At 45.0% G+C, this 72,089-nt stretch overlaps 3 protein-coding genes across 3 annotated transcripts; 1 reads left to right on the plus strand and 2 right to left on the minus strand.

Annotated features, from left to right (window-relative positions):
- Positions 1 to 31,876: 31,876 nt before the first annotated feature.
- On the minus strand, positions 31,877 to 33,889 carry LOC123427182. The gene is made up of 2 exons (XM_045111161.1): positions 32,818 to 33,889; positions 31,877 to 32,493 (listed from the first exon to the last, which is right to left on the minus strand). Exons 1-2 carry the CDS (start codon positions 33,875 to 33,877, stop codon positions 32,168 to 32,170), a joined length of 1,386 nt encoding a protein of 461 aa, XP_044967096.1. The 5' UTR covers positions 33,878 to 33,889; the 3' UTR covers positions 31,877 to 32,167.
- Positions 33,890 to 34,040: 151 nt separating this feature from the next.
- Positions 34,041 to 37,588, plus strand: LOC123427183 (2,3-dimethylmalate lyase-like). The gene is made up of 8 exons (XM_045111162.1): positions 34,041 to 34,417; positions 34,864 to 35,075; positions 35,535 to 35,816; positions 35,911 to 36,033; positions 36,443 to 36,593; positions 36,666 to 36,877; positions 37,046 to 37,082; positions 37,215 to 37,588. Exons 1-8 carry the CDS (start codon positions 34,096 to 34,098, stop codon positions 37,343 to 37,345), a joined length of 1,470 nt encoding a protein of 489 aa, XP_044967097.1. The 5' UTR covers positions 34,041 to 34,095; the 3' UTR covers positions 37,346 to 37,588.
- Positions 37,589 to 39,532: 1,944 nt separating this feature from the next.
- LOC123427184 (polyadenylate-binding protein 2-like) lies at positions 39,533 to 44,565 on the minus strand. The gene is made up of 9 exons (XM_045111163.1): positions 44,039 to 44,565; positions 43,007 to 43,125; positions 42,250 to 42,906; positions 42,092 to 42,169; positions 41,920 to 42,009; positions 41,345 to 41,479; positions 40,662 to 40,841; positions 40,184 to 40,393; positions 39,533 to 40,025 (listed from the first exon to the last, which is right to left on the minus strand). The coding sequence occupies exons 1-9, from the start codon at positions 44,301 to 44,303 to the stop codon at positions 39,780 to 39,782; spliced, it is 1,980 nt and encodes a 659-aa protein (XP_044967098.1). The 5' UTR covers positions 44,304 to 44,565; the 3' UTR covers positions 39,533 to 39,779.
- Between the last annotated feature and the right edge of the window lie 27,524 nt (positions 44,566 to 72,089).

Here is a 72,089-nt window from a genome sequence, read left to right on the forward strand (position 1 = left end):
TGTCTCTCTTGTTGGATAAAGAAGGCTAAGATCATCATCGAGTTGTACGTGTGTTGAACGCGGAGGTGCCATTTGTTCGGTACTTGATCGGGACGGATCGTGGGACGACGGTGATTTGAATCACGAAGACGTTCCAGTACATCAACCGTGTTTCTTAACGCTTCCCGCTTAGGGATCTACAAGGTATGTAGATCCGATCTCCCTCTCGTAGACGATCATCACCATGATAGGTCTTCGTGTGCGTAGGAAAAAAAATCCCATGCAATGATCCCCAACAGTGGCATCATGAGCTAGGTTCATGCATAGATGAAATCTCGAGTAGAACACAAAAGTTTTTGTGGGCATTGATGTTCGATTTGCTGCCCTCCTTAGTCTTTTCTCGATTCGATGGTATTGTTGGATTGAAGTGGCTCGGACCAACCTTACTCATACGCTTACGAGAGACCGGTTTCATCGACTAACATGCAACTTGTTGCATAAAGATGACTGGCAAGTGTTTGTTTCTTCAACTTTAGTTGAATCGGATTTGACCGAGGTGGTCCTTGGAGAAAGGTTAAATAGAAATTTGCATATCACCGTTGTGGCTTTGCGTAAGTAAGATGTGATCATACTAGATACCCATAGCAGCCACATAAACATGCAACAACAAATTAGAGGACGTCTAACTTGTTTTGAAGGGTATGCATGTGATGTGATTTGACCAAAGACATGATGTGATATATTGGATGTATGAGATGATCATGTTGTAATAGTTAAATATCGACTTGCACGTCGATGCTACGGCAACCGGCAGGAGCCATAGGGTTGTCTTTAAAATAATGTTTGTGCTTGTATATGCGTTTACTATATTGCTAGGTAGTAGCTTTAGTAGTGATTGCATAGATAGCACGACAACCTCGATGGCGGCACAATGATGGAGATCGTGATGATGGAGATCATGGTGTGCCGCCAGTGATGATGAAGATCATGCCGGTGCTTTGGTGACGGAGATCAAGAAGCACAAGATCATGGCCATATCATATCACTTATGAATTGCATTTGATATTAATCCTTTTATGCACCTTATTTTGCATAGAACGATGGTAACATTATAAGGTGATCCCTCACTAAATTTCAAGATAAAATTGTGTTCTCCCCGACTGTGCACCGTTGCGAAAGTTCATCGTTTCGAGACACCACGTGATGATCGGGTGTGATAGACTCAACGTTCACATACAACGGGTGCAAAACAGTTGCACACCCGGAACACTTGGGTTAAACTTGACGAGCCTAGCATGTACAGACATGGCCTCGGAACATAAGAGACCAAAAGGTCGAGCATGAATCATATAGTAGATATGATCAACATGGAGATTTTCACCAATGAAACTATGCTCAACTCACGTGATGATCGGACTTGAGTTAGTGAATTTGGATCATGCGGCACTCGAATAACTAGAGGGATGTCTATTTGAGTGGGAGTTTATAAGTAATATGATTAGCTAAACTCAATTTTCTTGAACATAGTCTAAGTAATCTTTGCAAAAAAATATGTTGTAGATCAATGGCTCGCGCAGTAGCAACCCTGAATTTCAATACATTCCTAGAGAAAGCTAAGCTGAAAGATGATGGTAGCAACTTTGTAGAATGGGCTCGAAATCTAAAGCTTATCCTTCAAGCTGGGCAAAAGGATTATGTCCTTGATGCAGCGCTAGGAGATGAACCACCCGCTACGGCTGAACAAGATGTTTTGAACGCTTGGCAAGCTCGTAAGGATGACTACTCATTAGTTCAATGTGCAGTTTTGTATGGCTTAGAACCGGGACTTCAACGATGCTTTGAATGTCATGGAGCATATGAGATGTTCCAGGAGTTGAAGTTTATCTTTGAGAAGAATGCCCGGATCGAGAGGTATGAGACCTCCGATAACTTCTATGCTTGCAAGATGGAGGAGAATTCGTATGTCAGTGAACATGTGCTCAAAATGTCTAGGTACTCAAACCGTCTAGCTGAGCTGGGGATCGATCTCCTACAAGAAGCTATCACTGACAGAATTCTTCAATCACTGCCACCTAGCTACAAGAGCTTTGTGTTGAACTATAACATGCAAGGGATGAATAAGTCACCCGGCGAGTTATTTGTGATGCTGAAAATCGCTGAGTCAGAAATCCGAAAAGAACATCAAGTGTTGATGGTCAATAAGACCACTAGTTCAAGAAGAACGGCAAAGGCAAGAAGGGTAACTCCAAGAAGAGTGCCAAAATTGTTGCCCCTACGACAAAGAAACCCAAGGCTGGGCCTAAGCCGGAAACTGAGTGCTATTATTGCAAAGGGGCTGGTCACTGGAAGCGCAACTGCCCCAAGTATCTGGCCGATAAGAAGGCGGCCAGCACCAAACAAGGTATATATGATATACATGTTATTGATGTGTACCTAACCAACTCTCATAGTAGTGCCTGGGTATTTGATACCAGTTCTGTTGCTCACATTTGCAACTCAAAGCAGGAACTGCGTAATAAGCGAAGGCTCACGAAGGATGAAGTGACGATGCGCGTGGGAAATGGTTCCAAGGTTGATGCCATCGCCGTCGACACGGTATCACTTCAGCTACCATCGGGATTAGTTATGAACTTAAATAATTGTTATTTAGTGCCTGAATTAAGCATGGACATTATATCTAGATCTTGTTTATTGCGAGATGGTCACTCATTTAAGTCTGAGAATAATGGTTGTTCTATTTATATGAGTAATATCTTTTATGGTCATGCACCCAATTTGAGGGGATTGTTCATATTAAATCTTGATTTTGATGATACTCACATCCATAACATTGAGACCAAAAGATGTAGAGTTAACAATGATAACGCCACTTTCTTGTGGCACTGCCGCTTAGGTCATATTGGTGTTAAGCGCATGAAGAAACTCCATGCCGATGGACTTTTGGAGTCCCTTGATTTTGAATCACTTGACACCGGCGAACCATGCCTCTTGGGCAAGATGACTAAGACTCCATTCTCTGGAACAATTGAGCGTGCAAGTGACTTATTGGAGATTATACATACTGATGTGTGCGGACCAATGAGCATAGAGGCATGCGGTGCATATCGTTATTTGCTCACCTTAACTGACGATTTGAGTATGATGGCTATATCTACTTGATGAAACACAAGTCTGGAACGTTTGAAAAATTTAATCAATTTCAGAGTGAAGTTGAAAATCATCATAGCAAGAAGATCAAGTTCCTACGATCTGATCGAGGGGGGGAGTATCTGAGTTACGAGTTTGGTGCTCACTTAAGACAATATGGAATTGTTTCACGGTTGACACCGCCTGGAACACTGCTACGGTGACAGAGATCTTCTGTCGTCTCTTGAGCTTGCGTTGGTTTTTCCCTTGAAGAGGAAAGGGCGATGTAGCACAGGAGCAGTAAGTATTTCCCTCAGTTTGAGAACCACGTCAAGTCCAGAGTACCTGCACAAACACAAAAGAGCTTGTACCCAACGCTATAAAGGGGTTGTCAATCCCTTCAAGATTGATTGCAAAGTGAGATCTGAAGGCGGAAAGTGCAACGAAGAAAAAGAGTAAGGTTAACAATATAGTGTGGAGTAAACCCGGGGGCCATAGTGTTCACTAGAGGCTTCTTTCAAAATAGCAAGTATTACGGTGGGTGAACAAATTACTGTCGAGCAATTGATAGAACCGCTCAAAGTCATGACGATATCTAAGGCAATGATCATACATATAGGCATCACGTCCGAGACAAGTAGGCCGATACTTTCTGCATCTACAACTATTACTCCACACATCGACCGCTATCTAGCATGCATCTAGTGTATTGAGTTCACGACGAACAGAGTAACGCCTTAAGCAAGATGACATGATGTAGAGGGATAATCTCAAACTAATGATGAAAACCCCATCTTTTTACCCTTGATGGCAACAACACGATACGTGCCTCGCTACCCCTTCTGTCACTGGGTGAGGTCACCGCACGGTATGAACCCAAAACCAAGCACTTCTCCCATTGCAAGAGTCATAGATCTAGTTGGCCAAACAAAACCCACAACTCGAAGAGAAATACAAGGATATGAAATCATGCATAAGATAAATCAGAACAAACTCAAATAAGATTCATAGATAATCTGATCATAAATACACAATTCATGGATCTCGACAAACACACCGCAAAATAAGATTACATCGGATAGATCTCCATGAAGATCATGGAGAACTTTGTATTGAAGATCCAAGAGAGAGAAGAAGCCATCTAGCTACTAGCTATGGACACGTAGGTCTATGGTGAACTACTCATGTTGTTAGAGCATATATCTCCATATGTGGTTTTGGTAATTGATGACAATTCCTATGGACTAATGGTTGCCTTAAGTTATATTTATAGGATTTGTGCATAGGCACTTCTTGAAGTCCATCTGTTGGGTTCAAGGAGTTTATATGATGACCAAGATGGTATTCAAGGTATTATCCAACACGCAAGGTTGATCAAGATCTCAGACAAAGAGTAAATCAAGATGATCAACACACAAAGCGTACAAGATGTACCGAGAGGGGTCAAGTGATCCCATGGTATGGTGTGTTTCCATGGGCTTGCGTCAAAAGGAAGATCTCATACAACCCATGAGGGATGACGTCAAGTGGTGATCGTCATCAAGATTGCGGTGTGCAAGTTCAAGTGGATCAGCACGAATATATCATGTTTGAAACTTGTCGTCCATTGTGGTGGCAATGGACTTGTGAAGATATGCTGAAGAGTGGCTCACCCATAGTGAGTATGGGGGAGCAATCAACTAGTCTTCATAAAGCCAACACAATCAAGAAAGGTGGTCCATCTTGAGGAAGCCAAGATCATCATCATCTAGCTCAAGAGGACGAGGTGCAAGGTATAGGTTTGCCCTTGATAGGTTTTCTGTTTTAGGATAGATTGCCATTCTGTCAAGGGGGGCTCTCAAGTGAGTAGCTCGATCGTATCGTTCGTTGAGAGCTCAAACCATTTCCATCCTTGCATCATACTTGTTGGTTCTTATTTGGTGTTTCTCTTTGTGAGTTTTAGAGCTTATGGTCATCTTCATGACAAGCTCGAGTTCATCGATAAAGGAGTCCATATGCATCTACTATGATGTTTTCAATGTTGGAGTTTTTGCCGGTTCTTCATTCATAGAGGACTCACATCTCTATATCATTGGCATTTTCATATCTGCATGGTCTTAAGATTTCCTGTTTGGATAGCTCTTGTCGTCCTGAATCCAACAAGCTTGGGTTTGCTCGATTCGGAGCTCGTATGCGAAAGTTATTGTTGTTTCAGTGGTGAGCGGTAGTACCGCTGGACCTAGCGGTAGTACCGTTGGTCCTAGCGGTAGTACCGCTAGAGCTGGCGATAGTACCGCTACCCCTACCGGTAGTACCGCTACCCCTACCGGTAGTACCGCTAGAGCTGGCGGTTGTACCGCTGTCCCAGCGGTAGTACCGCCCCTGGTCAGCGGTAGTACCGCTCCAGGACTTTAGTACCATCATCCTTGCGGTTGTACTACGTCGGACTTTTTGCGAAGACTTTCTTGGCGGTGGTTGGCCCGGTAGTATCTTTGCACTACCATGGGCTCAGCGGTAGTACCGCTGCAGCCAGCGGTAGTACCGCTGGAGGGTCAGCGGTAGTACCGCTGGGCTCGGGCTGTAAGTGGGGGTAACGGTCTGATTTCTTCCCCCACTACATAAAGGGGGTCTTCTTCCCCCTTGGTCTTGACTGATTTGTTGAGCTCGTGTTCTTCCCCCATTGTTGACCTTCTTAGAGCTTGCTAACTCTCAATCCCTCCAATGATTCTTGCTTGTTCTTGAGGGAAAAGAGAGAGGAGATCTAGATCCACATCTCCACCAATCACTTTCCCCTCTATGTGAGGGGAACCCCTTGGATCTAGATCTTGGAGTTCTTTGTGAGCTCCTTGTTCTTCCTCTCGTATTTCTCCATAGCTTTTGTTGTTGTGGAGGGATTTGAGTGTGAGGGACTTGACCACCTCGTGTGTTCTTGCCATTGCATTAGTTGCATCGGTTTGAGTTCTCCACGGTGATACGTGGAAGTGAGAAGTTGAGAAGCTTATTACCCTTTGGTACTTAGTACCCTAGAGATTGTTCTTCGTGGATGCTTTGGCGTCCAAGAAGCTTGGTGGTGCCTTGGAGATCAATCATTGTGGTGTAAAGCTCCGGGCAAGCGTCGGGGTCTCCAATTGGATTGTGGAGATTGCCCCGAGCAATTTGTACGGGTACCGGTAACCGCCCCCAAGGGTTGCCATTTGTACGGGTTCGGTGACCGCCCTCAAGGGTCCCTTAGTGGAATCACGATATCTTGCATTGTGCAAGGGCGTGAGGAGATTACGGTGGCCTTAGTGGCATCTTGGGGAGCATTGTGCCTCCACACCGCTCCAACAGAGATTAGCATCCGCAAGGGTGTGAACTTCGGGATACATCATCGTCTCCGCGTGCCTCGGTTATCTCTTACCCGAATCCTTTACTTATGCACTTTACTTTGTGATAGCCATATTGTTTATTGTCATATATCTTGCTATCACTTAGTTGTTTATCTTGCTTAGCATAAGTTGTTGGTGCACATAGGTGAGCCTAGTTGTTTGTAGGTTTTGTGCTTGACAAATTAAACGTTAGTTTTATTCCGCATTTGTTCAAGCCTAAACCGTAATTATTTTAAAGCGCCTATTCACCCCCCCCCCTCTAGGCGACATCCACGTCCTTTCACATGCATCATCGGAGAGGTCATGGTGTTGATGAAGAAGCCCTCCGTATCCGAATCCCCCCTCCGACAGGGTACCAGAACGTGCCCCAGATGGGATCTTGCGGAGACAGAAGCTTGCGGCGGCGGAAAAGTACTTTCGATGATCTCCTGATTTTTTCGGGGATTTTAGGGAATATATAGGCGAAAAACCTAGGGCAGGGGAGCCACGGGGAGCTCACAAGCGTGCTAGCCCCCCCCCCCTAGGCTAGGTCTGGTGGGCTTGTGACCTCCTCTGAGGTCTCCTGCCTTGGTTCTCAAGTCTCTCGCGTGTCTTCTGTTATGGAAAAAATCATTCCGCAGATTTTATTCCGTTTGGACTCCGTTTGAAATTCTCCTCTAAAAAGGGTCAAAAACACGGAAAAAACAGGAACTGGCACTTGGCACTAAGTTAATAAGTTAGTCCCAAAAAAGATATAAAAGGCATACAAAACGTCCAAAGTTTGACAAGATAATAGCATGAAACCATCAAAAATTATAAATACGTTGGAGACGTATCAAGCATCCCCAAGCTTAACTCCTGCTCGTCCTCGAGTAGGGAAGTGATAAAGACTGAATTTTTGATGTGGAATGCTACCTAGCATAGTTGTCCTTTGCAACTTCTTTCATGTGACGTGAATGTTCAGATCCGTAAGATTCAAAATAATAGTTTGCTATTAACATGAAAACAATAATACTTCAAGCAAACTAGCAAGGTAATCATGAACTTTCAAAATAACAAGGCCAAAGAAAGTTATCCCTACAAAATCATATAGTCTGGCTATGCACCATCATCCGCACACAACTAATTTAAATCATGCACAACCCCGGTATTGGCCAAGTAATTGTTTTCGCACTCTTACTTTCTTCAAACTTTTATAACTATCACGCAATACATGAGCGTGAGCCATGGATATAGCACTATAGGTGGAATAGAGTGTGGTGCTGGTTGTGAGACAAAAAGGAGGAGATGGTCACATTGACTCGGCGTATCAAAGGGCTATGGAGATGCCCATTAATAGATATCAATGTGAATGAGTAGGGGTTGCCATACAAATGATGCACTAGAGCTATAAGTATGTGAAAGCTCAAAAGGAGAACTAGTGGGTGTGCATCCAACTTGCTTGCTCACGAAGACCTAGGGCAATTTTGAGGAAGCCCATCATTGGAATATACAAGCCAAGTTATATAATGAAGATTCCCACTAGCATATGGTGGTGATGAAACGAGAGGCTCTCAATCATGAAGAACATGGTGCTATTATGAAGCACAAGTGTGGAAAAAGATAGTAGCATTGTCCCTTCTCTCTTTTTCTCTCTTTTTTTATTTGGGCTCTTGGGCCTCTCTTTTTTCTCCTTTTTTTATTTGGGCTCTTTGGCCTCTCTTTTTTTCCTCACATGGGACAATGCTCTAATAATGATGATCATCACACTTTTATTTCCTCACAGCTCAAAGCTTAGAAATGACTCTATAGGAAATGCCTCCGGCAGTGTACCGAGATGTGCAACGATCTAGCTTGGCGTATGACGTTGAAACATCTCGCTAGCTATCTTACGATCATGCAATGGCAATATGAGAGTGACGGCACAAGTCATGAGACGAAACGGTGGGAGTTGCATGGCAATATATCTCGGAATGGCTATGAAAATGCCATAGTAGGTAGGTATGGTGGCTGTTTTGAGAAAGGCATATGGTGTGTTTGTGCACCGGCGAGAATTGCGCGGTACTAGAGAGGATAGCAATGGTGGAAGGTGAAAGTGAATCTATACCATGGATTCACATTAGTCATGAAGAACTCACATACTTGTTGTGAAAAAAATTATTAGTAATCAAAACAAAGTGCTAAACGCATACTCCTAGGGGAAGGGTTGGTAGGTGTTAACCATCGCGCGATCCCGACCTCAACACAAAGGATGACAATCAATAGATCAATTATGCTCCGACTTCCTAACATAGCGGTTCACCATACGTGCATGCTACGGGAATCACTAACTTCAACACAAGTATTTCTAGATTCACAACACCCTACTAACATAACTCTTAATATTACCAAATCCATATCTCAAAACTAATTGAGAGGAATCAAGACTTCTCTTTCTACTCAATGCACATGAAGATGGAGGTTTTTGTATCCTCTTTGGGTACCTATCACCTTTGGGACTACTTTCATAGCATAAGCCAACTACCAAGTCACGCACTGCAGTGCTCTAAAAGATCTAAGTGAAGCACACAGAGCAAAATTATCTAGCTAAAAAGATATAAGTGAAGCACGATGAGCATTCTAGCAAAATCACGATGAGTGCATGTCTCTCTCAAAAGGTGTGCAGCAAGGATGAATGTGACACAAAAAAAGAAAAGACTCCTAAGATACAAGACGCTCCAAGCAAAACACAAAGCATGTGGTGAATAAAAATATAGCTCCAAGTAATGTTACCGATGGATTGAAGACGAAAGAGGGGATGCCTTCCCGGAGCATCCCCAAGCTTAGGATTTTTGGTGTCCTTGAATTTGGCTTGGGATGCCTTGGGCATCCCCAAGATTGAGCTCTTTCCACTCCTTATCTCTTTCTCCATGAGAACATCAGCCAAAACTTGAAAACTTCACAACACAAAATTTAAATAGAAACTCGTGATAACATTAGCACAAGAAAACAAACTACCACCACTTTAGGTACTATAGCAATCTTGATTTCTATTTATATTGGTGTTAGGATACTGTATTCTCACTTTCCCATGGCTAGTACCCCCTCCCCCCCCCCCCCCCGCGATACTATCCATAGTTTCATCAAAACAAGCAACCAACTCAACAAAAATAGAATCTGTCAAAAACAGACTAGTCTATAGCAATCTGTATACTTCGTATAATTCTGGTCCCTAAATAATTCTGAAACATTACGAATGCCTGGGAAAAAGGCATATCAACCAGCAGAAAAAACAATAAACTCAAAATCTCTTTCTGAATAAAAATGAAAAATCATCTCATGAGCGAAACGTTTCTGTCTTTTTCCAGTAGGATTAAACAACCATCACCAAGACTAGTCATAAAGGTTTTACTTGGCTCAAACACAAAAAAGAAACACAAAAAACACAACCATAGCAGAATTATGATGGTGTGGACGCAACAAAACAGAAAGAAAAAATAAATAAATTCATTGGGTTGCCTCCCAACAAGTGCTATTGTTTAACGCCCTTAGCTAGGCATAAGGCGATAGAATCACGCATCGTCGTCTTTGGTGCTCAAACCATAAGTGGCCCTCATCATGGATTCATAAGGCAATCTTATTTTCTTTCTAGGAAAGTGCTCCATGCCCTTCTTTAAAGGAAATTGAAATCTAATATTCCCTTCCTTCATATCGATGATAGCACCGATAGTCCTTAGGAAAGGTCTACCAAGAATAATAGGGCATGTAGGATTGCAATCAATGTCAAGCACAATGAAATCCATGGGTACATAGTTCCTATTTGCAATAATAAGAACATCATTGATCCTTCCCATGGGTTTCTTGACAGTAGAATCCGCAAGATGCAAATTAAGAGAACACTCTTCAAGCTCATTAAAACCCAGAACATCACATGAAGACTTTGGAATCGCGGAAACACTCGCACCCAAATCACACAAAGCATTGCATTCATAGTTTTTGATTTTTATATTGATAGTAGGTTCCCATTCATCATGAAGATTTCTAGGGATATAAACTTCCAATTCAAGTTTCTCTTCAAGAGATTTTATCATAGCTTCGACGATATGATCGGTAAAGGCCTTGTTTTGGCTATAAGTGTGTGGAGAGTTTAGTATGGATTGCATCAAGGAAATGCATTCAATCAAGGAGCAACTATCATAATTGAATTCCTTGAAATCCAAAGTAGTAATTTCATTACTACTCAAGTTTTAATATCTTCTACTCCACTTTCAATGCTTTTAGCATCAAGATAGGTGGACTCCGAATCATTGGGGCGTTTTTAAACCAAAGTGGATTCATATCCAGCCCCATAATGATTAGGTTTGACACAAGAAAACAAAGATTCAATGGGAGTCACACCAAGCACTTTTAGATCTTCGTGATTCTTATCACGAGAACACGGCTTTTTAAGCCATTCATGTCTAGCACGAATTTGGGCGGTTCTTTCTTTGCTCTCACTCATGGAAACACGCATAGCTTTCAAAGTTTCATCATATTGATCTTGGGAGGAGCACATCTAACTTTAAAAGCATCAATATCACTAGACATTCTATCAACGTTCTTAGCCAAATCGTCAATTTTGAGTAGTTTTTCCTCTATGGACGCATTGAATTTTTTTGCGAGTTGATCAACTCTTTGATATTACTCTCTAGATCAGAGGGTAATCTATTGTAATTTCCATGAGTGTTGTTATAGGAGTTGCCAAAGTTATTAGAGGAGTTACTAGGAAAAGGCCTAGGAACATAGTTTCCTCTAAAAGCATTGTTGTTGCCAAAATTATTCCTACCAACAAAATTAACGTCAAAGCTAGCGTTGCTACTCTCAATCAAGGATGACAAGGGCATATCATTAGGATCTAAAGGAGCACTTCTACTAGCAACCAAATTCATTAACTCATCCGTCTTAGCGCTCAACGAGTTAATTTCTTCTATAGCGTGTACCTTCTTACTAGTAGGTGACCTTTCAGTGTGCCACTGAGAGTAGTTCGTCATGATATTGTCTAGGAGTTTTGTGCCTTCTCCTAACGTGATTTCCATGAACGTTCCACCTGAGGCGGAGTCCAAGATGTTTCTAGAAGCGAAATTCAAGCCAGCGTAGAAGATTTGTATAATCATCCCAAGACTCAAGCCATGAGCGGGACAATTTCTAATCATCAATTTCATTCTCTCCCAAGTTGTGCAACATGTTCATGATCAAGTTTCTTAAAATTCATGATATCATTACGGAGAGAGATAATCTTAGCAGGCGGAAAATACTTGGATATATAAGCATCTTTGCACTTATCCCAAGAACCGATACTATTTTTGGGCAAAGACGAAAACCAAGTTTTTGCTCGATCTCGCAACGAGAAAGGAAAAGGCTTCAAGTTAATCACATCATTATCCACATCTTTCTTCTTTTGCATATCGCAAAGCTCAATGAAGGTATTGAGATGGGATGCGGCATCTTCACTAGGAAGGCCGGAAAATTGCTCTTTCATAACAAGATTCAGCAAAGCGGCATTGATTTTGTATGAATCCGCACTAGTGGCGGGAGCAATCAGAGTACTAATAAAATCATTATTATTAGTATTCGAGAAGTCACAAAGTTTGGTGTTTTTAGTCATGGTGACTTCAGCAAGCAAGCAAGCACACAGACGAACAAAGAGCAAGCGAGAGAAAAGCGCAAACGAAAAATACAAAACTTTTTGTAAAAAAATTTCAGAAGTGTGGGAGAGGAAAACGAGAGGCAAAAAAGTAAATGCAAGAGATGAGTTTGCGACACTTACTTGGATGAGTTCTTGACTTGATCCTCCCCGGCAACGACGCTAGAAATTCTTCTGCTATGGCGACAATGATCTTCTGTCGTCTCTTGAGCTTGCGTTGGTTTTTCCCTTGAAGAGGAAAGGGCGATGCAGCATAGGAGCAGTAAGTATTTCCCTCAGTTTGAGAACCAAGGTATCAATCTAGTAGGAGAATCTCGTCAAGTCTAGAGTACCTACACAAACACAAAAGAGCTTGCACCCAACGCTATAAAGGGGTTGTCAATCCCTTCAAGATTGATTGCAAAGTGAGATCTGAAGGCGGAAAGTGCAACGAAGAAAAAGAGTAAGGCTGAAAATATAGTGTGGAGTAGACCCGGGGGCCATAGTGTTCACTAGAGGCTTCTCTCAAAATAGCAAGTATTACGGTGGGTGAACAAATTACTGTCGAGCAATTGATAGAACCGCGCAAAGTCATGACGATATCTAAGGCAATGATCATACATATAGGCATCACGTCCGAGACAAGTAGACCGATACTTTCTGCATCTACTACTATTACTCCACACATCGACCGCTATCCAGCATGCATCTAGTGTATTGAGTTCATGACGAACAGAGTAACGCCTTAAGCAAGATGACATGATGTAGAGGGATAATCTCACACCAATTATGAAAACCCCATCTTTTTACCCTTGATGGCAACAACACGATACGTGCCTCGCTACCCCTTCTGTCACTGGGTGAGGTCACCGCACGGTATGAACCCAAAACCAAGCACTTCTCCCATTGCAAGAATCATATATCTAGTTGGCCAAACAAAACCCACAACTCGAAGAGAGTTACAAGGATATGAAATCATGCATAAGAGAGATCAGAAGAAACTCAAATAAGATTCATAGATAATCTGATCATAAATCCACAATTCATCGGATCTCGACAAACACACCACAAAAGAAGATTACATCGGATAGATCTCCATGAAGATCATGGAGAACTTTGTATTGAAGATCCAAGAGAGAGAAGTCATCTAGCTACTAGCTATGGACCCGTAGGTCTATGGTGAACTACTCATGCGTCATCGGAGAGGTCATGGTGTTGATGAAGAAGCCCTTCGTATCCGAATCCCCACTCCGGCAGGGCACCAGAACGTGCCCCGGATGGGATCTTGCGGAGACAGAAGCTTGCTGCGGCGGAAAAAGTACTTTCGATGATCTCCTGATTGTTTCGGGGATTTTAGGGAATATATAGGCGAAAAACCTAGGGCAGGGGAGCCACGGGGAGCCCACAAGCCTATTAGGCCCCCCCTAGGCCGGGCCTGGTGGGCTTGTGACCTCCTCCGAGGTCTCCTGCCTTGTTTCTCAAGTCTCCCGCATGTCTTCTGTTATGGAAAAAATCATTCCGTAGATTTTATCTGTTTGGACTCCGTTTAAAATTCTTCTCTGAAAAGGGTCAAAAACACTGAAAAATAGTAACTGGCACTTGGCACTGAGTTAATAAGTTAGTCCCAAAAAAGATATAAAAGCCATACAAAACATCCAAAGTTTGACAAGATAACAGCATGAAACCATCAAAAATTATAGATACGTTGGAGACGTATCAAACACCACAACGTAATGGTGTGTCTGAACGTCGTAATCGTACTTTGTTAGATATGGTGCGATCTATGATGTCTCTTACCGATTTGCTATTATCGTTTTGGGGCTATGGATTAGATACACGTGCATTCACTTTAAATAGGGCACCATCAAAATCCGTTGAGACGACACCATATGAGCTATGGTATGGCAAGAACCAAAGTTGTCGTTTCTTATAGTTTGGGCATGCGATGCTTATGTAAAAAAGCTTCAGCCTGAAAAGTTAGAACCCAAAGTGGAAAAGTGTGTCTTCATAGGTTACCCAAAGGAGACGGTTGGGTATACCTTCCATCTCAGATCGGAGGGCAAAGTGTTTGTTTCTCGCTAAGAATGGAGCATTTCTTGAGAAAGAGTTTCTCTCGAAAGAATTGAGTGGGAGGAAGATAGAACTTGATGAGGTTACAGAACCTCTGTTTCAACAAAATGATGGCGCAGGGATGTGGCGCTCCGCGTGATTATCACAGTAGCCACATGGTCGCCGCGCACACCAGCCCAGGAAATCACTCTCGCACGCACGTTTACAACAAGTATCATGAACACGGGCATTTCTATTCATGAATATAAGAGTTGTACATGATGGACTACAAGGGTGATGGCAGCGGGAAAAGCTCTATCTAAGGCATCTGACTCGGTTACGCTCCTAGCCCGTGAACGCTCTGACTCCTCGCTGACAGACGACAGATCCTTAAGTGAACCTGGCCATGTTAAAAGCCGCTGAGTACTTTTGAATGTACTCGCAAGCAAACCAAACTAACATATACACTAAGCAATGCAATCTATGGCATTCAAGCATGCATTTGTTATTAGAGAAATATTAATCATTATGACATAGCATACCTATCTAGCAGGATTAAATATCATGATATACTAGGATTATCCACCAAGATAACTACTAAAGTAAATACGATAAGGTAAAGCATATTAGGTAAATGATTTATACTCTAAATATTCTCATGATCCAGTCTGAATCTGATCCAAGTCCAATCTTACTCATGTGGTCATGCGACCACTCATCTCATAGCCATCCCATGGCTAACATGTCATATACTGGACATCTTCCGATGTATGCACAAGACGAGTTCTTCCATCATTATTATCACTGATACGGTTGACCACCTACCGAGGTATGGACGGGTTGTCCAATACTGTGGACACGGCTATTTGAATAGATTTGACACTCTACAAAGGTTGCACACTTTACCAACACTATGGAGCACTGACCTCGTGATCCCATTTGGGTGGACCAGTGTTGCTCCATCGAAACTTGTCTAACCCATGACTCTCTCATCGTACCATCGGAAATCATCCTCCCCGGGAGTCCTGCCCTAGGTGGCCCTGTGTCCTCATGACACATGCCACCGTTAGGGATGGCAATTTTATCCATGGATCTGGATACCCGTGGATACCCGACCCGATTGGGTAAGGGTATAGAGCACATTTCTACCCATGGATCCATGGATATGGATACCCATGAACAACCGAGTTGCACATGGTTTTAACTTTTGCTCCATGGATATCCAGTGGATACCCATATGACAAATGGGCCCCTACGGTAGTGACATTAAACTAAGAAAATGTCCAACCCCAAGTCACTCGTAGTCAGAGAAGGTCAAAGTGTGACCCATGTTCCCTAATCCCCCACAACTCCACTAACATAATTATTAAACCTAATCTTAGTCAACAAATGACGATGAGTTAATTTGATATTTGTGAAGGCTTCATGTTGATTTTTCTATGCCCATGGAGCTCCATGGATATCTGGATATCCAATGGGTTTGGGCATGGTCACAATTTGTGCCCATGGATACTTTGGTGGATGGGCAGAGGGTAGGAATATGGGTCATGGGTTGGATTTGGACGAGCTCCACCCACTCCAAACCCGACCCATTGCCATCTCTAGCCACCGTCGTAGAAAAACTAAATTGTCCCGACAAGGGACGGGCCCAAACCAACTCAACTGGGCTCACAGGGTTATCACCGCCTACCGGGCCAAGGTAGCACGCGTGCATAACCCTCCCTCTTTGGAGGTACCGGTGAAAGAGAACGCAATCAGACCAAGTCAAGGCCGTCCCATATCGGCAAATGTGGATGCACGAATAAGACCAGATAGGTGACTCTAGATCAACCCACTAGGTTTGGTTTTAACAACATATTTATTAAGCTTGGTTGTTCATCAACAATACCTTAACATGATGACAACTATGTATGAAATAGCAACGGTAGAAACACAACAACCTATCTCTATATCATGAGTCATTAATACGACGGGATGTAAATGGTAAATTATTACTTTACAAGTTCTAGTTGTAAGTTAGACCCTCGGAACCCTTGTATAAAACCGGCAAATAAACTAGTAGCCACGAGAACGGTCTTTACAACACAGATCTGGGACATTACCGGAATAACTCAATCCCGGCTCAAGATGGCTGGAAAGCAGCTCAGAGCATGAGGCGGTGTTGATAAGAAGAATGTAGCAGTTCCCTAAGACAGCCGAAGAATAGCTCAGAGCATAGGGTCACTGCCACGGAAAGAAATTCGACAACTGCCCGCGACGGTCGAAAAGCAGCTCAGAACACGGGCCAGCTGCTCACAAGAGAAATATAAAGTCGGCATCCACCCCGGACGGCCGAAAGCAGCTCAGACTCAGGAGTGGTGCCATCATTGAAGAAAATGCGAGCAAGGGTTCGTCAGAGTCACATACAGCCCACTACTACGCATACAATCACAAGCATATTAATTTAATCATGCAGGAACAACACATAGCAATGCTTTAGGGCATATATCACATGGTCGACTTGCCTGGGGTCAAAGGATACTCCCGGAAGAGGTGTAGAGAGTCCGCGAAAAGGATCGTCGGATGCCGCTCTCTCTTGAAGGGGCTGATTGGAGACAAGGGCAAAAGGGTCATTTTCATAGTGTAACCACCTTGTGAAAATGATACCAACATGATGGGCTCGACGAGACGAAGATGTGGGCGTTGGTTTCACTGGAATCGGAGTCCCAAGCAAAAAAGATATGAGTGTTTGTGTGTCGGGGACTAGTCTACAAAATAAGTAATTGCATCCAGGTCCCTGGGCACAACGGCTGGTCGCGCACTTTGAGGAAATACGTTTCCCAGTAGGGAAGACGTATTCCACGCCGAGGCGTCTCTACTTATCCGACTTGGCCGGTCTCCAGTCGCCAACAGGTGGGTCCCGACCCCACCTGTCGGTCCTTTCTCTCTCCTCCTTCCATATCCTTCCTCCTCCTCCCCACCTCTTCCCGACGCGGCACGCCAGGCCTCCGGCTCCGGTGGCCGACGGAGCTCCGGTGAGCGAGGAGTCCAGGCGAGGGCGGGGATCGATCCGCAGCAGCTCGCCGCGTCCACTGGTGGCCTTCCCGCAGCTCGGGGGCGGCCCGAGGTGACGCTGCGGCGGCGGCAGATCCGCGGCGGCTCGGCCAGATTGGGGCGGAGGGAGTGGCCAGAGCTCGACCACGCGAGCTGGGTGGAGGAGAGGATTTTGAGAGGCTCGGGGATGCCGGGGAAAGCTCGGGGCTGCGGCTTTAATAGTCCGTCGACCGGAGCGGATAGGAACGGCCACCGTGGCGTTCTTAGCCACGCACTAGCGCTCCGGTGAGGTGGCGAGCGCTCGATGGTGCCGACCTGACACTCAACAGAAGGACGAGACGGCTCTGGAGGAAGAAGCCAAGAGAGGGAGGAAGATGACGCTCACGGACGGGACAGTACCGCGGCGGCGACTGTCGTGGCGTGGGGAGGGGAAATAGGAGGGGGAGAGAGGTCCAGGATGAGGGTGAGGCCAAGGAGAAGATGTTGGACATGGCGATATGGCAAGAGCGCGAGGGAACAGACGAGGCCGAGGGCCCCAACGCACAGAGCATGCATTTGGCGCGCTCTGCTCGTGGTCATCACGTGCATGGCGTGCTCCCGAAGGCGTCTGCCTGTATAATATTGTCCAACAGGTTCTTCACTGCCCAACTAGATAAGATAGGTGTCTCGAAGTAGCTAGGTGGCTCTAGGGTGGGATAAACATGCCAAAACAGATTCTGACAAGAAGCTGCTTGTGCTTGTTTCTCGAGATATGGATGAATGAGAGGAGCTTAATCTTTGTCACAATGAAATATGATAGGGAGGAGTATAATCTTGCAAAATTTGAAGTCATTAAAACCTCATTTGCATATACTTCCTTCACAAACCAATAATTGGTCGAGAAACTAGAATTTGGAGTTGGGCTCAAATGGCTTAATGGATTGATCTCAAATTTGGTGCAAGGGAATTATTTGAATATATGGAGATGCTGGAAAAATTTCAGCTCATTTGGGAATGCCTACATGCTACTTCCTTCACAACACTTCCAAATGGACAAAAACTTAGGAAAATTGCTGGGAAAAGGTTGATAGGGGAATTGAGCTGATTTTTGGTATTTATTGGTGATTTAGCAATGTAAACAACCATGAAAAGTTTCAGCTCAAGGAGATAAACGAATAGAGCACTTCTTTTGCAAATTTCCCAACTGGACAATATTTGCAAATTGATGTTGTCCTCATATTTTGAACTATGGAGCTTGGGATCTTGATGGAAATGGAGAGGATATGGATAGGATAAGCTCCACAAATTATTTGGGATTTTTCCTCGCTACCAAAATGGTAGTTCATTTAGGAAGTGCCCAAAATGCAATATTGGCATTAAATAGGAAAAGGCAATTTTCCCTTATTCAATGATGGCCAATATTTTATGGGAGCTCAATATGATCACAAAGAATATTTCCACAAGTTTTCATGAACTTTGGAGATGGATGGCTATTTTCCTGGATTTAATTCCTTTATCTGACAAAAAAGGAATTAATCATAAATGGTAAATATTGCAAATGACTTGGTAATATTTTTACATATCCAAGGTTTAAAGATAAGGGATGATCACTAGGAAAAGGTTTGGGAGTCAAAAGATCAAAGGAAGTTGGGGTTCCTTTGCAACTGGAAGGATTAGGGTTTCCCCTTCCGGCAATTCGGAAGGTAGGGTTTTGACAGCAAAACCCTGAGAAAAGATCTCAGGTGGCAGGGTTGGACTGAGGACAATCTTTGGTTGGATAGGGAAGGCAAGGCTATATGACCATCCTCATATACCCAGGAGTGAAAGAAATCCGATAACACCGGAAAAAAAAGACGGGAGTCAAATCCGCAAATGAAAAAAAACAGGGAGCGAAAACGAGGGTGTTACAAACCTACCCCCCTTAAGAAAATCTCGTCCTAAAGATTTCCAGGCTTACCTCCCGGGGAAGGGGGACTTACCTGTGTGCGACTTGGATCCATCAGTTGTCCTACCTTCGTTGGTTCTCTGACCTTTTAACTACCTCTTTCGGAGGGACCAAGTGTTGTATAGCTTTCTGGAATCCTTCTCTTTCCTGTCAGTTGTACTCTTTATTCCGATAGTAGTGTTGCGGGGTGGGGTAGCGGGTACTACCAACAAACATCTTAGTTCCAGGGCCTGGAAGTATCTGCTTTGGGCTTTATTGTAATGGTTCATACCCTAACTGTCATAGGTAATACATTCGTTCCTGGTACCAGGCTCACATGCTCGTATGTCCTCGAGTGAATGGGAGTGGCTTTCTTTTTGCTATGTCAGAATGCTCAGTCTGGTTGTGTGTTCCGTTCTAATGTTTCCTTCTGGCTTATGCATCCTGATTTCGCCCTTAGGTGATCCATAACTCAAGGAATTCACATGACCGAGCTATTGCTGCTATATCCTCAACTGAAATGTCAGGCATGATCACAAAGTAATCATAGACAGTAATCTTTTATTCTATTGATGTCATGATGTCTACGAGCTATTGATGTTGATGTAGCTTGAGCCATTCTATCTTAATGTCTTGTTCAGACTCTGTTGCTCATAGAGGTGGCTCTGTCATATATATATATAGCCTATGCAGTCCCTGCTGTGACCACTGAGATGAGCATAGTATGGCTGTCATTTGGTGTATCTTTCGGGGCATAGCCTCTTATCTGAGTTGATGGCCCATATTCATGATGAGTGCGGCAAACTCACTTGTAACTGCAAGTAGTGCATTGTTGTGGCCGCATATGCAAGAGTCGAACCAGTATTGGTAATACCTCTCTGTCTGTGAAGCTGTATCTTGTTGACCATCACGGAGGTTATTTGTCCACGACTTCTTTGGTTCTTGAAGGTTCCTTTGATGTACTTTTCATGTCATGCTGATACGTCCATTTTGCATCATGCTTTCATGTTGATATTTATCGCTTTTTGGGTTGTTATTACACTTCACGGTACAATACTTATGCCTTTTCTCTCTTATTTTGCAAGGTTTACATGAAGAGGGAGAATGCCGGCAGCTAGAATTCTGGCCTGAAAAGGAGCAAGTTTGAGATGCCTATTCTGCGCAACTCCAAAAGCCGTGAAAATCAATGTGGATTTTTTTGGGATTTATAAAAAATACTAGGCCGATGAAGTACCGGAGGGGCACCAGCAGGGGGCCACAAGCGTGCTAGGCGTGGCCACCCCCCTGGTCGCGCCTAGGGGGCTTGTGGGCTCCCAGCTGGCCCTCTGGCTCCCCCCTTTTGCTACAAGAAGGGTTTCGGTCTGGAAAAAATTGAGGGGAGGCTTTTCGGAGGATTCTCCGCCGCCACGAGGCGGAACTTGAGCAGAACCAATCTAGAGCTCCGGCAGGACGATCCTGCCGGGGAAACTTCCCTCCCGGAGGGGGAAATCGTCGCTATCGTCATCACCAACACTCCTCTAATCAGAGGGGACTCATCACCATCAACATCTTCATCAGCACCATCTCATCTCCAAACCCTAGTTCATCTCTTGTAACCAATCTCCGTCTCGCGACTCTGGTTGGTACTTGTAAGGTTGCTAGTAGTGTTAATTACTCTTTGTAATTGATGCTAGTTGGATTACTTGGTGGAAGAGTTTATGTTCAGATCCTTGATGCTACTCATTACCTCTCTAGTCATGAATATGATTATGCTTTGTGAGTAGTTACTTTTGTTCCCGAGGACATGGGATAAGTCTTGCTATAAGTAGTCATGTGAATTTGGTATTCGTTCGATATTTTGATGTGTTGTATGTTGTTTTTCCTCTAGTGGTGTTATGTGAACGTCGACTACATAACACTTCACCATTATTTGGGCCTAGAGGAATGCATTGGGAAGTAGTAAGTAGATGATGGGTTCCTAGAGTGACAGAAGCTTAAACCCTAGTTTATGAGTTGCTTCGTAAGGGGCTGATTTGGATCCACTAGTTTAATGCTATGGTTAGACTTTGTCTTAATTCTTTTTTCGTAGTTGTCGATGCTTGCGAGAGGGGTTAATTATAAGTGGGATGCTTGTCCAAGTAAGGGTGGTACCCAAGCGCCGGTCCACCCACATATCAAACTATCAAAGTAACGAACGCGAATCATATGAACAAGATGAAAACTAGCTTGACAGAAATTCCCATGTGTCCTCGGGAGCGTTTTTCCTCCTATAAGACTTTGTCCAGGCTTGTCCCTTGCTACAAAAGGGATTGGGCCACTTTGCTGCACCGTTGCTACTTTTGTTACTGTTGCTTGCTACGAATCATCTCACCACACAACTACTTGTTACCGATAATTTCAGTGCTTGCAGATTTTACCTTGCTAAAAACCACTTGTCAGATCCTTCTGCTCCTCGTTGGGTTCGACACTCTTACTTATCGAAAGGACTACAATAGATCCCCTATACTTGTGGGTCATCACCTGCCAACACTATTCCTTGATTGTTTTCACTGTGTGTTGGCTTGTTTTCACAACTTACTCTTGCCTATCTTGTAGGGGTTGTTGTGCTCATATTCTTCTTTTAAACAGGAGCCAAGGTTTCTCTGAACACAGTCATTCCTGTGTACGAGTGGCTTGCATGAACTGATCCACTGTACTACATGCTCTCAACATATGCAGGTGTAGGATAAATCCTTTCATAACCACTGGGTTCTGAGGCAACCATGTGTGCCGACTAGTTCTTGCTTCTGACAAGCTCGTTGACGGCGTATTGAAGAAGACTGAATTCCTTATGCTCGAAGCTTCTGCTAGAGTAGCGTGCTGAAGAAGGCTGCGTATCATACCTCAAAAGTTCTCCTTCATGTGCCTTACTACTGCAGGTCGTATTCCTTATGTTGAAATTTTTCCGCGGTAGCACGCCATGGAAGATGGGAGTGCCGTATCCCAGAAGGATTTTTCACTGAGTAGCGTACCGAGGAGGATTGGCAGTAAACTCTTCTTGGTAGCCTGTGGGGGAAGGCTAGGTTACTTATTCCACAAGCCTTTTGTTGTGATGTATCGTCGGATCTAAGGCTGGTTCTGGCTTCCTTTTGAAGTATCCAGAATTTTACCCACAGCAGAGCCACAACTTGATATAGGCCATACCTTGGCAGAAGATATTCCATTGGTCATGCACATCGCGTGTCCTTCTGCTGGTCTGGTTATTGTTACTGTAAAGGTTGCATGACTAGCGCAGACCTCATGTCGTTAACCAATTCAAAATATTCCTTGCATTCAACCGAGGTGTTGCCGATAGTAAGTAGTAGACAGATGATTCCATATGGTTCAGCTGAGCTTCCAAGCAGGTGAAGTTCTCATTGATTCTCGCAACCGCAAATTTATCCATATTCCTTGCAACCCTTGTTCACAATGTCCAGAAAACTTTGTATTTGTACTAGTGGACTGCAAGGTATGCTTTGAGATTTGTACCAATGTACCGGAGTTTTGTTGCTCCTTTTGGGTCATTTTCATTCTTCAAATATGTCCTCGGTGAAGAATAAATGATTCTTGGGTCCATTGAAAGAAAACTCAGGGTTTACCATACTGACTGAAATAATCCTTGTATCGCGGACTAAATAATTTGTCCCTATGATGTTCATTCTTGGTAGCTCATCTGCATGCTCCTTAGGCGTGGTTTGTTCTGAGGCAAACTCTCTCTCAGGTATATATTTTGGCCTTGTCTGTTGCACACGATTCTGCTTCCGACCCATTCTTCATTCTTGACAGAACTGGTGGTAATGTTCTGAATATCAGGTGGTTGACATGGCTTGACTTTTGTTGAGATGGGGATTATTGGGTATTATCCCAGTTGCATGATGATCTTCTTAGACAAGTCTTGTAGATGGATCCAGTCTGAGCGGAAAAACGAAACCGACGAAAGAAACGAGAACCGCGAAAAACCAAAAAGCAAATAAAGCTCAAGTGTTGCGGACCTTACACACATGGCCAAGGATTCACTAGTATAACTAATATAGCGCACTCGATGCACCTCTAAGGATTTAGAAGCGAAACCACAATGCTACTCGTAGCACTGGTGTCCAGCTCCTACTACTTCCTTAGGGAGCATCACTCTCGACGCAGGACCATAGACAAAGTGGCTTAGTCAACGATTCTAGGGTTATCGGGGAAAGATGGAATTTATAAGCGTTTCCCAAAGGAAACTAGAGTAAGGAGAGAAATGTCATGGCTAGCAAGCAGGGGTGAGGATATCTGGTTGACCTAGGGGTTTCAGGTCTCACGGGTCGTTGCCGGGTGCGAGCATTTCACACCGGAGGCAAGGGCCAGAAGAGTTGGAGTTTGATGGAGCTGAAAACCTATGGGTTTGCCTTATGATCAATAGTAGTCGTGCCAGGTGGCAAAGATGGCTGAAATCCATCTGGGCTCCCTACTGAGCACAAGACAGTGAAGTCTGGCTAGGGTAACCTATAGTCAGCCTGGATGCTCTGATACCATTCGTTGTGGCGCTTCGCCTGATTACCACGGTAGCCAGACGGTCGTCGTGCACACCAGCCCAGGAAATCAATATGGCATGCACGTTTACAACAAGTATCATGAACACAGGCATTTCTATTAATGAATATAAGAGTTTTACATGATGGACTACAAGGGTGATGGCAGCGGGAAAAGCTCTATCTAAGGCAGCATGGTCCTGGTGCGGCTCCAATCCACAGGGACCTGACTCGGTTACGCTCCTAGCCCGCGAACGCTCTGGCTCCTCCCTGACAGACGACGGATCCTTATGTGAACCTGGCCATGTTAAAAGCCGTTGAGTATTTTTGAATGTACTCGCAAGCAAACCAAACTAACATATACACTAAGCAATGCAATCTATGACATTCAAGCATGCATTTTTTACTAGAGCAATATTAATCATTATGACATATCATACCTATCTAGCAGGATTAAATAGCATGATATACTAGGATTATCCAGCAAGATAACTACTAAAGTAAATACGATAACGTAAAGCATATTAGGTAAATGATTTATACTCCGAATATTCTCATGATCCAGTCTGAATCTGATCCAAATCCAATCTAACTCATGTGGTCATCCTACCACTCATCTCATAGCCATCCCATGGCTAACATGTCATATACCGGACATCTTCCGTTGTCTGCACAAGACGAGTTCTTCCATCATTATTATCACTGATACGGTTGACCACCTACTCAGGTCTGGACGGGTTGTCCAATACCGTGGACACGGCTATTCGAATAGATTTGACACTCTGCAGAGGTTGCACACTTTACCCACACTATGGAGCACTAACCTCGTGATCCCATTCGGGTGGACCAGTGTTGCTCCAACGAAATGTGTCTGACTTGTGACTCTCTCATCGTACCACCGGCAATCATCCTCCCCGGGAGTCCTGCCCTAGATGGCCTTGTGGCCTCGTGACACCTGCCACCGTCGTGGCCAAACTAAATTGTCCCAACAAGGGACGGGCCCAAAACAACTCAACTGGGCTCACGGGGTTATCGCCGCCTACCAGGACAAGGTAGCACGCGTGCATAACCCTCCCTCTTCGGAGGTACCGGTGAAAGAGCACGCAATCAGACCAAGTCGAGGTCGTCCCATATCGGCAAATGTGGTTGCACGGATAAGCCCGGACACGTGACTCTAGATCAACCCACTAGGTTTGGTTTTAACAACATATGTATTAAGCATGGTTGTTCATCAACAATACCTTAACATGATGATAACTATGTATGAAATAGCAACGCTAGAAACACAACAGCCTATCTCTATATCATGAGTCATTAATACGACGGGATGTAAATGGCAAATTATTACTTTACAAGTTCTAGCTGTAAGTTAGACCCTCAGAACCCTTATATAAAACCGGCAAGTAAACCGGTAGCCACCAGAACGGTCTTTACAACACAGATCTGGGACATTACCGGAATAACTCAACCCCGGCTCAAGACGGGTGGAAAGCAGCTCATAGCATGAGGCGGTGTTGATAACAAAAATGTAGCAGTTCCCTAAGATGGCCGAAGAACAGCTCAGAGCATAGGGTCACTGCCACGGAAAGAAATTCAACAGCTGCCCGCGACGGTCGAAAAGCAGCTCAGAACACGGGCCAACTGCTGATAAGAGAAATATAAAGTCGGCATCCACCCCGGACGGCCGAAAGCAGCTCAGACTCAGGTGTGGTGCCATCATTGAAGAAAATGCGAGCAAGGGTTCGTCAGAGTCACATACAGCCCACTACTACGCATACAATCACAATCATATTAATTTAATCATGCAGGAACAACACAGAGCAATGCTTTAGGGCATATATCAGATGGCCAGCTTGCCTGGGGTCGAAGGATACTCCCGGAAGAGGTGCGGAGAGTCCGCGGAAAGGATCACCAGATACCGCTCTCTCTCGAAGGGGCTGATTGGAGACAAGGGCAAAAGGGTCATTTTCACAGTGTAACCACCTTGTGAAAATAATACCAACATGACGGGCTCGACGAGACGAAGATGTGGGCGTTGGTTTCACTGGAATCGGAGTCCCGAGCAAAAAGATATGAGTGTTTGTGTGCCGGGGACTAGTCTGCAAAATAAGTAATTGCATTCGGGTCCCTGGGAAGAACGGCTGGTCGTGCACTTTGAGGAAATACGTTTCCCAGTAGGGAAGACGTATTCCAGGCCGAGGCGTCTCCACTTATCCGACGTGGCCGGTCTCCAGTCGCCGACAGGTGGGTCCCGACCCCACCTGTCGGTCCTCTCTCTCTCTCCTCCTTCCATCTCCTTCCTCCTCCTCCCCACCTCCTCCCGACGCGGCACGAGAGGCCTCCGGCTCCGGTGGCCGACGGAGCTCCGTTGAGCGAGGAGTCCAGGCGAGGGCGGGGATGGATCCGCAGCAGCTCGTCGCGTCCACTGGTGGGCTTTCCGTAGCTCGGGGGCGGCCGGAGGTGACGCTGCGGCGGCTCGGCCAGATTGGAGCGGAGGGAGTGGCCAGAGCTCGACCGCGCGAGCTGGGTGGAGGAGAGGAGTTTGAGAGGCTCGGGGATGCCGGGGAAAGCTCGGGGTTGCGGCTTTAATAGCAGGTCGACCGGAGCGGATAGGAACGGCCACCGTGGCGTTCTTAGCCACGCACTGGCGCTCCGGTGAGGTGGCGAGCGCTCGGTGGTGCCGACCTGACACTCAACAGAAGGATGGGACGGCTCGGGGAGGAAGAAGCCAAGAGAGGGAGGAAGACGACGCTCACGGACGGGACAGTACCGCGGCGGCGACTGCCGTGGCGTGGGGAGGAAATAGGAGGGGGGAGGGGTCCAGGACGAGAGTGAGGCCAAGGAGAAGTTGTTGGACATGGCGATATGGAAAGAGTGCGAGGGAACAGACGAGGCTGAGAGACCAACGCACAGAGCATGCATTTGGCGCGCTCTGCCTGTGGTCACAGCGTGCATGGCGTGCTCCCAAAGGCGTCTGCCTATATAATCTTGTCCAACATGTTCTTCACTGCCCAACTAGTTAAGATAAGTGTCTCGAAGTAGCTAGGTGGCTCTGGGGTGGGATAAACATGCCAAAACAGATTCTGACAAGGTGTTTGTGGTTGTTTCTGGAGATATGGATGAATGAGAGGGGCTTAAACTTTGTCACAATGAAATATGATAGGGAGGATTATAAGCTTGCAAAATTTGAAGTCATTAAAACCTCATTTGCATATACTTCCTTCACAAACCAAAAATTGGTCTAGAAACTAGAATTTGGAGCTGGGCTCAAATGGCTTAATGGATTGGTCTCAAATTTGGTGCAGGTGAATTATTTGAATATATGGAGATGCTGGAAAATTTTCAACTTATTTGGGAATGCCTACATGGTACTTTTTTCACAACACTTCCAAATGGACAAAAACTTAGGAAAATTGTTAGGAAAAGGTTGATAGGGGAATTGAGCTGATTTTTGGTATTCATTAGTGATTTATCAATGTAAACCACCATGAAATGTTTCAGCTCAAGGAGATCAAGGAATAGAGCACTTCCTTTGCAAATTGCCCAACTCGACAGAATTTGCAAATTGATGTTGTGCTCAAATTTTGAACTATGGAGCTTGGGATCTTGATGGAAATGGAGAAGATATAGATAGGAGAAGCTCCACAAATTATTTGGGATTTTTCCTCGCTACCAAAATGGTAGTTCATTTCGAAAGTGCCCAAAATGCAATATTGGCATTAAATAGGAAAAGACAATTTTCCCTTATTCAATGATGGCCAATATTTTATGGGAGCTCAATATGATCACAAAGATTATTTACACAAGTTTTCATGAACTTTAGAGATGGATGGCTATTTTCCTGGATTTAATTCCTCTATCTGACAGAAAAAGGAATTAATCATAAATGATAAATATTGTAAATGACTTGGCAATATTTTTACATATCCAGGATTTAAAGATAAGGGATGATCACTTGGAAAAGGTTTGGGAGTCAAAAGATCAAAGGAAGTTGGGGTTCCTTTGCAACTAGAAGGATTAGGATTTCCCCTTCCGGCAATTCGGAAGGTAGGATTTTGAGAGCAAAACCTTGAGAAAAGATCTCAGGTGGAAGGGTTGGACTGAGGAGAATCTTTGGTTGGATAGGGAAGGCGAGGCTAGATGACCATCCTCATATACCCAGGAGTGAAAGAAATCCAATAACACCGAGAAAAAGAGACGGGAGTCAAATCCCGCAAATGAAAAAAACAGGGAGCGAAAACCAGGGTGTTACAAGGGCAGAAAGAAAATTATGTCGAGGCAACACCACTTGAAGAGGAAGCTAATGATGATGATCATGAAGCTTCAGATCTAGTTACTGTCGGACCTCGCAGGTCGACAAGAGCATGTACTGCTCCCGAGTAGTACGGGAATCCTATCTTATCTATCATGTTGTTAGACAATAGTGAGCCTGCGAGTTATGGAGAAGCAATGGTGGGCCCAGATTCCAACAAGTGGTTAGAATCCATGAAATCCGAGATAGGATCTATGTGTGAAAACAAAGTGTGGACTTTGAAAGTATTACCTGAAGGTCGAGAGGCTATTCAGAACAAATGGATCTTTAAGAAGAAGACAGACGCATACGGTACTGTGACCGTTTATAAAGCTCAACTTGTGGCAAAGGGTTTTTCAAAAGTTCAAGGAGTTGACTACGGTGAGACTTTCTCACCCACAGCGATGCTTAAGTCCGTCCGAATCATGTTAGCAATAGCTGCATTTTTCGATTATGAAATCTAACAGATGGATGTCAAAACAACGTTCCTTAACGGGTTTCTTAAGGAAGAGTTGTATATGATACAACCAGAAGGTTTTGTCGATCCATAGAATGCTTACCAGGTGTGCAAGCTCCAGCGATCCATTTATGGACTGGTGCAAGCATCTCGGAGTTGGAATCAGCGCTTTGATGAGGTGATCAAGGCGTTTGGGTTTATACAAGTTTTTGGAGAAGCTTGTATTTACAAGAGAGTGAGTGGGAGATCTATAGCGTCTCTAATATTATATGTGGGTGACATATTGCTGATTGGAAACAATGTGGAGTTTTTGGAAAGCGTAAAAGATTACTTGAATAAAAGTTTTTCAATGAAAGACCTAGGAGAAGTTGCTTACATATTGGGCATAAAGATCTATAGAGATAGATCGAGGCGCCTGATAGCTCTTTCACAAAGCACAAAGCTTGATAAAGTTTTGAAGAAGTTCAAAATGGAACAATTCAAGAAGGGGTTCTTGCCTATGTTACAAGGTATAAATATGAGTAAGACTCAATGTCCAGTAACTACAGAAGATAGAGAAAAGATGAGTGTCGTCCCCTATGCTTCAACCATAGGGTCTATAATGTATGCAATGTTGTGCACAAGACCGGATGCCAGCCTGGCCATAAGTATGCCAAGCAGGTTTCAAAGTGATTCAGGAGTGGAACACTGGGCGGCGGTCAAGAATATTCTGAAGTACCTGAAAAGGACTAAGGAAAAGTTTCTCGTTTATGGGGGTGACGAAGAGCTCGTTGTAAAGGGTTACTTCGACGCAAGCTTTGACACCGATCCGGATGACTCTAAGTCACAAACCGGATACGTATTTGTTCTTAACGGGGATGCGGTGAGTTGATGCAGTTCCAAGCAAAACGTCGTAGCTGATTCTACATGTGAAGCGGAGTACATAGCTGCCTCAGAGGCAGCCAAGGAGGGTGTCTGGATGAAGCAGTTCATGTCAGATCTTGGAGTAGTGCCAACTGCACTGGATCCAATCAATCTATTCTGTGACAACACTGCTGCCATTGCTCTAGCCAAGAAACCAAGGTTTCACAAGAGGATCGGACACATAAAGCGACGCTTCAATGCCATTCGCGATTACATCAAGGAGGAAGACATAAAATTTGCATAGTGCACACGGATCTGAATGTTGCAGACCCGCTGACTAAACCTCTACCACGAGCGAAGCATGAACAACACCAGAACCGTATGGCTGTTAGATTCATTACATTGTAAATCACATGAAGATGTGAGACTAGATTATTGACTCTAGTGCATGTGGGACTGTTGGAAATATGCCCTAGAGGCAATAATAAAATAGTTATTATTATATTTCCTGTTTCAAGATAATCGTTTATTATCCATGTTATAACTGTACTGAATGGAAACATAAATGCATGTGTGGATATATAGACAAAATTGTGTCCCTAGTGAGTCTCTAGTTGACTAGCATGTTGATCAAGCATGGTTAAGGTTTCCTAGCCATAGACAAGTGTTGTCACTTGATGACGAGATCACATCATTAGGAGAACGATGTGATGGACAAGACCCAAACTATGAACCTAGCATATGATCGTGTCATTTTGTTGCTATTGTTTTCTCCATGTCAAGTATTTATTCCTATGACCATAAGATAATGTAACTCACTGACATCGGAGGAATGCCTTGTGTGTATCAAACGTCGCAACGTTACTGGGTGACTATAAAGGTGCTCCACGGGTATCTCCGAAGGTGTCCGTTGAGTTAGCATGGATCAAGACTGGGATTTGTCACTCCGTGTGACGAAGAGGTATCTCGGGGCCCACTCGGTAATACAACATTACATATAAGCTTGCAAGCAATATGACTAAAGATTTAGTCCCGAGATCTTGTATTACGGAACGAGTAAAGAGACTTGCCGGTAACGAGGTTGAAATAGGTATAGAGATACCGACGGTCAAATCTCGGGCAAGTAACATACCAAAGGATAAAGGGAATGGTATACGGTATTATATGAATCCTTGGCATAGAGGTTCAACCGATAAGATCTTCGTAGAATATGTAGGATCCAATATGGACATCCAGGTCCCCCTATTGGATATTGACCGGGGAGTGTCTCAGGTCATGTCTGCATACTTCTCGAACCCGCAGGGTCTGCACACTTAAGGTTCGGTTATGTTTCGGTATAGTTGAGTTATAGGTGCTTGTGACCGACGTTTTGTTTGGAGTCCCGGATGAGATCCCGGACATCATGAGGGTTTCTAGAATGGTCCGTAAACGAAGATTGATATATAGGAAGTTGGTATTTGGATTCCGGAAGAATTTCGGGCATTGCCGGTAGTGTACGGGGAGTGACGAATGGGTACCGGAGGCCCACCAGGTGGGCCCACCACTCCCCAAGAGGGCCACGTGGACTTGATGGTGGTGCAATAGCTCTTAGTCGGCTGTCTAGTCAACCAAAGAAAGCCTATGAGGTAAAAGTGGAAAAAACGAAAGAGGTGGACAACTTGGGGAGGAGTCCTACTCCAAGTAGGATTGAAGGAGGAGGACTCCTCCCTAGCGTCGGCCGAGCCCAAGGAGGTTCTCCTTGGTGCTCAAGGCTAGCCCCTCCTTCCTCCTATATATACTAGAGGTTTTAGGGTTTTTGAGACACAATTTCAGCCACGTGCAACCCTCTCCTCTAGTTCGTAGTTCTTCCTCTAGATCGGATTTCTGCGGTGCTTAGGCGAAGCCGTGCAAGAATAGATCACCACCACCGCCGGCGCGCCTTCACGCTGCCGGAGAACTCATCTACTTCCCCATCTCTCTTGCTGGATCAAGAAGGCGGAGATCGTCATCGAGCTGTACATGTTCTGAACGCGGAGGTGTCATTCGTTCGGTACTAGATCAAGACGGATCGTGGGACGACGATGATTTGAATCACGAAGACGTCCCACTACATCAACCCTGTTTTTTAACGCTTCCCGCTTAGCGATCTACAAGAGTATGTAGATCCGATCTCCCTCTCGTAGATGATCATCACCATGATAGGTCTTAGTGTGCGTAGGAAATTTTTTGTTTCCCATGCAACGTTCCCCAACATCACTTTCACATACAACGAATGGAATACAAATTATGATCGTACTTATCGGTTCAATATTAACGGTCATGACTATCACACAAATAGTTCGAACATTTTTAAAATGAACCATCATGTACTTATAATGTTCATGAATTTATAAGTGTGTGTATATCACAAAATTGTTTATATATTCACTACAAAAAGATAGTATAGTATGATGGTAAGTACGGTCCGAGAAAATTCAAAACAAAACAAAAATATGCTGCAATCAGGAAGGTGCTAACTATGTCCACTGTTTGTCGCCTTTTATAACAACCACTAAGACTGTGATAGTTTGAAGTGCAATTTTTAAGTAGCATATGAATAAACTGCACTGCGATGAAGTATTTAGAATAAACTACACTCCCGGCCTCCAAAGTGTCACTTAGTTTAAGCATTTCTTATCCCAATCACTGAATTTTTTGCAAACTGCAAATGTAGCAAGGATAGTTGGCCTAAGTTATATTGCTCAAATAATTCAAACAACAGACAATTCAGAAACATACGTGCATTTCTCAAATGGGTGAACACCAAGCCCTGAAGCAAATAACACACTGATGCAGCGCTCATCACAATTGACATGGCAATAAGAAAAGAAGGGTAGGTCCCAACTATTGCCGCCTAACCAGTTAGAGCCTCCTAAACTCAAGTAAGCTCATCACAAAGACTATGCAAGTCAAATCGAAAAGCAACTAAGCACATGTAAGTAAATACCAATCCAGATAGATAAGAGGGCTAATTGGAAGTTGCATACGAGATACGACAATCCATCGGTATGCATACTTCAGCCGGGCTTTGGAGTAAGAGCAGCATGTAGAAGGGGGAGAAACTCTAACCTACTCTCAAGGACATCGTGGAAACAGCACTCGGCATGAACAAATTGCTCCTCCTCGATCGCCTTGCACCCCTTGTCAAACAGCTCATTTGTTTTTTTCCCCTCCCATTCTAACTCCTCTTCCTCGGCCTCCTCTTCCCATCCATCCTCCTCATCCTTCTCTATCAATTTCTCCTTCTCATCGCCCACATCCTCACTTGTGTTTGGCAACAGCAGATCATGATGTTCGCCTTGGGTCATCTCAACGTTCTCTGAGGTTACGCCCCCAGCTAGATCTGAAAATATACATTATACTCCCTCCGTCCTAAAATAACTGTCTCAAGCTTAGTACAAATTTGTATTAGAGCTAGTACAAAGTTAAGACACTTATTTTGGGACGGAGGGAGTATATGACATTGCTATATCTAATTTCACAAAAGTCATTCTTGTGTACCATCGCCTAAACTTCATGTAGCTAACTGAAGTACTCCCCCCGTAAAGAAATATAAGAGCGTTTAGGATCTAAACGCTCTTATATTTCTTTACGGAGGGAGTATTACTTATTTTTGTTAAGCGATTCACAAGTCATAGGAAAGCAACAGGTTTGACGATGCTAGTACCTGGAGTGTAGAACCTCATGTAGGGAATGACTTCAGTGCCGCTGGATACCTTCTTGACTCGGCCTGAATTAATCTCAACTGTGAAGGTGCCAAGATCTGTCCCCACGAAAAAGACATCAACCCCATTGGCGCAGCTGACCAAAAATCTGGGGCGAGAGGGTAGCAAGTTCTGCAGGTCAACCACTCTGCGTATTGCACATTTCACGGCCCCGTCTGTGCCAGCCTCCATCGACCATAGTTGGAGCGTGGACTCGTGCAGATTGGCACATCCCAGCACACCGTCCTCCGTTGGCATAAGGATATACCCGGAGTTCCAACTGTGCATGGCTGGCCAGTGAATCATCGATAGTTCCTGGCTGAACAAGTCATACCGCAGGACAACATTTTCCTCAGTGCACAAGAAATAGACTGCATCTCCCACAAACGCATTGGGCCGACAGAGCCAGACGTGCAGGGGCAAGTCAGGGTGCTCACAAGACGTCACGGGGCTCCAGGCACGGGACTCGGAAGAGTAGACGCAAGCTTGTGCAATCCCATCGTCATCGGTGCCCACGTAGACCACACGGAAGGGGTCGCCAGGGCAGTCGAGGTGGTCGCAGCCATCGGCGGCGCAGAGCACCGCCGCCGAACAGTCCGGGACGGTTGGATAGTCCACGAATTCCGGCAAGGACAGCCGCCACTGGCGGTGGCCGACGGGGTCCCACACGATGAGGCAGAGGGGTTCGCCGTCCGGGCCGAGAGTGTTTGAGAGGACGAGGCCATGGCGAGCGTCGAGAACGAAGAGGCTGCACTTGCCGGGGTGGATCGGGAAGAACGGGGAGGTGGGGGACAAGGGAGAAAACAAGCACATTACCGTCTCGTCGTTCTCGAAGAACCCCAGCAAGGGAGGCGTGCCGTGGAACTCGCGGTAGAGGCGGGAGAAGGCGGGGCTGGCGAGGCGGCTGCGCCAGGGCTTGCACGCGAGGGAGGCGCGGAAGAGGCACCCGGGGTCGTCCGGCGGGAGGCGGAGGAGGATCTCCTCGTGGAGCTCGTCCGGCAGCGTCGCCGGCGGCGGCGGCATGGCGGGCGGAGGCGTGGGCTGTGGCCGGAAGGCAAGGACCAACTGCTGCTGGGTCTGCGTTCGTGGGCCATTTCACAGGCTCGGAGGGTTGGGCTCAACCAGCTCGGCGTGGGGCGTGGGGCGTGGGGATTTCTGACAAAGTGGGACCGGGGAGGCAGCGAGACTGGGACTGGTGCATAGTGGAGGAGCTGATTTCTTTCTCCAAGCGGGCAGTGGCAATGGCGTGCTACGCCGCTCTGCTGCACCAGCCGCCCGCCTCGCCGTCCCCGTGCACCTCAGGCCGCGCCGGATCCTGCCGCGTCCGGCCGCCCCCGCTCCACCGGCGCCGAGCCCCTCCCCTGTCCACCCGCGCCCGGATCTCCCCGCGCTGCTCCTACGCCGCAGCTGGAGGGAGCGCCGGAGCGGGCGCCGAGGAGCAGCCCGCGGCGGCGCTACGGAGAGTGCTGGAGACGCCGGGCGCCCACCAGGCGCCCGCTTGCTACGACGCGCTCAGCGCCCGCCTCGTCGAGCGCGCCGGGTTCAGGGCCTGCTTCACGAGCGGTACGTGTTCGCGCTTTTGCTTCTGCAGGAATTCGTCTCACTCCTATCATAGATTCATAGTAGTATATAGTGTACCATACTTCCAATTCCTGAACATCGCAACGGGTGCTTGCTGTGTCACCATGTTTCTGTCATTCTGTGAGACTGAATTGTGAGTGTTATACCTATACTGCCTTGTACACCACATATGCCATGAAGATGATGAAACCTTAGACTGGCGTTAGAATTTGCTCTTGTACTGGTCTATGTTGGCTAGGTTTCTGTTGAGGGCACATTAATCAAGTGGCATTGCACATCTCGGATCACCACAAGTTTGTTCTTCACTTGGTACAGTCAAGGTCACTCGGACAGAACTTGAAAATGGAACCAGAGAGTAGTAGTTGCTATGTAAAAGGAGATCTACAAGATTTCAATCCTGAAAAAATTAACGGCGTTTTGTCTTTCAGGATTCTCAATATCTGCTGCAAGGCTTGGATTGCCAGATGTTGGTCTCATCTCCTATGGCGAAATGATAGATCAAGGGCGTCTAATCACTGAAGCCGTATCTATACCTGTCATTGGTGATGCCGATAATGGTTATGGAAACTGTATGAATGTCAAGAGGACAGTGAAAGGATTTATCAATGCTGGTTTTGCTGGAATTATTCTTGAGGATCAGGTATTTTGATACTATGCCAATGTTGTGCTGTTTACTGAATTCTCAAGCTGTTTTGCTTCTATAACATATTTTATGTGCACAAACTATTGCATCACTGAACTTGAGTGCTTCATAAGAACCTAATATGATTTTACATATCCTGGTTGTGCATTCAGTTTCATGTTAACTATAATTTTGAATAACAACCCATGCTACTGCCCTAATAAGTCTCTGGCCTGGACCCTGGCTGATATCTCACATTCTTAGTATAAAATAATTCATATTCTAGCAATCAAGGATCATTTATCCTGATTTTGAACTATGCACTTAAACCATGTAATCACTCCATTTCCATTGCATTTTGTAGATATAGTTCTGTTCCTTATTATAAAACGACTGACGTTATTTTTATGATAAACCTTCTTATTCCCTTTGGATAAGTTCCTTCTTTAGTGATATGATGCATATAGTATTCTGAAGGTGTCACCAAAAGCATGTGGACATACACAAGGAAGGAAAGTTGTCTCGAGAGAGGAAGCAATTATGCACATAAAGGCCGCTGTAGATGCCAGGAAGGAGAGTGGCTCTGACATTGTTATTGTGGCAAGGACAGATTCTCGTCAAGCTTTGTCTCTTGATGAAGCGTTATGGAGAGCACGAGCTTTTGCTGATGCTGGAGCAGATGTTCTATTCATTGATGCCCTTGCCTCAAGGGAAGAAATGATGGCGTTTTGTGCAGTTTCACCTGGAGTTCCAAAAATGGTTAGATCCACTCTATGCAGTAGTGCTTTTCCGAACTATTTCTGACACCATGGAAGAGTTATGTCCTCAGCATGCTTCATGCTTCTTTCTGCAGGCCAACATGTTAGAAGGTGGTGGTAAAACTCCTATACTGAGCCCTCTTGAACTGGAAGAAATTGGTTACAAAATCATAGCCTACCCATTATCGCTAATTGGGGTAACAATGCGTGCAATGGAGGTTTGTTATTTATACCTTGTACATGCTTCAAGTGCTTGTGTTGTATTTCTACACCAACTTAAGAGAGAGAGAAAAGGCTGGGAAACCAACACATGTGTTACTTATTTCATCACTAACAGGAGTAGTTGTGTCGTAAGGGATCATGCACATGAATTTCTGGTAGAATTTTTGGGCAAAGTGAAAAGAATATTGTGTGCATACTCACATATAGGCGTATAGATAGTCATGTATGTACTGCCCTTTATGTCTGTGAACTGGTGCTGTATGCTTGTTCCATTTGGTGATACATAATGTGGTTTCAATCTTCTGCGTCAACTGGTAGTAATTGTGTATTTGTTCAATTTGGTACCACGCGAATGGTACATGTCCGCTGTCAATCATTAACTGTATAAGACACCCTGGTCTGCAGGACGCTCTTGTTGCTATAAAAGGTGGTCGTATACCTCCTCCAAGTAGTTTGCCATCATTTGAGGAGATCAAGGATACACTAGGGTTTAACCGCTATTATGAAGAGGAAAAGCGATATGTTGCGTCACCAGCTCAATCATCCTTTGGGAGTGGTGAGCATATTCTCTTGTAAAACTATGTTGAATATGAATGGTTTTTCTTATCCTGCTACAACAAAATTATAGGTAATTATGATTATACAAGCGGAGCAAGCGGTGCAGGAGACACCAAGTTGAGGACTGACAAACCACAAGAACCTATTATTGACATATTGCCACAGCTCTATGATCCTGGTTCCGCTGGAGGCAGAGGTCCTTCAAGTGGGATGTGGTCCCGCACACTTCGATTAAAGATTACAGGAAGAGACGGGGTCCAGAAAATTGATGCTAGGATACCTGTAAGAACCCATTTAACAGCCTAATTTCAATTCAATGTATAGAACTAGTTGTCTTGGAACTTTTGAAATTGACACAGAACTCAAGTAAACGTCTCATGATAGTAGTTTTTCACTGGTAGTAGTATCTATGCAAATGTTCTATAATTATTCCTGCTTTCTCTGCAACAGGCTGGATTCTTAGAAGGGATGACAAAAGTTATACCAGGTTTGTACTTGTATTCTTGTTATTAGGAGGAACATGAATCTGTAACTACATTTGTACTTTGGAGATAGAAAGAAAAGGATTTTTGGTCTGTGTATGTTTCTTTCATAGATCATCTGCCTTGGCACTCTGCAGGCCTGGCTGGAACTAATATCATGGAAAGGCTTCGGAATGCGCCTATGGATTCGGACAACCCCCAGAATGGGCAGATACTGCTTGATTTTGAGGACGGCATGGGAGATAGGATCCAGGTGTTCATCGCGTGATGTATTGTTCATTGCTGTCGTCCCAGCATCCGATACTCAGATGAGCGTCTTGTTTTGTTGAGTGGTAGAAGCAAATGGTTGCTAATTGGTAGTAGTTGGTAGGCCCTTGCTGCCTACATCCCGTTATGTAAACTCCGCATCATACTGTTACTGCATGCATCCAGAACTAGTCTTCCTGGAACCTTCCTTGTCTCATGGATGCAGAAGTTGAATTCAAATAAAGCAAGTGTCGGTGAATACTCACAACATATGTCATAGGTAGGCTAAAGTCGGTGAGAACCGAAGTGGCAACGGAGGGCTCTGGGGACGAGGTTGGTACAAGCATGAAACGCACGATGTACCCAGGTTCAGGGCTTTCCGTAGAGATAATACCCCTAGTCCTGCCGGAGTGTATGATGTATATGGATGAATTACAAGGTTGCTCCTGGAGCTGTGTTGAGGAGGAAGAGGGGAGCAGCCGGCTCGTCTCTGCCTCTCTCTATATGGTTGGTGAGTGTGGTATGTTGTTCGACCGACCCTCTGCATGGAGGTATGTTGTTCGACCGACCCTCTGCATGGAGGGTGACCGGAGGGTTTTATAGACGAACCCACCGGCCTACAATATGGATAAAGGGTACAAGAGTGGGACCCGGCTGGCAGCCTCGCCGGTCGGCCAGGGGGCCCATGAGGGTCTTGTCTTGTCGCTTGAGGGGCCCGCCGGCTGCGAGGTCCCGTCTGGCTGTGGGACCCGCCGGCTAGCCAATGAAGCTCTCGCGTAAGGTTGACGCCGAGCACGCGCGGTACGTTCGGCGTCGTCCAGCGAGATTCGTCATGGGCAGATAGGACGGTCGCCTCCACTGTTCCCACGCCGAGTGCAGTAATGGAGTGGGAGTTTGACGGTCCGACACTATGCTGGGTGATGGATCAGAGCCGGAGTAGGCCAGCGGCGTGGCCGCCGACGCTCGTACATGCCAGACACTCCGATCCAGTACCTTTGCTGACGCGTAGCCACCTTTAATCGTAGAGTCTCGTCATGACCTACGACCTTATGTGACTTGAGGTCCCCGGCCGGCTAGCCGGCTTGGACACGGCCGCCTCGCTCCTAGCCTCCTGGCTTGGTCAGGGCGGTCAAGAAGAGGTAGTCGTCTCACCTCTAGCCGGCAGGGGTTGTCTGGCCGGCCAGAGAGTTGTCCGCCTCGTCCTCCAGCCGGTAGGTGCAGTCTAGCCGGCCAGAGGACTTGGGCCTTGGGGAATTATACTTGGTCATTCCTTTTGGGTAGGAGATGAAGGAGCAGGCTTGATGAGCCTACCCCGGGGTTATCCCCCGACAACAAGTTATGAAAAAAGTATTCATCTATGCTACAAGGAAACAAGTAGGACACTGAGCATTACTACATAACTTGTTTCCTTGTGTAGTGCTGAGAGGGACGCCATGGAGAGGGATTGGGGAGTAGATGACAGGGCCAGCGGTGGCTGAGAGGAGGTGGAGAAGGATCAACTTGGGGAAGAAGAGAAATGGAGGACAGAATAGTTTCATTCCATATCTGGGCCACATCTTCCCTCTGATGCTGTCACCCTCTTGTAGCGTTTCAGCTGTTGTCGCCCTCTTGCCGTCGTCAGGCTGTACAGCAACACTGACTTGTAACGTCAAGCGCCACCTGAACTAGCTTATGGCAAAGCTGGTACTGTTGGAAACTTGTGCTAGACTGTACCATGACCTTCCCAAGTAGGAGAGGAGGCTCCTAGCTTTCTTTTGAGCAAACTTAGGTCATGTTTAGAACCACTCAGATTATATAATTCAGTTTTAATAATCTATTTTGTCTTCAAATAAAACAAATTATTATATAGATCATAAAAACTAGATAGACAGATTATTAAAAACTCATAATCTACTCTATCCTAATGACCCATTACCCTTGTAAAGCTCGAGATAATTACATTCCTGTCACCTCCTCTTTTAAAATAAAAAGAGGACAGACAGGTCATTATGCAATGTAAAACATGAATTACAGTTTATATAATCTAGCCTTCAAACATGCTCACCTAGATTATTTTTATAAATCAAATTATATAATCTATCTTCATAATCCAGATTATCATAATCTATTATGGTTCCAAATAGGGCCTTAATGACGACACAACTATTATTTGAGAAAAAGGCATGTAACGCATGTTTTGATATGAGTAAAAAAAATGAAGCCAGTAATGTCGGACAGCAATGTCACTCTTCACTCATATTAATAGCAAAACTTTCGGCAAGTCATAACCGCATAAGAGGCATGTAACCAAGCTCTCAATAGTAGCCAAACACGGAAAACAGGTGCCTGCCAATCATAGGCAGAGAGACCAGGCAGATGGAGCCTAACAACCAGTGCAAAAACGCAACTCACCAAAGTTCAACCATGGAGGACAAAACAATCTATAGCATCATTGAGACCGCAAACTGACTTCTAAACTAAGAGATAATGCCGTCGCTCAGAGACAGCCCAGCAAGCTGGCTGGTAGGGGCGTTAGGGTTCTGCTGCTGAGCCACGTTGCGGAGAACATCCATCGCCTCGGCAACCTTGGACTTGAGAGCCTCTGGAGACTCGAGCAGATGCAGCACCTCCGTCTGGTCCATCTCCAGAAGCATACCCGTCACCTTTGCAGCTTGTTGGTGTTCCAGCTTCTCAACAAGTGGATACAGGCTTTCCCCAAGTATCTGGATGGAAGAGATTATTTGCATCATCAGAAAACTGACAGTACAAATGGACACAGCATAGCATGGGCATAGTATAGCCAAACAATCATACTAGCATTGATAGTAATGGATAGATTTAAACACCAGATACAGTTAGGAGATGATTCATTCAGACATACCGTTCTTTGTTGCTCTGGAGTAGCATTTGCAAGGGCAGATGTGAGAGTTCCAATTGGAGGAGCAGGTGACACGCCAGCATCTCGCACAGGGAAGCTTCCCATATCATATGGCTGAACCATACCTCCAACACCAACCCCAGGCATCTGTTGAACCTCAGCCATGTGACGAGGTCCAGGTGGGTAGCGGTAGACACGTCCCCTTGGAACCATCTGTTAAACAACAGTGATATGTCACTGTACTTTCACTAGTCTTTATGGCAAAAATCACTTAGCCACATACATAATTCCAGCACAACAAGGAATTCAACAATAAGATGAGTGGCGCATGTTCTTAGCAAAGAGGTGAAACAGTGGCGCATTATACATCTTAGCAAAGAGGGAAAAACCGATTTACTTTTGCCATGAGAAATATCAACCTAACAGCCTCCAATAATTGATAGCAAGAAATCTTAAGACACGAGAATGCATTGTAGCAAACCTGTTGCTGAAATGGCTGGGGAGTTTGCTGTCCCTGAGCAGACCCAGGACCAGAGCGCCTCATACCTGGGCGCGGTCCCTGCTGACCTGGTTGGACAACTGGAACAAAGTAATTTGGCATATGGGCACCACCCCCAGGCCTCATTCCTGGAACAAGCTGTTGCTGGAAACCGTACCCAGGCTACAAAAATAGTAAAAATTAATAAAAATTAAAATGCCGGCAGGAAGCATGCAGTATATAATAACATAATGGACAAAAATGACTACAATTTTTCAACCAAAATGCCATGACGAACAAGGCATGACAACAAAAATGTACACTGTGAGCATGCAGTAACTACAGATGAACTAATCCAATGGTATTGACAAGTGAACACATATTTATTTACACACCACATAGCTACATTTACTTTAACTCCAGAGTATGTTCCCAACCAAACACACAAACATCAAAAACAAATTGGACACTGAACACTGATGCTGATTCACACGTATAAATTTGGTATTACCATTACCCTAGAAGAACATTTCCATTGACCCCACATTTTCAACTTATAGACAGCACAAGCTACTGGTACCTTAACTTGTACAGATGGGAAAATGTTGCTTTTCCTTTTTCACATCAGGAAAACCTGAATGTAACACAAAGTTCAAAATGAAACTAATATGGCTTACAACAAGTACCTGAGGGGGCATCATAGCAGGTGGAGCTTGCCCATAGAAGAGTTGCTGCCCAAGAGTAGGCATAGGAGGGTACATGGGGAGTCGAGGAGTCATAGAAGGGGTCATTGGTACAGGGCGCATCTGAGAGAATTGAGCCTGAATAATATGGAATTTGTTACCATCGGAATTTTTACAATGGATGATCAGAAATAAATCAACAGTACTAACTTGCATAGATTTCACTAAAGTACAGAAGCAGATTTCAATCAAGTTCAATAAGATAAAATATCAAGAGCGTAATTTAAATTTACGGTGCAGACTATGAAAGTTCCATTTTTCATGCACATCCTCATGTATTGCATCAACAATGTGAACCTTTAAAAGTAACTGAAGGTTAAGGTGAACATCTTATCTAGAAATACAAATGACCTGTCTTCTCTATCATAACATCCAAATCCAATTTATTCCATGTGATAAAAAGCAGCAATGAACATGGCATAAGCGTACTGTTATTTTTCCTATCTACAGTGGTCACTATCAATAGGTACTAATTTGACATTACTATGAAAGAAACTCAGGTTATTCGAGAACAGTACCTGTAACATTGCTTTTCTTTCTTCTTTACGCTGTGCAAATGCAACATATAATGGCTTTCCAGATATCATTTTGCCATTCATTTCAGTGAGCTGTGCAACCAAAGAACAAGTAACTCAAACCATTTCGTGAATCAGAACAATTGATACAGCGATATTCGGGAAACAAACTTACAGCCTGAGATGCTTCCTCACGGGTGGAAAATGAAACAAAGCCAGAACCCTTGCTAACACCGTTTTGATCACGCATAATCTATTAAATAAATTTGGTCAGCTATGATCATACATCATGAAGCAAGAGAACAGAAGTATGATTGCAGAACATGAAAGCACCTTGCATGACGTAATTTTGCCGAAGTTGGAGAATAGCTCACGTAGCTGATCATCTGTAATGCCATCATCCAAATTCTTCAAGTACAAGTTCTGTCCTTGATATTTATCAGCTGCATCTTTCATGCTTTGCTCAAATCTTCTCTTCAAGTCCATCTCCCTTTCAGATTTCTTCTGAGCTCTACCAACATACCACTCTTTGTCATTGATTTTCTTCCCATTAAGTTCCTCAACAGCACGAGCAGCATCATCTGGGCTCTCAAAATTGACGAAGCCGAAGCACCTTGATTTACCATCCATGCCAATCATTACAACAGCACTTGTAATAGTTCCATACTCACTGAATACTTTGATTAGATCCTCTTTTGTAGTAGACTCAGATAAATTCTTCACAAAGACATTGTTAAATTTTGCCTTGTCAGAAGAATTATCCCTCTCTTGCTTGCGGAGAAAAGGTCCGACATAGACAGGCTTATCGTTGATAAGCATACCATTTAGGCTTTTCATTGCAGACTGCGCAGACTCTTCTTTCTCATACTGGACAAATCCAAAGCCTTTGGATTGGCCAATATCATCCATGGCAACCTTGCATGAGAGAATTGCTCCAAATGCAGAGAAGGTGTCATGAAGCGTCTTGTTGTCAATTGTCTTGTCAAGGTTCTGGAAAAAGAAAGTTCATAATTAAAACGTCAGGGACAAGTCCAGAGAAAAAGTGATTAATTTAGAGTGGCAATGGAAATTGAAAGATGAGACAATATACCTTGATAAAGATATTTGCAGATCCACTTCTGCGGCTGCTTGGGTCACGGTTCGAATACATAACACGAATGGGCTTGTTGTTCAGTGGAGCAAAGTTCAGCGCTTCCATTGCTCTTGCAGCTGTCGAACAGAACTAATTAGTCAAGCAGCATAATATACTCCAGATGTTAACTACAATAATACTAGCATAGTAACAAAACAGCAACTGAATAACAACAATGCTGACAGATGATGTAGTTTCATGAGGCTTAAAGCATTGTTTTTTTTTTAATCAAAAAACATGTATTCCATATTTAATTACCAGTTATCTACCGCATGCAACATATGCACATACCTAGATACACAAAATGTGCACGCGGAATTTACCATGCTAACAATGAAGGCCACTGAGTGTTTCTACTCTATCTATGTAACAGCTAGTCCAAATAATAATTTATAGTAACAGCTGAAGGCCAGCTAATAGCCTACAACTCCTAATCAATTAGGGAGACATGCCAATTTTTCCTATACAGCACAGAGATGACCCTAAAGCCCACATACCTAAAACACAGCAAACAAACAACATGGCAATTATTAAATTATAAAAACGAATGCCATGACTCTGCAGTATATTATATACCACCAATGAGACTCATTTATCAATAAAAGTAATGGATTGGCATCATTCTAGGCATTCAACATACAACATGATAGGTTCAAGGAGCGCTGACATCCTTTTCAATAACAGAAACACAATAAATCCAAGTTGCATTGCAAGAAACAGATTTGCATCAGCCGAATTGTACATAGATAATTTTCCCTGGCATAATCGCTTCGATTACCTACTCAATTGCAAACAAAACAAATCCATATATCCGACTAATTCAACCACAGATGTTTACTAGATGAGATTGGATCTATTTTAACCCCAAAAAAAAAAAAAACTCCGACCGTCCGACCACACCGCAATTCAACAACATCGAGGGTCACGTGACCGCAAATCGCGCAGAGATGGATAGCAGAGAGGGTTGGGGAGGGGAGGGGATCGCCGTACCATCCATGGGGTTGCTGTAGTTGACGTAGGCGTAGCCGAGGGAGCGGCGCGAGTTGACGTCCCTGCAGACGCGGACCGAGACGACCTGGCCGGCCTGGCTGAAGAGCTCGTAGAGCTGCGAGTCGGTGACGTTGGCCTCGAGGTCGCCGACGTAGAGCGACGTGGTCGGGAGCGGCTGCTGCGCGGCCCCTCCCGCGTGCGCGGGCACGGGCACGGGCACAACCGCCGCCGCGCCGCCGTTCGCCACCGCCGCCTGCGCTGCCATCGCGGTTCCTCCTCCTTTTTCGATTTTTCCTCCCCGGAGAATCGGCGCTAAACCCTTATCTCCTCCCCTCTCGATCGATATATAGCGAGGAGGAGCGGAGCGGATCCCGCCGGGGCCTCGCGGTGGGGATTGGCTTTTTTTCTTTTTCCGTTTTGCGAGTTTTTTTTGGGGGTATTTTTTTTGGTTGCGGGATACAGGAGGAGCGAGGAGGGGAGGGGCCGTAGGCGGAGAACACGCGGGGGCACGACTCTCTCAACCGGGGGCGACGCCGGGCGGGGGAGAAGGTGGTTATATGGGCGCACCTGCGCCGCTGCGTCGCGTGCTCCTCTCCTCTGTTAGGGTTTGTTCGGCGGGGGTGTGGCGTGGGCGTGGGCGTGGGCGCGGCGTTGGTGCGCCAGCGGGGACGGGTGCTGGGGTTGGGATGGTGGTCGCTCCTGGACCGGGTCTACGGTGAGGGTCGAGAGGGGTGGTTCTGGACAGTTGTCTGCGTACGGGCGGATTCGCCAGCGCCAGCAGGGTCTGGGTTGTTGTGCGGGGTGGGCTGGATGGGTCTGGGCCGGGGGCTCGCGGGCTTTTGGGGTGGAGCCCGCCCGGTGTGCTGCTGCTGCGAGAGAGAATGGCGCCGCGTTTGATGGGGTCTCGAGCGGCCTTCACCGCTCGATTTGGGTTGGGCTGACCGGATCGTCAGCCAGGTCCGTGTGCTCCTACGTGATGACTGCTGGCTTCATCACGTGGATTGCAAGCCTTCCCCTGGGAAAAAAACGTGGATGGGAACCCTCATCAAACGATTGTGGATTACAATATAAAATTATAAAATTAAAATATAATCACATGGATTGGAGGGAAGTTATATGTGGTTTTAATTGTGAATTATATAGCGATTAATTCAAGCAATCTCAGCTCCAACATCTTACCAATCATGGCATCTCGGTCACCGAAGTAACGATGCCCCACGCATTTACGCTAATTCTTTCTAATAATAGTAAGTATCAATGAGTGCTACAAAATTAACTAAACCTATATCATACATAAGCAATTCTAAGAGCGTTTTTTATTTCCGTTATAGTTAGCGTAATGCCATTTTCTAACATTTAGTGAATCATGAACTACATAGGTATGCTGGAAAATAAGGAGCAAGTCTTGTTTTCAACATGCTTTTCCTTCTGACCACGTAAGTCTCACATTCACCTTATGCTCTGTACTAGATTGTGGGTGGTTCTACGAAAAAAATAATAAAGGAGTATCTGCGAGACTCTCCTCGTGAGGCAAACGATGCCTTTCAATGGACACATGGTTGAAACCAGTGGCAAATCTAATGGGGGCCTTTAACAGGCTCAAGCCCCCCCCCCCCTCCAGCCCTACAAATTTACTGCTAGCCCAGCCCAATACTTATTTGCATGACCCAGACAGCCCAGCCCTCCCTTCATTTTTCTCTAGATTCACCACTGCTTGAAACCCTGTTATCCGAAGTCTATGTTGACAATGTCTGGGATATGTTGGATGCTTTGTTGTGGACTTGTTAATAGAGACGTTTCGGTGTTTTTTATCTCCCGTAGGTAGTGTTTCAGCATCCTTTAGGTATGGCTATATATCTAGGGATGTAAGTTTCTTTAGATATGGATATATGTCAGGTTTATGCATATGTGTTGCGTAGTGTAATGGATGATGTGTTTTATCCTAGATTTCATTTTGGTAATGCAAATGGGGGTCGTGTGGCCCCTTTTCTCGAGAAAAAAAATGCATATGTAGGCTATGAGTATTCGACACATATATTGTATATGGCAATACTAATATTAAATAAATAAATAAACTTAGGACTGGCATTAATGGCTTGCCAATGTGGCATTGTTGCATGGTTGAACGAATGCAAAAAAATGTAATTCGCAATTGGCATGTGTAAGTGTGTAAGTGGCATGGTTGCATGCTTAGAAAAAAAAAATAGAAAGTAGGGTGCATAAAAAATTGTAACTTATGATTTATGATTTCACATGCATGAGTGTTGGTGTGGCATGTATGTGTGCTTTAGAAAAAATAGGTAGTGGATTGCAAATGGTTAGGGATAGAGGATTAATTGTGATGGGATAGCAAACCAACATGTGGTTGGATGGTTAGAGGAATAGTAGTATTCTTAACCCACCAGGGTTTAAGTCATGATGCTTGCATTATTCCTGAATTTATTTCAGGATTTCCGACGATATGCTTTCAGTGGGAGGAGTCGTTTCCGTCAACGACTATGCGTCTTCGTAAATCTCAAGATGATATGCCGGTTCAATCTCCCGGAGATGTTCATAGAGATAGGGTGTGCGTGTGTGCGTTTATAGGGGTAAGTGTATGCGTATGTATATGAACGCTTGCGTTTGAACTGTGTTAGAAAGAACTATGATGAGATAAAATGTTGATGACATGGCAAACCAAGCATTACTGATTGATGCAAGCGTGCACGCACTAGGAAAACTAGGCCTATAAGGGTTCCTTTTTATGTTTTTTCAGGTAAACAAATACCCCTACCGTTTGAGCGTCACATTATGTGCCCTTGTCTATCTGCGCGTGTGCATTGCACCCTACGGAAGAGTACTTTTGTTTTTTATATTTGTTTGACTACGCATTTTGCACTGTCCAATTGAGGTGATTGTTCCATAATTTTTGGGTTTGTTCTGTTCCACACGCCTCTGCATGGACCATGCATGTCGCTGCTCCAATTCACCTGCCCCTTCCGGATTTCCTATGTTGGTTCTGCTCCACAAGCCCCCGCGTGTGCCATGCATGTCGTCACGTTTGCCTCACATGTCATTCACCTTCAAAGCCAAGCAAACCGATGGACACGTTGCCTTCTAGACTTTTGTGGTGGGCTTCGTGTTTGTTTTTCTTTCCTTTGGTTGCCTATAAGTACTTGTTGTTGTTTGCTTGGTGTTCCTTCACGGCCCTCTTGTTTGGTTTCGTCTTTGTTATGGTTCGTGTAGGTTGCCGTGGGGCTCAACACGACGGGGTTGCGCGCGAGCGAGGCATCGAGGGGCTCGCCGTCGGGAAGCACGGTGGACGACGCATTCGGGTGCGTGCCTATCTACAGCTCCGTGTAGGGTCGGTCAGGGTCGATGTCCATGGCAGGTCGGCAAGGTCAGCAGCTGATAGGCGCGCGATGAGTGATTTGCGGACGCATCGGCCCCATGCATATGGTTGCATGTAGAAGTGCAACCTTGGCAACGGCGGTGGTAGGTCGATGGGCAGGGGAGATGGCTCGGCCGTAGGCTTGTCGCATAGCGGGGAAGCTCTCGGTGGCGCCAGTGAGGAGGGAGCCCCATGCTCTACTCCTCTTCTTCGGTTGGTGCCTTAGATGGAGGGTTGTCTGTCTAGTTTTTTTAACGTGGCTTCTTAGGACCCGATTCGTTAAGAAGGTTAAGGAGAATTGTCGAGTTGATTAATAGAAAATTGGGCTAAAACTGTCACAACATGCCCGCCAAAACAGGACATCGTGAGCGACCTGGCAACCCACACAAGAGCGCACACACGTTGTCAAGAAAAAAACGCCGTCGAGGTTGTAATATGGTGCCATTGTTGAGGCGGGAAGGGGTAAGGGACGGAAGGAGTGGCGTCTAGGGTTCTACCCCGAGACGCATGGAGTCGGCGTGATAGTTGCAATTTGGAAAGCCCTTTTGCATTGACGATGCGTTGTATGCAGAAGTGCGTGGGATATTCTTCTATGTGTGGCGTAGGTTCAATCCTACTAAATTGCTAATTGCACACATTGCTCGGGATTAAATTAATTGTAACCATTAGATTTTATTCCGTGGGGCTAATCTAACGGTGGTAATTAGGTCGGGTACATCTACGGGTGGCTTTAAGAAAGTTTTAGTTTGCTTGTTTAATAGTAGTATAGATTTGGTTACCCAGAGCATATTGATGTGGTGGGGTTTTGAATCCATAAAGTGAAGAGCAAGCTTGATGGATACATCTGAAGATGACATACAATATGGTCTTCCCGTGTTTGGTTTGTTTTAATACTATCAATAAACAACACATTACGAAAGAACTTGTTGTTCTTTTAGATCAAGAGAATGCATATGATCGCATTGAACCCCAACATCCAGGGATAGAGATGCTAACTGAAAGGATGAAGATGAACATTGATAAAAGAGAAGATACCATGATAAGGATCACAATATGCACCATGATGAGGACTACCAGCATGACAGTTACCGAAACAGAGAGTATCACCATGAATGTTACCATGGTTCACAAAAAAGGAATTGTTCTCAATATTGTGAGTGAAGTACGTATTACCGAGGGACACTTTTGCATTTACTTTCTTTTAACCAATCACATCAAGTCGAATTCCCGAGGATTATTTCGTCACATTTGTTCTCACACCTGGACGTTCTATTGTACCATTGCAACGCACGGGCATGTTTACTACTTTATTCAAAGTCCACAACTCAATCATGAACTATTTGGTTTTTATTGTAGGTTCACATATGCTCCAAAAGATCACTAGGTAGTTGCACGTGCACATGATGATGTCAAAGTTTCTCATGCATCCGTAGAAAGTTCATAAGCTTAGCTGCATCTTTATCTTTCGGGATTTGAACTTGTTATTCATGCGCTTCAAAAACATTGGTTTGGGCAACACCATCACCCTCATCATCGACAATTATATTGTGAAAAATAACACAACATGTCATCAACTGCCATAAAGTTTCTGATTCCCACATCAATGCAGCTCCAAGAATAATTCCCCAACAATATTGAACCACTCTGAATGCCCTCTCCACATCCTTCAATTGCCGTGTGGTTCGGATATGGTCTTTACAAACGTCGCGCACTGAGGGTATATGCCATCGGCCAGATAGTTTTCCATGTTATGCTCACGACCATTAACGGTGTAGTTGCACGACGGTGATTTCCCATTGCAAAGCCACCTGAACACCGAAGATCGCTGAAGTGCGTTGATGTCGTTGTGAGAATCCGACATTCCAAAGAAAGCATGTCAAATCCATAAGTCATGTGATGCCACCATTTCTAGTATGATGGTGGCATCTTTGGTGTGACATTGATACATTCCCCGCAAAGGTTTGGGGCAGTTTTTCATTGCCAATGCATGCAATCAATTGATGTGAGAAATCCTGGAAACCCTTTGGCCTCTTTAATAGCCATCAACTTATCCATGTCATGCGCATTTGGTTCCGTCAGATACTCTACTTCAAATACCCACACCACGGCACGGGCAAACTTACTAGTAGTCTTCAGGCATGCGCTCTCCCCCATCCTGACCATCTCACCAACGACATGTGGGTAGTACCGAATGCAAGCATCCTTAGAGCAATCGTGGACTTCGGCTTAGCACAGAAATAAAGTCGAGCATAGTAATCCCTTGTGAGCTTGAAGTAGTCATCGTGTGCCTCCACTCCCTCCACAATGCGCAAAAAGCAATGGTTTCTACATCCAAAAACGGCGACGAACCCATTGATCATGCGAGAAAGTTGGGTTCGGAGGAAAGTAGTCCTTCTGCAGTAGTCGTGCTCCGGATACCTATCCCGATTGATCACTCTTCTCCCTTTAATTGAGCCCTTGAAGATGAGAATATGCTTCACTTGTCGTTTCATTTCCTCTTGCATGCTCATGAGCATGATCTTATCCACTTCTTTGCTCGAATTCGATGAGTCAAAGAACTCGTCTTGAATCATTTGATCAAGCTACGTCAGCCCATACTCCTTGTCCGATGAAGCATCAAAATTCATCATTTTTCCTTAAAAATACATAATAACTAGGTCGGACAATGTGTTGAACACATAGAGTGCAAGGGAGAACTCAGGAGTTGTCGGATGTACCTTGGTGGCGTCCAGGCCGATGCCGCCGTCCCCGGCACCGAGGACGGGAAACAAGAGTGTTGTGCCGGTGCTGAAGGCGCAGACGCTCGAAACGGCTGCGGAGCGCACACGTCGATGGAGCTACGATACACACATCACATGGGACGAAGAAGAGAGGACAGAGCAAATTGATCTAGTAGGTCGAGGGGATGGATTTGATGCAATCTGCGATGAAGTTGGGTCCGACGTGACGAACGCACCCGAATGCCCCATATCCACCCCATATTTATGTTGAATATGAAGGTGTCGGTCAGTCCGCATATTTAAGGCTTGTTTGAAACGTCTGTATGAAACATATTTTCATGAGTGGACGTCCATGCGGACATTTAAACCGTTTTTAGGACGTCTTGCTATAGATGCTCTCATGTCACTTTCTATCCGAGAGACTTCGTGGGTCGCCTCTTGTTTTTTTGGTCCTGATATTGCACACACGTATGGGGCGTTAAGGGGGTCTTGCTACAGGTACCGCGTGGTGTGTGAGCGAAACAGCCCACACGCGTGCATGTGGGTAAAACAACTAACGACCACAAATCCAGCCTCCTGCCCTCGCGACCCGCACATCCGGCCTGCCACCTCGCGGTTCCGCATGCCCCCCGCGTGACGGTTGTCATGGTTGTTGAACCATGGCAACTCCTGTTTAAATGTAGTTGCCTTCTCTGGACAATTGCAGTTGCCATGGTTGCTCAACTGCAGTCGCCATGTCTGAACAACTGCATTGCCCTGTAACACTAGAAAGACATGACAACCGACCCTCGTGTGGGCGTGTGGGCGCGCGAAGGCAGTTCCACCCTATTGCCATGTAACACTAAAAAATACATGGCAGCTGACAGGCGTGTGGGCGCGCGACTGCAGTTCTACTCGGTTGCCATGTGACACTGGAAGTAGTGGTTTTCGCAGACCATTTAGAATGAGGCTTCACTCCTCCTGGTTCAAAATTCTTTCGGGATGCCCTCAGCTTTTTCAACCTTCAACCCCAAGATTTAGGTCCCAATTCAGTCGGCAACTTATGCCACTTTCAGGCCTTTTGTGAAGTATACTTAGAAATAGAACCCACTGTTCCCTTATTTAGGGAATTCTTCTATTTAAACCGCCAAACAGAATGGACTGATGGCCCTAGCTTAGAACTCGGCGGAGTCACCATCCAGAGGCGGCATGAAATTGGCTCCCTTGCTGCCGCCTTACCCAGCCATCCGAAAAGCTGGGGGAAAACCTGGTTCTATTGAAGGAATACTACACCGGCTCAGGAAAATCCTTTATCGGGTTTCAGAGAAGGTCGTCTTCCAATGGACTTCCAACTCCCCGAGGCTCTGACTCAGGAAGAAAGAGCCGCCCACAAATTTGTTTGGCCACAACTGAGAGCTTTGAATTCTAACGGTTTGACTCAGATTGATTTAATCCGATGTTGGGTAGAATGGCGCATCATGCCCCTAAGCCGTCGTGATGGACTGATGTGTCATTATGACGGCGATTTAAACAATGCGTAGCGTTTCACCAACGTAATGCTTGACTCTGAAGAGGTCAACAGTCTTGTGAAGAAATTATGTGGTGAACCTAAAGAGGCTTGTTCCAAAATTGGTTTGAAACCGTTCTGCATCGCAAACTCGACTCCCGAGGTAGATAAATTCATCCTTTACTCGTCTTATTTGGTATTTTCCTTTTGCTCTCTTGTAGAACTAACTTCCCTTGTTGTAGAAAAATGCACCCTTCTAGAAATGTAGGCTTGTAAATCCACCTGTTAAAAGGGTCAAGACTCTCGCCAATAAGAAGAAGGCCAAATCAGGTGCGGGCGAGTCATCTGTCGTGGGCGAGTCACAACATATCGAAGAATTGTGTGAGGTAAATGTCCAGAGTGTCCCTTGGTTGTATCATATACTTGTTCTAATCATTTATCTTATTCTCAGGGGGGTGACGTCGAAAGTGGCGCTGAAGATGCTGAGGTAATTTCAATATCTTCTGACTCAAATATTTCTTTGAAAAGACCTCAAAAGCGCGTTTGTATGAAAGTCCCTATGAATCACCCAGATGCTCATTTGGATCCTAACTTCCTTTTGAAGAAGGCTTTGTATACTCCAAAACGCCACACCCGTAGATCATTAGGTGATCTTATGGCGGGTCTACCTGAAAAAACATTCGGCTGCAAGCGCCGCACTGAGGTACCTTCTCTTTCCTTATCAAGTATATTGTGAACTTGCTTAAACTCACCAAATTTTTCTATTGTAATAGGTGTCTCCTCCTTCATCTGGTGACTCAGCATCCTCAAAATTGCCACCCCTTGTTCGTCTCACAGGGTATGTTACTATTTGCTTTACGAACCCTTGTTTCAATAATTCATATGTCATTCACATGTCATTATATATGTCTTAACCTTCCATTTTTTAGGGCTCAAGCCAAGAAACGGAAAATTGGCGGGTCAGCCCCAAATATTGAAAAGCCTGAGGTCGAAGAAGCACATGCATGTGTCCATGATATTCCAGATGAACCCACTGGCGCTTATGTTGATCCTCCAGAAAGCAGTGCCATGGATAACATCCCTGATGTTGAAGTCAATCCGCCAAAAACTGATGATATGACCATGGATCCGAGTCAAAAAGAAAATCTCAACCTACGAAGTCCCCTGAAGTCATCCAAAGACGCCACAGGTGAAGAAGATGTTGTCATTATTGGAACGGGTCATACGACACCCGTCCGTAATGTGTTAGCTAAGCATACTGCCGAAGATGTCTCTACTAAGATGGTCAAAGGAAAATCTGCACTTGAACTCCCCAATATCGAGAAGCTGAATTTTGAAGAGCTGCATGCGGGATATTTAAACCGCCTTTCCGTGAGCCGATACTTTGAAGCTAGCCTAGTAAACATGATGAAGAAAAGAAATGAGGTATTTACTGAATAAATTCCCCCATATATCCCTTTGTAGCCCCCAAGGTGTCACGCCCAAGATGCGACCCTATCCTCAATTTGGCACGAAGGCCTCTTCAGGGATAGAAGCGCATCTCGTCGTGTCGCAAGAATGGATATCGTCACAAGTACATGTACTGAAAAGAAGAGATATATATAAAGAATTGGCTTACACTCGCCACATGCTACATCAGAGTCACAGCAGTACAGTACATAATCATCAAGAGTAAGAGCAGGGTCCGACTACGGACGAAAACAAACGAGAAAAATAAGAACGACGTCCATCCTTGCTATCCCAGGCTGCCGGCCTGGAACCCATCCTAGATCGATGAAGAAGAAGAAGAAGAAGCAACTCCAAATGAACAATCAACGCGCTCGCGTCAAGTAACCTTTACATGTGCCTGCAACTGGTGTTGTAGTAATGTGTGAGCCACAGGGGACTCAACAATCTCATTTCCAAAGGTATCAAGACTAGCAAAGCTTAATGGGTGAGATATGGTTAAGTGGTGACGTTGCAGCAGCGGCTAAGCATATATTTGGTGGCTAAACTTACGAGTACAAGAAATAAGAGGGGGAAGATCTACGCATAACGGGCGTGAACTACTGTTGATCAAATGAATGATCCTGAACACCTACCTACGTCAGACATAACCCCACCGTGTCCTCGATCGGAGAAGGAACTCACGAAAGAGACAATCACGGTTACGCACACAGTTGGCAAGTTTTATTTAAGTTAACTTCAAGTTATCTAGAACCAGTGTTAAACAAAGTTTCCACGTTGCCACATAACCGCGGGCACGACTTTCCGAAAGATTTAACCCTGCAGGGGTGCTCCAACTAGTCCATCACAAATTACCACAAGCCGCATAGAAATCCTCAATCACGAAGCTCGCGATCTCGCCGGATTCCCTAGTGGAAAACCTCAACTCTGAGATTACCCAAAGCATCACCGGAATCCCGATGCACAAGATTATCTCGTCAAAGGTAAAACTAATCCAGCAAGGCCGCCCGGCTTGTCGACGATCCCGATAGGAGCCGCGTATCTCGTTCTCAGGACACGACGGATAAGCACAGCATATGGTGGCCTGATAGAAATCTCCCGAATTGCCCCAGGTTGGCCCCGCAAACGGCTCTAGTTTTGGATCAGCACCAACAGCACTGGCCCCCTGTATTATGTAGAATTACTCCTCGGGTAGCGCTAACTCCCTATGCATTTCAAATTAACAGAATTATTATGTTGGGCAAATAGTACCAATGTTGGGCCTTGCCAGACCAGCTTTAATCTAAAACGAATTATCAAGGGGGTCCCCATAACAACCCCGATCGTGTTAGGAGCGCTCAATTATGGAACATAACACCGGTAGCTGAAACTAAGGGGGCAAAGGTGGAACAAAACACCAGGCTAGAAAGGCCGAGCCTTCCACCTTTTACCAAGTATATAGGTGCATTAAATTAAATAGCATTTAATAGGGTGATATAACAAGGAACCCATGTTTTCACATCGAAGCAACTGCACCTGCAACTAGCAACGCTATCAACAGGGTTAAGCAAGCAGTAACATAGCCAATCAGTGGTTTGCTAGGTCGAACAGGTTGAAGGTTATCATGGCATTGTTGAGAGGCTGATATTTAACAAGTGGTAGGCAACGAGACATAATTGATAGAAGCGATGAAACTAGCATGACAATGATAGTAATGGTATCTGGGGAAATGGTCATCTTGCCTGAGATCCCGCTTGGAAGAAGAATGCCTCCGTGAAGCAGACAAACCGACGTAGTCGAACGGGTCCTCACAATCCGACACGCTTGCGGAACTCTATCGAGACGAAGCAAACCGGAAACACAAATCAACACACAGAATTCATCACACGATGCACAACACAAATGATGCATGAGCAGCTGAACGCATGCAAGTCACGGCATGACAATTCACACAATCAAACACTACACGTTAAGTGAAGTTCAATATGCAACGAGTTGCATATTGACGAAACTCCACATATGAATTATTTAGTTCACTCCCGATTATTTACACGGCAATATTAATGTTGTCATACATGCAAGAGGTAAAGCGGAAATTAAACTACATATCTAGACACTTTAAATGAGGTCGGAAATGACATATAGCATCTCCGAGACGACCTGACATGTTAATTTACAATTCTGTCCAGATCTGAACTAACACATTTAATTAGTTGTTAAACAGCAAAACAAATAGGTTCACGTGATTCTACGCGTCGTTACAAGCAATTTACAGATAGAGAACATCTCCAACGGAGCTACGAATCAAAAGTTACAAGCACCGCAAGATATGATGGCATGAATGCAATATGTGTGCAACGGCGGTCACGAGCACCTCAAAACCTACAACCAGCAAGAGGAAATGAAACTACACAAGATTCTAAGCAAGTTTCATGTAGGACACGATCAAATCGGAGCTACGGTTAAACAACTACGAGCAAAACAAGAAATCACTACAATCTGCCAAAATCAGCCACATTGCATTTTCTACGCCCCACAACTACGAGCTACACAACTCCGCTAAACTCAAGCAAGGCATGGCACAAAAGAGGGCAAGAAGCACTACTACAAACAACTAACAACAACTAGCATGGCATCACGGAACACTAGGAAAAGAAGTCACAAAATGGCATCCCACACACTATTTCAGACCTAGTGAAAATTACACCTCATGAAAGTGCAGTTTTCGATCTGAAGGCATATTGACAGTAGCAAAAGCTATATCTACAGGACTCCAAATGGCATGAAAATTAACAGCATGCTAGAGAAACACAAGGGCTACAACTAACTCCATTGGACCAACCTCAAAAGAGCTACATATCAAAAGATACAAGCAAGACAAGACATCAACCAAATATAACAGATTCCAGACTTAGAAATATTTCAGCACCTCCAAATCAGCACAATTTCTAGCAACTTGAGGGCAATCAAACCACACCTAAACATGTTTTTCTATTGCAACTAAAAATACACGGGGCTAGTCTAAACACCCAAGAACAACTCCCTAGTTGACAACTCTGTCAAACGAAGCACGGAATAAATCCTACAAAATAAAAAAAAGGGCCTCACGGCAAAATACCGCGCGAACTATCTTGCTCTAATGCTAAAACTAATTGCATTTTTCTACCCCGAAAACATATAAAATATGTGGGGTTGCACAACAATATAATGCCACACGAAAATGCGAGAAAATAACCTATACACGGGAAAATAAACTAGCGGCAATCCCTACACGCAAAAATACGAGTGACCGCTCTAAAATACATGGAATAATGTTTCCTAGAGCATGAACATTTTATCTAAGGCATTCGGGCAAACCGGACACGCGCGAAAAATAAATACGGGACACAAACCTATTAGGACAGCACGCATATCTAGGCAAACAGTGGGTCAAACCACATCAAACATTTATGCAAGTTGCAAAAACGGATACTACGCGAAATTCTACACGAATAACATATACAACTCATCGCGATCCGACTTACGAATTAAAAACTACGGAGGATCTAATATGTCTATTTTTCTGGAAATAATATTTTCCTAAAACACCCTAAATTCCCTAATGGGCCGAACTCGGCGCAACCTAACAAAACTAAAAAAAATGCACAGGCGGGGGATAGGCCCGGGGCTTACCTTGGGCTCGGCCCAGCTTGGATGGGAGGTAGATGGGCCACGAGGCCTGGCTCGGGCGCCACCTGGGCCGCGTGGGGAGGCAGCGCTGGAGCGTTTCGTCCTCCTCATGCCCCTCCAGGGCAGAGGCGAGGCGGCGATTGCAGGACCTAGGGCGGCGGCTGGCGCAGGGCCGGCCTGGCCTGGACTGAGATGGCGGCGTTGGGGGGCGGCGGATCCGGGCGACACCACCCCAATCCCGGCGGCGGCGAGCTTCGCAACGAAACCGCAATTTGGGGCGCTCGAATCCATGGTGTTCCTGTCAGCGCCATGAATGAGAGAGAGAGAGGGAGGTGAGAGGAGGGAGATGGGGAAAAGGGGCAGAGAGGATTGGGCGAGGGGCGACCTGGCCGACGGCGGTAGGCGCTCCGGCGAGAAGAGGGGCGCCGGCAAGCGGCGGGAGAAGCTGCTGCCTCGGGCAGGGACTCCATGGGGAGGGAGCTCGGGCCAGATGGGCTTGGGGCGGGCCTGAACCGGGCTCGGGCGGCCCCGGCGGCTGCTGGTGGGAGTGGCTGGCTGGGGTTGGTGGCGCGGAAAACGAGGAAGACCTAGGGTTTGGTGCCTATTTATAGAAAATGGGCTAGGGTTATCCGAATTCGGATTAGTTTTCGACCACGAGATCACAATCGTACGGCCACGGACGCGGAATGGTTAGGTGGGCTGTGTAGAGTGGCTAGGCGGAGGCGAGAGGGAGAATGGGCGGCGCGGCAACGAATTATAACACACCGAAAGACCTCCGACGGTAGACCGAATACGGTGCCGCTAGGGTCGACCGTTCGGGTACCAGACGGACTCCGATCGCGATGAAATTCGACAAGCGGCCTATCTATGTTAAAATAACACCGCACGTCAAATCTCACCCCAAACGGAGAAAGTATTACGCACACTTTTAAAACAGGGTTACGACGATGCCGCGGGCGCGTGCGTGTGCGGTCGGGCTCAGAACGGACAACGACGCGAACCGGCAACTAACAACGGATGCAAGTTTTGAAAAATGGCAGCACAGAGATGCCGATGCAATGCAGATGATGCGCATGATGCGATGATGATGCCACAAAATAAAATATACACACGACGAAAACGAAATAGAAGGGGAATCTTCTGGAACGTCGGCATCGGGCTGTCACACAAGGGCCGGGTCATCTTCTTGAAGATGAACCGGGTATTGTTTAAGAATCTTGAAAACTTCAACCTGTAGCCCCGAGGGTCGGTTCATCTTCTTGAAGATGAGTCGAGTCTTGCTTAATAGTCTTGGAAAACTTCAACCTGTAGCCCCCAAGGGCCGAGTCATCTTCTTGAAGATGAGTCGGGTCTTGTTTAAGAATCTTGAAAATCTTCAACCTGTAGCCCCCAAGGGCCGGCTCACCTTCTTGAAGATGAGCCGGGTCTTGTTTAAGAATCTTGAAAAACTTCAACCTGTAGCCCCAAGGGCCGGGTCATCTTCTTGAAGATGATCTGGGTCTTGTTTAAGAACATTGAAAAACTTCAACCTGTAGCCTCAAGGGCCGGGTCATCTTCTTGAAGATGAGCCGGGTCTTGTTTAAGAATCTTGAAAATCTTCAACCTATATCCCCCAAGGGTCGGGTCATCTTCTTGAAGATGAGTCGGGTCTGGTTTAAGAATCTTCAAAAACTTCAGCATGTAGCCCCCAAGGGCCGGGTCATCTTCTTGAAGATGAGCTGGGTCTTGTTTAAGAATCTTGAAAAACTTCAACCTATAGCCCCCAAGGGTCGGGTCATCTTCTTGAAGATGAGACAGGTCTTGTTTAAGAATCTTGAAAAACTTCAACCTGTATCCCCCAAGGGCCGGGTCATCTTCTTGAAGATGAGCAGGGTCTTGTTTAAAATTTTGGCCCACACTTTTTGTTTTAGAGAAGCAAATACATTAGCCCCCAAGTGTCAAGTGTATTGCTTGCAATGCACTTGAGACTTGAATGTCCACCGATAAGTAGTTGTGAGGTCACTGATCCTTCCTGCTTGAATTTGTAGGAGACTATCAGTCAAACTGACGCATCCCTAAGTGGGACGAAACAAAGTTTGGGACGTCACCTAGACGCCAAGGCTGCGGCGGAGGAAAAACTTCGAGCCACGGTGACAGAATTTGAAAAGGTCAAGGCTGAATATCTTTGTTACAAAGAGTCAATCGAAGCTGAGAGAGCCGCCCTTGTGAAACATGCTGAAAATGCTGAGGGCCAATTGAAACAAGTTACTGAAGAATTGACTGGTCTTCGCCGACACATCTCCAATATGACCAATGCGATCTTTGGTAAGTCCTTCATATAGTGCATGTTATATTCTTTTTGTAAAGGACATAAGGTGCCAACCGACTTATGTTTCATTTGTTCCTTGCAGGCCCTCGATCCGCCAATCTTCAGGATGATTCTGTTCTGAAGCTAAAGGCGATATATACCCTTACATAACAACTCTATGATGGCGGCTTACTGACTGTCAAGGCTGTATGGGGAGCAAAGACCATGTGAAGTATATCAGGGATATGCTAAGGCGACTCTCAACCATTCCCCAGCACATAGAGGAAATAATGAAATCATCCGCACGGAAAGGCCTGATCGCGGTTATGAGCCGATCAATAGACTATTCTCCAGATCTCAAGTCGGATGAAATAGCTGGCGGGTTTCCTGAATATAAGGATGACGACTCAGACTTTACGCAAGAAGATTACGCTCAGTGCGTAAAGGATGTTTGCCCTGCGGCAAGCCGGCTTGCTGAGAGCCTTGATCTGTTGAAATATCAGGCGGCTTATGATGATGATGGTAAGCGTGTGGCGACTCCCAGTTTGGCACCAATGGACTTGATTCCTCAGCGCCGTAAGCATCTTTTAGCCTCTGATGCTGACCCGTCAACCATCTTGACAGAAGAAGCTGAATTTCATGCCTTAATAAATTGCACTTGGTATGTGGATAACTTCCAGAACCAGGACCCCAAAAACTAGGCACACGGTGACCCGGAGGCGGCTTAGACGTGGCGGCTTTCAAAACTTCAACCTGCATAGGAGGCTGAACCCGGAGGAAACTTGCCACCGGGTTAATATATAAAAACTTTTGGCCTTTATGAGCCATGTAATATGCTTTTGAGCATACTTAAAATTGCTTATATACTTGCATTAAAAAGGATGCCAAACTTTCATGGCGTTACCTTATAATATAAGTCGCCTTGGTTTGGCTATCGACCGTTTATGAAGTATTGTGTTCTTTCTTCCTTGATCATCGCCCAACTTGAATGAGTCAACATAGCTGTTGAGTCTCTGCTTGAAAGCATAATCACCACATGAGGTGTAAAATAAGTCGGCTCAGTGAGTCACGGCGAGTAGACGGGCTTGCAAGGCTCTAATCATACCCTAAGAGCTTTTTTCAAAAACCTTTATGTGTTTAGACTAGCTGATTAGGCTCAAGTCAAGCTTCAGTGAAGGAGGTTCAGTGAACCCATGGTTTGTCTGTTTTACATATGCTGGCTCTCGCAAGTACCTCAATGTTTTAACTTTGGAAATTCATGGTCCAATACTGGATTGACTCGCCAACAGTACACGGGTCTTATGGGCGAGTCGCGAAACATACAGTCCAATATAACCATTGTAATGCGTTAATTTTTCACCAGCCAAGAGGGTAGTAAGGTGGGACTTGCTGCGGCAACAAAAGTCCTTCCCTGGCGCTTAGGAATTCTTCTTGTTACTTCTCTGGTTTGCGTCGGTTTTTCCCTTGAAGAGGAAAGGGTGATGCAGCACAGGAGCAGTAAGTATTTCCCTCAGTTTGAGAACCAAGGTATCGATCCAGAAGGAGGGTCTCGTCAAGTCCAAAGTACGTGCGCAAACACAAACAAGTTTGCACCCAACGCTTCAAAGGGGTTGTCAATCCCTTCAAGATTGTTTGCAAAGTGAGATCTGAAGGCGGAAAGTGCAACGAAGTAAAAAGTGTAAGGCTGAAAATATGGTGTGGAGTAGACCCTGGGGGCCATAGTTTTCACTAGAGGCTTCTCTCAAAATAGCAAGTATTACGGTGGGTGAACAAATTACTGTCGAGCAATTGACAGAACCGCGCAAAGTCATGACGATATCTTAGGCAATGATCATACATATAGGCATCACGTCCGAGACAAGTAGACCGATACTTTCTGCATCTACTACTATTACTCCACACATCGATCGCTACCCAGCACGCATCTAGTGTATTGAGTTCATGACGAACAGAGTAACGCCTTAAGCAAGATGACATGATGTAGAGGGATAATCTCAAACCAATGATGAAAACCCCATATTTTTACCCTTGATGGCAACAACATGATGCGTGCCTCGCTACCCCTTCTGTCATTGGGTGAGGTCACCGCATGGTATGAACTCAAAACCAAGCACTTCTCCCATTGCAAGAATCATAGATCTAGTTGGCCGAACAGAACCCACAACTCGAAGAGAATTACAAGGATATCAAATCATGCATAAGAGAGATCAGAAGAAACTCAAATAAGATTCATAGATAATCTGATCATAAATCCACAATTCATCACCTCTCGACAAACACACCGCAAAAGAAGATTACATCGGATAGATCTCCATGAAGATCATGGAGAGCTTTGTATTGAAGATCAAAGAGAGAGAAGAAGCCATCTAGTTACTAGCTATGGACCCGTATGTCTATGGTGAACTATTCACGCATCATCGGAGAGGTCACGGTGTTGATGAAGAAGCCCGCCGTGTCTGAATCCCCCCTCCGGCAAGGCACCAGAACGTGCCCCATATGGGATCTTGCGAAGACAGAAGCTTGCAGCGACGGAAGAGTACTTTCGATGATCTCCTCATTTATTTGGGATTTTTAGGGAATATATAGGCGCAACCCCTAGGTCAGGGGACGCTCAGGGGGCCCACAAGCCTGGATGGCGCAGCCTCCCCCCTGGCCGCGGGGTGGGGGCTTGTGGGCCCCCTGGGGATCCCCTGCCTTGGCTCCCAAGCTCCCCGATCTTCTTCTGTTCTAGGAAAAATCTTTTCGGGGAGTTTCTTCCGTTTGGACTCCGTTTCAAAATCTCCTCTGCAAGGGGTCAAAAACATGGAAAAAACAGGAACTGGCACTTGGCACTGAGTTAATAAGTTAGTCCTAAAAAATAAATAAAAAGCATGCAAAACATCCAAAGTTTGACAAGATAATAGCATGAAACCATAAAAAATTATAGATAAGTTGGAGACGTATCAAGCATCCCCAAGCTTAACTCCTGCTCGTCCTCGAGTAGGGAAGTGATAAAGAATGAATTTTTGATGTGGAATGCTACCTAGCATAGTTGTCCTTTGCAACTTCTTTCACGTGACATGAATGTTCAGATCCGTATGATTCAAAGCAATAGTTTGCTATTGACATGAAAACAGTAATACGTCAAGCAAACTAGCAAGGTAATCATGAACTTTCAATATAACAAGGCCAAAGAAAGTTATCCCTACAAAATCATATAGTATGTCTATGCTCCATCATCCTCACACAACTAATGTAAATCATGCACAACCCCGGAATTGGCCAAGTAATTGTTTTCACACTCTTACTTTCTCAAACTTTTTATAACTATCACGCAATACATGAGCGCGAGTGTAACGCCCCGGACACACCCGCCGGCGGTCGTTACTCCTGGCGGGATCTAGACTGGCGGCACACTTAACCTGGGAGTTCTGTTCGAATGGGCTCCCGGAAAAGAAGGAATTCCTTATTGATATGAGTAGTCTATCATCCCTAATAAGCGAGGCTATCACATAAACCACCACTCAAAGGAACCGACGTCCTCGTCGGGCCACAGGAGCGTTCCCTCTTGGTACAAACGTCTGTGCATCCAGTCCAGTACATGTACCATGTCGTATGCCACGACGGGTCACAAACGTCATGAACAACATGACCACACACCTGTCCGCAAACTTGTAACGCCCCGGACACACCCGCCGGCGGTCGTTACTCCTGGCGGGATCTAGACTGGCCTCACATATCAATACTAGTCTTTTCTACGCACTTTGTCCTCACTCATGCGCACCCTGGATCAACTTCCCGGTCGGTCACCCATCCTAGAACTACTCCAAGCCAAGCACGCTTAACCTGGGAGTTCTGTTCGAATGGGCTCCCGGAAAAGAAGGAATTCCTTATTGATATGAGTAGTCTATCATCCCTAATAAGCGAGGCTATCACAGCGAGCCATGGATATAGCACTAATAGAGTGTGGTGGTGGTTGTGAGACAAAAAAGAGGAGATGGTCACACTGACTCGGCGTATCAATAGGCTATGGAGATGCCCATTAATAGATATCAATGTGAATGAGTAGGGATTGCCATACAAGAGATGCACTAGAGCTATAAGTATGTGAAAGCTCAAAAGGAAAACTAGTGGGTGTGCATCCAACTTGCTTGCTCACGAAGACCTAGGGCAATTTTGAGGAAGCCCATCATTGGAATATACAAGCCAAGTTATAAAATGAAGGCTCCCACTAGCATATGGTAGTGACAAAGCAAGAAGCTCTCAATCATGAAGAACATGGTGCTAACATGAAGCACAAGTGTGGAAAAAGATAGTAGAATTGTCCCTTCTCTCTTTTTCTCTCTGTTCTTTTTTTCATTTGGGCTCTTAGGCCTCTTTTTTTTTCTTTTTTTTTCTTTTCTCTTTTTTTTTTTGATTTTGGGCTCTTTGGGCTCTTTTTTTATTTCCTCACATAGGACAATGCTCTAATAATGATGATCATCACACTTTTATTTACTCACAGCTCAAAATGATGATGACTCTATAGGAAATGCCTCCGGCAGTGTACCGGGATGTGCAACGATCTAGCATGGTGTATGACGTTGAAACATATCGCTAGCTATCTTACGATCATGCAATGGCAATATGAGAGTGACGACACAAGTCATGAGACGGAACGATGGGAGTTGCATGGCAATATATCTCGGAATGGCTATGAAAATGCCATAGTAGGTAGGTATGGTGGCTGTTTTGAGGAAGGAATTTGGTGGGTTTGTGCACCGGCGAGAATTGCGCGGCACTAGAGAGGCTAGCAATGGTGGAAGGTGAAAGTGCATCTATACCATGGACTCACATTAGTCATGAAGAAATCACATACTTGTTGCGAAAGTTCTTATTAGTAATCGAAACAAAGTGCTAAACGCATACTCCGAGGGGAAGGGTTGGTAGGTGTAAACCATCGCGCGATCCCGACCTCAACACAAAGGATGACAATCAATAGATCAATTATGCTCCGACTTCCTAACATAGTGGTTCACCATGCGTGCATGCTACGGGAATCACTAACTCCAACACAAGTATCTCTAGATTCACAACACCCTACTAACATAACTCTTAATATTACCGAATCCATGTCTCAAAACTAATTGAGAGGAATCGAAACTTCTCTTTCTACTCAATGCACATGAAGATGGAGGTTTTTGCATCCTCTTTGGGTACCTAGCACATTTGGGACTACTTTCATAGCATAAGCCAACTACCAAATCACGCACCATCGTGCTCTAAAGATATAAGTGAAGCAGAAGGGCAAAAGTATCTAGCTCAAAAGATATAAGTGAAGCACTACAACAAAAGTATCTAGCTCAAAAGATATAAGTGAAGCACTAGAGCAAAAGTATCTAGCTCAAAAGATATAAGTGAAGCACTATGAGCATTCTAGCAAAATCACGATGAGTGCATGTCTCTCTCTCTCAAAAAGGTGTGCAGCAAGGATGATTGTGACACAACAAAAAGAAAAGACTCCTATGATACAAGACGCTACAAGCAAAACACATATCATGTGGTGAATAAAAATATAGCTCCAAGTAATGTTACCGATGGATTGAAGACGAAAGAGGGGATGCCTTCCCGGGTCCCCAAGCTTAGGCTTTTTGGTGTCCTTGAATTTGGCTTGGGGTGCCTTGGGCATCCCCAAGCTTGAGCTCTTTCCACTCCTTATCTCTTTGTCCATGCGAACATCACCCAAAACTTGAAAACTTCACACCGCAAAACTTAAACAGAAACTTGTGATAACATTAGTACAAGAAAACAAGCTACCACTTCTTTTGGTACTGTAGCAAACTTGAATTCCATCTATATTGATGATTGGCTACTGTATTCTCACTTTTCCATGGCTAGTACCCCCGGATACTAACCATAGTTTCATCAAAACAAGCAACCAACTCAACAAAAACAGAATCTATCAAAAACAGACCAGTCTGTAGCAATCTGTATACTTCGTATACTTGTGGTACCTCAAAAAATCTGAAAAATTACGACGGCCTGGGCAAAAAGCATATCAATCAGCAGCAAAATAAATCAACTCAAAAGCTCTTTCGGAATAAAAATGAAGAATCATCTCGTAAGCGAAAAGTTTCTGTCTTTTTCCAGCAGGATCAAACAACCATTACCAAGACTAGTCATAAAGGCTTTGATTGGCTCAAACACAAAAAGAAATACAAAAAACACAATCACAACAGAATTATGAAAGTGTGGACGCAACAAAACAGAAAGAAAATATAAATTCATTGGGTTGCCTCCCAACAAGCGCTATTGTTTAACGCCCTTAGCTAGGCATAAAAGCGATAGAATCACGTATCGTCGTCTTTGGTGCTCAAACCATAAGTGGCCCTCATCATGGATTCATAAGGCAATCTTATTTTCTTTCTAGGAAAGTATTCCATGCCCTTCCTTAAAGGAAATTGAAATCTAATATTCCCTTCCTTCATATCGATGATAGCACCAATAGTCCTTAGGAAAGGTCTACCAAGAATAATAGGGCATGTAGGATTGCAATCAATGTCAAGCACAATGAAATCCACGGGGTACATAGTTCCTATTTGCAATAATAAGAACATCATTGATCCTTCCCATGGGTTTCTTGACAGTAGTATCAGCAAGATACAAATTAAGAGAACACTCTTCAATCTCATTAAAACCCAGAACATCACATAAAGACTTTGGAATCGCAGAAACACTAGCACCCAAATCACACAAAGCATTGCACTCATAGTTTTTTATTTTTATTTTGATGGTAGGTTACCACTCGTCATGAAGCTTTCTAGGGATAGAGACTTCCAATTCAAGTTTCTCTTCAAGATATTTTATCATAGCTTCGATGATATGATCGGTAAAGGCTTTGTTTTGGCTATAAGCGTGTGGAGAGTAAAACATGGATTGCATCAAAGAAATGCATTCAATCAAGGAGCAACTATCATAATTGAATTCCTTGAAATCCACGGTAGTAATTTCATTACTACTCAAAGTTTTAACGTCTTCTACTCCACTTTTAATGCTTTTAGCATCAAGATAGATGGACTCCGAATCATTGGGGCACTTTTCAACCAAAGTGGATTCATATCCAGCCCCATAATCATTAGGTTTGACACAAGAAAACAAAGATTCAATGGGAGTCACACCAAGCACTTTAAGATCTTCGTGATTCTCATCACGAGAACACGCATAGCTTTCAAAGTTTCGTCCATGTTGATTTTGGGAGGAGCACATCTAACTTTCAAAGCATCAACATCACAAGAAATTCTATCCACGCTCTTAGACAAATCGTCAATTTTGAGTAGTTTTTCCTCTATGGACGCATTGAAAATCTTTTGAGAGTTGATGAACTCTTTGATATTACTCTCTAGATCAGAGGGTAATCTATTGTAATTTCCATGGGTATTGTTGTAGTAGTTGCCAAAGTTATTAGAGGAGTTACTAGGAAAAGGCCTAGGAACATAGTTTCCTCTAAAGGCATTGTTGTTGCCAAAGTTATTCCTACCAACAAAATTAACGTCCAAGCTAGCGTTGCTACTCTCAATCAAAGAAGAGAAAGGCATATCATTAGGATCCAAAGGAGCACTTCTACTAGCAACCAAATTTATTAACTCATCCATCTTAGCACTCAACAAGTTAATTTCTTCTATAGCGTGTACCTTCTTACTAGTAGGTGATATCCATGAACGTTCCACCTGAGGCGGAGTCCAAGATATTTCTAGAAGCGAAATTCAAGCCAGCGTAAAAGATTTGAATAATCATCCAAAGGCTCAAGCCATGAGCGGGACAATTTCTAATCATTAACTTCATTCTCTCCCAAGCTTGTGCAACATGTACATGATCAAGTTGCTTGAAATTCATGATATCATTACGGAGAGAGATGATCTTAGCCGGCGGAAAATACTTGGATATATAAGCATCTTTGCACTTATCCCAAGAATCGATACTATTTTTGGGCAAAGAAGAAAACCAAGTTTTTGCGCGATCTCGCAACGAGAAAGGAAAAAAGCTTCAATTTAATCACGTCATTATCCACATCTTTTTTCTTTTGCATATCGCAAAGCTCAATGAAGGTACTGAGATGGGATGCAGCATCTTCACTAGGAAGGACAGAGAATTGCTCTTTCATAACAAGATTCAGCAAAGCGGCATTGATTTTGTATGACTCCGCACTAGTGGCGGGAGCAATCCGAGTACTATTAAAATCATTATTATTAGTATTCGAGAAGTCACAAAGTTTGGTGTTTTCATTCATGGTGACTTCAGCAAGCAAGCAAGCACACAAGCAAACAAAGAGCACGCGAGAAAAAGGGCGAACGAAAAGGCGAACGAAAAAGGCAAATTGGTGAAGTGGGGGAGAGGAAAACGAGAGGCAACTGGCAAACTAAGTAAATGCAAGAGATGAGTTTGCGACACCTACTTGGATGAGTTCTTGACTTGATCTTCCTCCCCGGCAACGGCGCCAGAAATTCTTCTGCTGCGGTAACAAAAGTCCTTCCCTGGCTCTTAGGAATTCTTCTTGTTACTTCTCTGGTTTGCATCGGTTTTTCCCTTGAAGAGGAAAGGGTGATGCAGCACAAGAGCAGTAAGTATTTCCCTCAGTTTGAGAACCAAGGTATCGATCCAGAAGGGGGGTCGCGTCAAGTCCAAAGTACCTGCGCAAACACGAACAAGCTTGCACCCAACGCTTCAAAGGGGTTGTCAATCCCTTCAAGATTGATTGCAAATCGAAATCTGAAGGAGGAAAGTGCAACGAAGTAAAAAGTGTAAGGCTGAAAATATGGTGTGGAGTAGACCCTGGGGGCCATAGTTTTCACTAGAGGCTTCTCTCAAAATAGCAAGTATTACGATGGGTGAACAAATTACTGTCGATCAATTGATAGAACCGCACAAAGTCATGACGATATCTAAGGCAATGATCATACATATAGGCATCACGTCCGAGACAAGTAGACCGACACTTTCTGCATCTACTACTATTACTCCACACATCGACCGCTATCCAGCATGCATCTAGTGTATTGAGTTCATGACGAACAGAGTAACGCTTTAAGCAAGATGACATGATGTAGAGGGATAATCTCAAACCAATGATGAAAACCCCATCTGTTTTACCCTTGATGGCAACAACACGATGCGGGCCTCGCTACCCCTTCTGTCACTGGGTGAGGTCACAGCATGGTATGAACCCAAAACCAAGCACTTCTCCTATTGCAAGAATCATAGATATAGTTGGCCAGACAAAACCCACAACTCGAAGAGAATTACAAGGATATCAAATCATGCATAAGAGAGATCAGAAGAAACTCAAATAAGATTCATAGATAATCTGATCATAAATCCACAATTCATCGGATCTCGACAAACACACCGCAAAAGAAGATTACATCGGATAGATCTCCATGAAGATCATGGAGAGCTTTGTATTGAAGATCAAAGAGAGAGAAGAAGCCATCTAGTTACTAGCTATGGACCCGTAGGTCTATGGTGAACTACTCACGCATCGTCGGAGAGGTCATGGTGTTGATGAAGAAGCCCTCCGTGTCCGAATCCCCCCTCCGACAGGGCACCACAACGTGCCCCATATGGGATCTTGCGGAGACAGAAGCTTGCGGCGGCGGAAAAGTACTTTCGATGATCTCCTCATTTTTTTGGGATTTTTAGGGAATATATAGGCGCAACCCCTAGGTCAGGGGACGCTCAGGGGGCCCACAAGCCTGGATGGCACGACCTCCCCCTGGCCGCGGGGTGGGGGCTTGTGGGGCCCCTGGGGCTCCCCTGCCTTGGCTCCCAAGCTCCCCGATCTTCTTCCGTCCGAGAAAAAATCTTTTCGTGGATTTTCTTCCGTTTGGACTCCGTTTGAAAATCTCCTCTGAAAGGGGTAAAAAACATGGAAAAAACAGGAACTCGCACTTGGCACTGAGTTAATAAGTTAGTCCCAAAAAATAAATAAGAACATGCAAAACATCCAAAGTTTGACAAGATAATAGCATGAAACCATCAAAAATTATTGATACGTTGGAGACGTATCAGGACTCAATGAGTCAGAAGCCCCCAAATGACCTATGATCAAGGAAAAACGGGCATAGGACAGTAGAAGACAATGTTATTACTGCTAAACGACCTGGGGACTAGTAGCCCCCAGGTAAGCCGGTCTTTATCATTCATGATCATACATAGGCGCCTATGTTTGAACCGTGCATCATGGCACTTGATCCTCTTTGGCTTTACTAGTATCCATGTTTGAGTGATCACATCAGGGTGACTCGCTCTGTTTGATACTAATAGCGTCCATATTTGGATGGCCTCCTTGGCGGCGACTCATCCTCTTGGGGGGCTTATTTTAATCAATAAAGACTCATGCTCAAATATAGGATGAAACCGCAAAGACCCCGAATTTCATGGGCGCCGACTTTATTAATGTAATGAATGGACTACATAATTAGCTAAGTATGTACATGGATAAGGAGCCAATGGCTCTAAGTATAATAGGGTCGCAGATGCACAATGTTCCACGGGCGGGTTGTCTCCTCCTCCGTGGTTGGCTTGTCAAGGCGTAAGTCGATCAAGTAATACGAGCCGTTGCAGAGGTTTCTGCTGACGACGAAGGGTCCCTCCTGTTGGGGAACGTCGCATGGGAAACAAAAATTTTCCTACGCGCACGAAAACCTATCATGGTGATGTCCATCTACGAGAGGGGATGAGTGATCTACGTACCCTTGTAGATCGTACAGCAGAAGCGTTAGAGAACGCGGTTGATGTAGTGGAACGTCCTCACGTCCCTCGATCCGCCCCGCGATCAGTCCCACGATCTAGTACCGAACGGACGACACCTCCGCGTTCAACACACGTACAGATCGACGATGATCTCGGCCTTCTTGATCCAGCAAGAGAGACAGAGAGGTAGAAGAGTTCTCCGGCAGCGTGACGGCGCTCCGGAGGTTGGTGATGACCTTGTCTCAGCAGGGCTCCGCCCGAGCTTCGCAGAAACGCGATCTAGAGGAAAAACCGTGGAGGTATGTGGTCGGGCAGCCGTGAGAAAGTCGTCTCAGATCAGCCCTAATTGCTCCATATATATAGGAGGAGGGAGGGGGGGCCTTGCCTTGGGGTCCAAGGACCCCCAAGGAGTCGGCCGAGCCAAGGGGGGGAGGACTCCCACCCAAACCGAGTTGGACTTGGTTTGGTGGGAGGAGTCCCCCTTCCTTCCCACCTCCTTCCCTTTTTTTTTCTTTCTTCTTGATTTTTCTTCTCTTTGCGCATTGGGCACTTGTGGGATGTCCCACCAGCCCACTAAGGGCTGGTGTGACTCCCCTAATGCCTATGGGCTTCCCCGGGGTGGGTTGCCCCCCCCGGTGAACTCCCGGAACCCATTCGTCATTCCCGGTACATTCCCAGTAACTCCGAAAACCTTCCGGTAATCAAATGAGGTCATCCTATATATCAATCTTCGTTTCCGGACCATTCCGGAAACCCTCGTGACGTCCGTGATCTCATCCGGGACTCCGAACAACATTCGGTAACCAACCATATAACTCAAATACGCATAAAACAACGTCGAACCTTAAGTGTGCAGACCCTGCGGGTTCGAGAACTATGTAGACATGACCCGAGAGACTCCTCGGTAAATATCCAATAGCGGGACCTGGATGCCCATATTGGATCCTACATATTCTACGAAGATCTTATCGTTTGAACCTCAGTGCCAAGGATTCGTATAATCCCGTATGTCATTCCCTTTGTCCTTCGGTATATTACTTGCCCGAGATTCGATCGTCAGTATCCGCATACCTATTTCAATCTCGTTTACCGGCAAGTCTCTTTACTCGTTCCGTAATACAAGATCCCGCAACTTACACTAAGTTACATTGCTTGCAAGGCTTGTGTGTGATGTTGCATTACCGAGTGGGCCCCGAGATACCTCTCCGTCACACGGAGTGACAAATCCCAGTCTTGATCCATACTAACTCAACTAACACCTTCGGAGATACCTGTAGAGCATCTTTATAGTCACCCAGTTACGTTGCGACGTTTGATACACACAAAGCATTCCTCCGGTGTCAGTAAGTTATATGATCTCATGGTCATAGGAATAAATACTTGACACGCAGAAAACAGTAGCAACAAAATGACACGATCAACATGCTACGTCTATTAGTTTGGGTCTAGTCCATCACGTGATTCTCCCAATGACGTGATCCAGTTATCAAGCAACAACACCTTGTTCATAATCAGAAGACACTGACTATCATTGATCAACTGGCTAGCCAACTAGAGGCATGCTAGGGACGGTGTTTTGTCTATGTATCCACACATGTAAATGAGTCTTCATTCAATACAATTATAGCATGGATAATAAACTATTATCTTGATACAGGAATTATAATAATAACTATACATTTATTATTGCCTCTAGGGCATAATTCCAACAGTCTCCCACTTGCACTAGAGTCAATAATCTAGCCCTCACATCACCATGTGAATTACATTGTAATAAATCTAACACCCATACAGTTCTGGTGTCGATCATGTTTTCGCCGTGGAAGAGGTTTAGTCAGCGGGTCTGCTACATTCAGATCGGTGTGCACTTTGCATATATTTACGTCCTCCTCCTCGACGTAGTCGCGGATGAGGTTGAAGCGTCGTTTGATGTGTCTGGTCTTCTTGTGAAACCTTGGCTCCTTTGCTAAGGCAATGGCACCAGTGTTGTCACAGAACAAGGTTATTGGATCCAGTGCACTTGGCACCACTCCAAGATCCGTCATGAACTGCTTCATCCAGACACCCTCCTTAGCCGCCTCCGAGGCAGCCATGTACTCCGCTTCACATGTAGAATCTGCTACGACGCTTTGCTTGGAACTGCACCAGCTTACTGCACCCCCATTAAGAATAAATACGTATCCGGTTTGCGACTTAGAGTCGTCCGGATCTGTGTCAAAGCTTGCATCGATGTAACCTTTTACGACGAGCTCTTCGTCACCTCCATACACGAGAAACATCTCCTTAGTCCTTTTCAGGTACTTCAGGATATTCTTGACCGCTGTCCAGTGATCCACTCCTGGATTACTCTGGAACCTACCTGCCATACTTATGGCCAGGCTAACATC

This window comes from Hordeum vulgare, chromosome 2H, assembly GCF_904849725.1.
Source record: "Hordeum vulgare subsp. vulgare chromosome 2H, MorexV3_pseudomolecules_assembly, whole genome shotgun sequence".
Classification (NCBI taxonomy): domain Eukaryota; kingdom Viridiplantae; phylum Streptophyta; class Magnoliopsida; order Poales; family Poaceae; genus Hordeum; species Hordeum vulgare.

Excerpts from the sequence above, each read along its gene's own strand:
- LOC123427182 (XM_045111161.1), bottom strand. The coding sequence starts at position 33,877 with ATGCCGCCGCCGCCGGCGACGCTGCCGGACGAGCTCCACGAGGAGATC. Across the intron at positions 32,494-32,817 it reads CATGAGGTTCTACACTCCAG|ATCTAGCTGGGGGCGTAACC; the intron begins GTACTAGCATCG and ends GTATATTTTCAG.
- LOC123427183 (XM_045111162.1), top strand. The coding sequence starts at position 34,096 with ATGGCGTGCTACGCCGCTCTGCTGCACCAGCCGCCCGCCTCGCCGTCC. Across the intron at positions 35,817-35,910 it reads CACCTGGAGTTCCAAAAATG|GCCAACATGTTAGAAGGTGG; the intron begins GTTAGATCCACT and ends TTCTTTCTGCAG. Across the intron at positions 37,083-37,214 it reads GATGACAAAAGTTATACCAG|GCCTGGCTGGAACTAATATC; the intron begins GTTTGTACTTGT and ends GGCACTCTGCAG.
- LOC123427184 (XM_045111163.1), bottom strand. The coding sequence starts at position 44,303 with ATGGCAGCGCAGGCGGCGGTGGCGAACGGCGGCGCGGCGGCGGTTGTG. Across the intron at positions 41,480-41,919 it reads AAAGAAAAGCAATGTTACAG|GCTCAATTCTCTCAGATGCG; the intron begins GTACTGTTCTCG and ends CATATTATTCAG. Across the intron at positions 40,026-40,183 it reads CTCCAGAGCAACAAAGAACG|ATACTTGGGGAAAGCCTGTA; the intron begins GTATGTCTGAAT and ends TCTTCCATCCAG.